Source organism: Salmo trutta, unplaced genomic scaffold (assembly GCF_901001165.1).
Source record: "Salmo trutta unplaced genomic scaffold, fSalTru1.1, whole genome shotgun sequence".
NCBI classification, from domain to species: domain Eukaryota; kingdom Metazoa; phylum Chordata; class Actinopteri; order Salmoniformes; family Salmonidae; genus Salmo; species Salmo trutta.
In genome coordinates this window covers 45982-109495 of record NW_021822848.1, presented here as the reverse complement: position 1 = coordinate 109495, position 63514 = coordinate 45982, and the positions used below count along the sequence as shown (strand labels likewise).

The 63514-nt window shown below is 44.1% G+C and overlaps 2 protein-coding genes and 1 long non-coding RNA gene across 3 annotated transcripts in view; 1 reads left to right on the top strand and 2 right to left on the bottom strand.

Moving 5' to 3' along the window:
• Positions 1-25077: 25077 nt before the first annotated feature.
• On the bottom strand, positions 25078-27208 carry LOC115185531 (uncharacterized). The gene is made up of 3 exons (XR_003875172.1): positions 27020-27208; positions 26866-26930; positions 25078-25111 (listed from the first exon to the last, which is right to left on the bottom strand). It is a non-coding gene; the product is annotated as an uncharacterized LOC115185531 (long non-coding RNA).
• Positions 27209-35395: 8187 nt separating this feature from the next.
• On the bottom strand, positions 35396-40611 carry LOC115185529 (transmembrane protein 53). Its single transcript, XM_029745781.1, has 3 exons — positions 40285-40611; positions 37764-38422; positions 35396-37561 (listed from the first exon to the last, which is right to left on the bottom strand). Exons 2-3 carry the CDS (start codon positions 38398-38400, stop codon positions 37200-37202), a joined length of 999 nt encoding a protein of 332 aa, XP_029601641.1. The 5' UTR covers positions 38401-38422; positions 40285-40611; the 3' UTR covers positions 35396-37199.
• Positions 40612-54632: 14021 nt separating this feature from the next.
• The window catches only part of LOC115185530 (proline-rich transmembrane protein 4), a 32162-nt gene continuing 23280 nt past the window's right edge, over positions 54633-63514 (top strand). The window contains exon 1 of the mRNA XM_029745782.1: positions 54633-54729. The gene's annotated coding sequence lies outside the window, so the exon portion shown is untranslated. The remainder of the gene's footprint in view (positions 54730-63514) is intronic.

Below are 63514 nucleotides of genomic sequence, written 5' to 3'. Positions count from 1 at the left end.
TCACAACACATTAAAAACATGTAGATTAAGACAACCTGTTCATAAATCAGAGACAGAGCAGAGAGGTTGGCAAATAAAGGCGCCACATGACTTGGTACATGTAAGCAAACCAGCTGGAGAGAAGTCAGACTGCAGCATAAATGCAACATCATATTTACAATATGGTGCAGGCTATACATAGATATGCATGTACTGTACCTGGGTAGCAGGGTTGGGGGTCAATTCCATTTCACATCAATTTCAATAGAATCAATTCAGGAAGTGTCCCCTTGTCTCCTTTCAGTCGTCTGCACTGATGTGGAAGAGTGGTAGTGGTGAATGCTATTCTTTGTTTTCAGATTAGTGCAAATGAAATAGAGTTGACAAGGAGAGGACGCCAGTTAAGACTATTGAGATGCAGCCCCTACATTTTGTATTCATAGATGATCCTCCATAGCCTACTTTCTCACATTGCAACTGTGGGTGACTAGAGCCCCCCAGAGGTCATTTGCAGAACTGCACCTCTCTGCTGCATTGGGCCAGCAGTAGCACCACAATCTGGAGTATAGAAACCAAAATCAAGGCTTTGTTCTTAATCCATTCGAAAGCAATGGGATGCGAAATTTCAAAAAAGTTTCCCAGGTTCCAAAAAGCATCAGATCAGATCCATCTGGTCACACTTCCACTTCCTCCCAGTCCAGAGGAGAAGTCGTGCCTGTTGAAAGGAGAGAGAGCATGAACCACATCAATTCTATCCAGTTAGGCACCATTGAATTTGGCACTCAGTGCCCAGACATTAGATGCATTGACCCCAGTGCCCACAGTGCTGAAGCAGAGAGGCGATAACGTTTCACATCAGAAGGTGAGTTTACTGTAAAATGCAGATTGAGTCTTGAATATCCTCTAATTATTACTAGTCTTTGAAGATCAGAAATGACACCACGGACTCTGGCAGCATATGAACATGGCATAAACCATGGCAACAAAACATATGAATGAAAGGAAATTAGTGGTAAAACTTCAACATTTTCTTTCAGCCATAAGTCAAAATGTAAAAAATAGCAGAACATTTTCATAAAAAATGTGTGAAACTGTGGTAAGCCACTGGTGCCTTTCCACCCATTTCAACCAGGTTTGTATTAAATAGAGCCAACTTATTCAAACACTGATGGGAATGAGCTCGTTGTTGTTGTCCCTCGTGCTTTAGGTGGAAGTCTACTGCCTTCCATGTATCCCCCCCATGCTTGCGGTTTCAATCACTTCCAGATGGAGATTGATGCGACAATAGTGAATGTCCAAGTCATGTTGCAAGAGGGGGCGGGTGCCTGCGCTGACTCTGCACAAAACAATCCTCAATTGTATGATAATGAATAAAAGCTGTCCAGCTTTTTGGGAGAAATGGTCATTCACTGGTCAGTGTTTATAAAGTCTAAATAGTGTTCGCTTTACATCAGGTAGCATACTAGCCTACTCATGTTTAGTAGTTCATTATTTACAAGGCCCTATATTAAAACACCTTATATATTATCTTATTAATCATTAATAAATCATGTAAAAAAGCCTACTAGAATTTACAACTGTAAGTGTAATAATTCATAAATGGTGAGAAAAACTGTTTAGAAATGCCTTGTCAAAAACAATTCAAAGGAAACTCAAACTAATCTCTAAACTCCCAATAAGAGTATGCGTATTCCTGTTAGCAGTTAGGCCCTATGCTAAATGTTCATGCTAACCCACCCCCACAGTGGACTAAATGTCCTCATTGCATTACCAGTGATGCACCAATCCTCGTTCCATGGAATCTAAAGACTCACCATCCGCTCTGAGAACAAATTGGAAAAATAACTGCCATAAAACACTGATTTATCAAAAGATAACTGTCTAAAAAATTGAAAGGACCCTGAACAGCTTCTATCCCCAAGCCATAAGACTTCTGAAGAAGACTGCTAAATAGCTAATCAAATGGCTTCCCAGACTACCAGCATGGATCCTTTTTGCACTAACTGTCCTGCACTGACTCTACACACACACACACACACACACACACACACACACACACACACACACACACACACACACACACACACACACACACACACACACACACACACACACACACACACACACACACACACACACACACACACACAGACACAAACACATACTCACACACACACACACACACACATCATGGACACACATGGACACACATGCATACTGATGCATACTGATGCCACAAACACATACTCACACACACACACACACACTTTCACACTCACCACATACGTTGCTGCTATTGTCTATTATCTATCGTGTTGCCTCGTAGCTGTTGCCTTGGCAGGAACTAATGGGGATCCCAAATAAATACAAATGCTGCAGACATGTTTTGGTACCCTTCCCCAGATCTGTGCCTCGACAAAATCCTGTCTGTGAGCTCTATGGACAATTCCTTCGACCTCATGGCTTTGCGCTGACATGCAATGTCAATGGAAACAGGATGCACCTGAGCTCAATTTCAAGTCTCATAGCAAAGGGTCTGAATACTTATGTAAATAAGGTATTTCTGTTTTAGATTTTTTTTATACATTAGCAAACATTTCTAAAAACCTGTCTTTGCTTTGTCATTATGGGGTATTGTGTGTAGATTGTGAGGATTTTTTTTTTATTTAATCAATTTTAAAATAAGGTTGTGACGTAACAAAATGTGGGAAAAGTGAATGGATACTTTCCAAACGTATAGCCATGTTATTTTTACTCCTAATTTGTATTCGTTATTTACAGTGTATTTATTTGTCTTGTCACTATTTCTATTTTTATTTTATTTCTTGTTCTTTAAATTTGCATTGTTGGAAAAGGACCCTTACGTAAGTATTTCCCTGTTGTCTACAAAGCATGTGACAAAATGTGATTTGAAATGAAATTCAAATTGCTCTCCCCGGGTCTATCGCTTTAAGCTGACTTATTCCTGTTAAAAGTTAAGTCAAGTTCCTGTGCTCGTGCTAACCCACCACCTCATTATTAACAACACTATGCATTTCTTATTTAGTCATCTAGCCTAAATCAGCTGGGGGTATTTTTAAACAGCTTCATGACATTTTAATCCATCAATTAAAAGTAGGGATGTGAAAACCTGGCTTATATTAGGCCTATGTGTGTCCCAAGTCCGAACCTACCTCATCACAAAATAATGCACGTTTGGTCTCGTTAAAACCAGCTGTTCCTTTGCTGTAACCAGGGTGATCAATAAAGCTACTGGTCATTTGATATGTATGGAGATTGCATATGCACATTCATATGACACATCACAAATGGTGAATGTTATGCAACATTCTTAGAGTGCAGATTCTTAGAAGTACAGATGTGAATTATTACTGGGGAAAGATGGGTGAAGGTATGTAGCTACCCCACAGAGAAAAAGGGTGAAGGTATGTAGCTACCCCACAGGGAAAGATGGGTGAAGGTATGTAGCTACCCCACAGAAAAAAAGGGTGAAGGTATGTAGCTACACCACAGGGAAAGATGGGTGAAGGTATGTAGCTACCCCACAGAGAAAAAGGGTGAAGGTATGTAGCTACACCACAGGGAAAGAGGGGTGAAGGTATGTAGCTACCCCACAGAGAAAGAGGGGTGAAGGTATGTAGCTACACCACAGAGAAAGAGGGCTGAAGGTATGTAGCTACCCCACAGGGAAAGAGGGGTGAAGGTATGGAGCTACACCACAGGGAAAGAGCGGTGAAGGTATGTAACTACCCCACAGAGAAAGAAGGGTGAAGGTATGTAGCTACCCCACAGAGAAAAAGGGTGAAGGTATGTAACTACCCCACAGAGAAAGAGGGGTGAAGGTATGTAACTACCCCACAGAGAAAGAGGGCTGAAGGTATGTAGCTACACCACAGGGAAAGAGCGGTGAAGGTATGTAACTACCCCACAGAGAAAGAGGGGTGAAGGTATGTAACTACCCCACAGAGAAAGAGGGGTGAAGGTATGTAACTACCCCACAGAGAAAGAGGGCTGAAGGTATGTAGCTACACCACAGGGAAAGAGCGGTGAAGGTATGTAACTACCCCACAGAGAAAGAGGGGTGAAGGTATGTAACTACCCCACAGAGAAAGAGGGCTGAAGGTATGTAGCTACACCACAGGGAAAGAGCGGTGAAGGTATGTAACTACCCCACAGAGAAAGAGGGGTGAAGGTATGTAACTACCCCACAGAGAAAGAGGGGTGAAGGTATGTAACTACCCCACAGAGAAAGAGGGCTGAAGGTATGTAGCTACACCACAGGGAAAGAGCGGTGAAGGTATGTAACTACCCCACAGAGAAAGAGGGGTGAAGGTATGTAACTACCCCACAGAGAAAGAGGGGTGAAGGTATAAAGCCTCACCACAGAGAAAGAGCGGTGAAGGTATGTAGCTACACCACAGGGAAAGAGCGGTGAAGGTATGTAACTACCCCACAGAGAAAGAGGGGTGAAGGTATGTAACTACCCCAAAGAGAAAGAGGGCTGAAGGTATGTAGCTACACCACAGGGAAAGAGCGGTGAAGGTATGTAACTACCCCACAGAGAAAGAGCGGTGAAGGTATGTAACTACCCCACAGAGATAGAGGGGTGAAGGTATGTAGCTACCCCACAGAGAAAGAGGGGTGAAGGTATAAAGCCTCACCACAGAGAAAGAGCGGTGAAGGTATGTAGCTACACCACAGGGAAAGATGGGTGAAGGTATGTAGCTACCCCACAGAGATAAAGGGGTGAAGGTATGTAGCCTCACCACAGGGAAAGAGAGGTGAAGGTATGTAACTACCCCACATAGAATGAGGGGTGAAGGTATGTAACTACCCCACATAGAATGAGGGGTGAAGGTATGCAGCTACCCCACAGAGAAAGAGGGGTGAAGGTATGTAGCTACCCCACAGAGAAAGAGAGGTGAAGGTATGTAGCCTCACCACAGGGAAAGAGAGGTGAAGGTATGTAACTACCCCACATAGAATGAGGGGTGAAGGTATGTAGCTACCCCACAAAGAAAGAGGGGTGAAGGTATGCAGCTGCACCACAGAGAAAGAGGGGTGAAGGTACAGTGTGTAGCTATCCCACAGAGAAAGAGGGGTGAAGATACAGTATGTAGCTATCCCACAGAGAAAGAGGGGTGAAGGTACAGTATGTAGCTATCCCACAGAGAAAGAGGGGTGAAGGTACAGTATGTAGTTATCCCACAGAGAAAGAGGGGTGAAGGTACAGTATGTAGCTATCCCACAGAGAAAGAGGGGTGAAGGTACAGTATGTAGCTATCCCACAGAGAAAGAGGGGTGAAAATACAGTATGTAGCTATCCCACAGAGAAAGAGGGGTGAAGGTACAGTATGTAGCTATCCCACAGAGAAAGAGGGGTGAAGATACAGTATGTAGCTATCCCACAGAGAAAGAGGGGTGAAGGTACAGTATGTAGCTATCCCACAGAGAAAGAGGGGTGAAGATACAGTATGTAGCTATCCCACAGAGAAAGAGGGGTGAAGATACAGTATGTAGATATCCCACAGAGAAAGAGGGGTGAAGATACAGTATGTAGCTATCCCACAGAGAAAGAGGGGTGAAGTTAAGTAGCTACCTCAGGTGGAAAATGATTCCTCACACACAATGTAAGTCCAGTGAAGCGGGGAAAAGGAGGGGGAAAGTGAGAAGGGTTTACACTTTTTAATGGACGGTACTGTATGTCATATCAGCTTGACTTTACTGGAAATGGCTTGAGCACATATTACGATAAATGAAGTAACATTAAGTATCGGGCCAAGTTTGTGAATGGACAAAAAGCCCCTCTTTCTCCAACCCCCCCTTTCTCTTATACTCCACTCCATCTTTTCTTGTTTTACTTTATCCATCCCCCTCCCTTCCTGCAACTCCTTTATCCATCCTTCTCTCCTTCCCTCCAACTCTTTTATTCATCCCTCTCTCCCTCTCTCCAAATCCTTTGTCCTTCCCTCCCTCCAAATCCTCTATCCATCGCTCTCTCCTTCCCTCCAACTCCTGTATCCATCCCTCTCTCCCCCTCCCTCTCTCCCCCATCCCACCCTCCATCCAACTCCTTTATCCATATCTCTCTCCTTCCCTCCAAATCCTTTGTCCCTCCCTCCCTCCAAATACTCTATCCATCCCTCTTTCCTGCCCTCCAACTCCTTTATCCTCCCCTCTCTCCTTCCCTCCAACTCCTTTATCATCTCTCTCTCCATTCCTCCAAATCCTTTGTCCCTCCCTCCCTCCAACTCCTCTATCCATCCCTCTTTCCTGCCCTCCAACTTCTTTATCCATCCCTCTCTCCTTCCCTCCAACTCCTTTATCCATCCCTCTTTCCTGTCCTCCAACTCCTTTATCCTTCCCTCTCTCCCTCCCTCCAACTCCTATATCCATCCATCTCTCTCCCTCCCTCCAGCTCCTTTATCCAACCCTCTCTCTCCCTCTCCCTCCCTCCTTGCAACTCCTTTATCCATCCCTCTCTCCTTCCCTCCAACTCCTTTATCAATCACTCTCTCCTTCCCATCAACTCCTGTATCCATCCCTCTCTTCCCCTCCATCTCTCCCTCCATCTCTGCCTCCCTCCCTCCCTCCAACTCCTTTATCCATCTCTCTCTCCTTCCCTCCAACTCCTGTATCCATCCCTCTCTCCCCCTCCCTCTCTACCCCCTCCCTCCCTCCAACTCCTTTATCCATCCCTCTCTCCTTCCCTTCAACTCCTTTATCCCTCCCTCCCTCCAACTCCTCTATCCATCCCTCTCTCCTTCCCTCCAACTCCTTTATCCATCCCTCTTTCCTGCCCTCCAACTCCTTTATCCTTCCATCTCTCCCTCCAACTCCTATATCTATCCCTCTCTCTCCCTCCCTCCAGCTCTTTTATCATCCCCTCTCTCTCCCTCCAACTCCTTTATCCATCTCTCTCTCCCTCTCTCCAAATCATTTGTCCTTCCCTCCCTCCAAATCCTCTATCCATCGCTCTCTCCTTCCCTCCAACTCCTGTATCCATCCCTCTCTCCCCTCCCTCTCTCCCCATCCCACCCTCCATCCAACTCCTTTATCCATATCTCTCTCCTTCCCTCCAAATCCTTTGTCCCTCCCTCCCTCCAAATACTCTATCCATCCCTCTTTCCTGCCCTCCAACTCCTTTATCCTTCCCTCTCTCCTTCCCTCCAACTCCTTTATCATCTCTCTCTCCTTTCCTCCAAATCCTTTGTCCCTCCCTCCCTCCCTCCAACTCCTCTATCCATCCCTCTTTCCTGCCCTCCAACGTCTTTATCCATCCCTCTCTCCTTCCCTCCAACTCCTTTATCCATCCCTCTTTCCTGTCCTCCAACTCCTTTATCCTTCCCTCTCTCCCTCCCTCCAACTCCTATATCCATCCCTCTCTCTCCCTCCCTCCAGCTCCTTTATCCAACCCTCTCTCTCCCTCTCCCTCCCTCCTTGCAACTCCTTTATCCATCCCTCTCTCCTTCCCTCCAACTCCTTTATCAATCACTCTCTCCTTCCCTTCAACTCCTGTATCCATCCCTCTCTTCCCCTCCATCTCTCCCTCCATCTCTCCCTGCATCCATCCATCCCTCCCTCCCTCCCTCCCTCCCTCCCTCCCTCCAACTCCTTTATCCATCTCTCTCTCCTTCCCTCCAACTCCTGTATCCATCCCTCTCTCCCCCTCCCTCCCTCCCTCCCTCCCTCCCTCCCTCCCTCCCTCCCTCCCTCCAACTCCTTTATCCATCCTTCTCTCCTTCCCTCCAACTCTTTTATTCATCCTTCCCTCCAACTCTTTTATTTATCCCTCTCTCCAACTCCTTTATCCATCCCTCTCTCCTGCCCTCCAACTCCTATAGCCATCCCTCTCTCTCTCTCTCTCCCTCCCTCCTTGCAACTCCTTTATCCATCCCTCTCTCCTTCCCTCCAACTTCTGTATCCATCCCTCTCTCCCCCTCCCTCTCTCCCCCATCCCACGCTCCATCCAATTCCTTTATCCATCTCTCTCTCCTTCTCTCCAAATCCTTTGTCCTTCCCTCCCTCCAAATCCTCTATCCATCGCTCTCTCCTTCCCTCCAACTCCTGTATGCATCCCGCTCTCCTTCCCTCCAACTCCTTTATCAATCACTCTCTCCTTCCCTTCAACTCCTGTATCCATCCCTCGCTTCCCCTCCATCTCTCCCTCCATCTCTCCCTCCATCCCTCCCTCCCTCCCTCCAACTCCTTTATCCATCTCTCTCTCCTTCCCTCCAACTCCTGTATCCATCCCTCTCTCCCCCTCCCTCTCTACCCCCTCCCTCCCTCCAACTCCTTTATCCATCCCTCTCTCCTTCCCTTCAACTCCTTTATCCCTCCCTCCCTCCAACTCCTCTATCCATCCCTCTCTCCTTCCCTCCAACTCCTTTATCCATCCCTCTTTCCTGCCCTCCAACTCCTTTATCCTTCCATCTCTCCCTCCAACTCCTATATCTATCCCTCTCTCTCCCTCCCTCCAGCTCTTTTATCATCCCCCTCTCTCTCCCTCCAACTCCTTTATCCATCTCACTCTCCTTCTCTCCAAATCCTTTGTCCTTCCCTCCCTCCCTCCAAATCCTCTATCCATCGCTCTCTCCTTCCCTCCAACTCCTGTATCCATCCCTCTCTCCCCTTCCCTCTCTCCCCCATCCCACCCTCCATCCAACTCCTTTATCCATATCTCTCTCCTTCCCTCCAAATCCTTTGTCCCTCCCTCCCTCCAAATCGTCTATCCATCCCTCTTTCCTGCCCTCCAACTCCTTTATCCTTCCCTCTCGCCTTCCCTCCAACTCCTTTATCATCTCTCTCTCCTTTCCTCCAAATCCTTTGTCCCTCCCCCCTCCCTCCAACTCCTCTATCCATCCCTCTTTCCTGCCCTCCAACTTCTTTATCCATCCCTCTCTCCTTCCCTCCAACTCCTTTATCCATCCCTCTTTCCTGTCCTCCAACTAATTTATCCTTCCCTCTCTCCCTCCCTCCAACTCCTATATCCATCCCTCTCTCTCCCTCCCTCCAGCTCCTTTATCCAACCCTCTCTCTCCCTCTCCCTCCCACCTTGCAACTCCTTTATCCATCCCTCTCTCCCTCCCTCCAACTCCTTTATCCATCTCTCTCTCCTTCCCTCCAACTCCTGTATCCATCCCTCTCTCCCCCTCCCTCTCTACCCCCTCCCTCCCTCCAACTCCTTTATCCATCCCTCTCTCCTTCCCTTCAACTCCTTTATCCCTCCCTCCCTCCAACTCCTCTATCCATCCCTCTCTCCTTCCCTCCAACTCCTTTATCCATCCCTCTTTCCTGCCCTCCAACTCCTTTATCCTTCCATCTCTCCCTCCAACTCCGATATCTATCCCTCTCTCTCCCTCCCTCCAGCTCTTTTATCATCCCCCTCTCTCTCCCTCCAACTCCTTTATCCATCTCACTCTCCTTCTCTCCAAATCCTTTGTCCTTCCCTCCCTCCAAATCCTCTATCCATCGCTCTCTCCTTCCCTCCAACTCCTGTATCCATCCCTCTCTCCCCTTCCCTCTCTCCCCCATCCCACCCTCCATCCAACTCCTTTATCCATATCTCTCTCCTTCCCTCCAAATCCTTTGTCCCTCCCTCCCTCCAAATCGTCTATCCATCCCTCTCTCCTGCCCTCCAACTCCTTTATCCTTCCCTCTCTCCTTCCCTCCAACTCCTTTATCATCTCTCTCTCCTTTCCTCCAAATCCTTTGTCCCTCCCCCCTCCCTCCAACTCCTCTATCCATCCCTCTTTCCTGCCCTCCAACTTCTTTATCCATCCCTCTCTCCTTCCCTCCAACTCCTTTATCCATCCCTCTTTCCTGTCCTCCAACTCCTTTATCCTTCCCTCTCTCCCTCCCTCCAACTCCTATATCCATCCCTCTCTCTCCCTCCCTCCAGCTCCTTTATCCAACCCTCTCTCTCCCTCTCCCTCCCTCCTTGCAACTCCTTTATCCATCCCTCTCTCCTTCCCTCCAACTCCTTTATCAATCACTCTCGCCTTCCCTTCAACTCCTGTATCCATCCCTCTCTTCCCCTCCATCTCTCCCTCCATCTCTCCCTCCATCCCTCCCTCCCTCCATCCAACTCCTTTATCCATCCCTCTCTCCTTCCCTCCAACTCCTGTATCCATCCCTCTCTCCCCCTCCCTCTCTACCCCCTCCCTCCCTCCAACTCCTTTATCCATCCCTCTCTCCTTCCCTCCAACTCCTTTATCCCTCCCTCCCTCCAACTCCTCTATCCATCCCTCTCTCCTTCCCTCCAACTCCTTTATCCATCCCTCTTTCCTGCCCTCCAACTCCTTTATCCTTCCCTCTCTCCCTCCAACTCCTATATCTATCCCTCTCTCTCCCTCCCTCCAGCTCCTTTATCATCCCCCTCTCTCTCTCTCCCTCCAACTCCTTTATCCATCCCTCTCTCTCTCTCTCTCCCTCACTCGTTCTCCTTTATCCATCCCTCTCTTCCTCCCTCCAACTCTTTTATCTATTCCTCTCTCCCTCCCTCCAACTCCTATATCCATCCTTCTCTCCTTCCCTCCAACTCCTTTATCCATCCCTCTCTCCTTCCATCCAACTCCGTTATCCATCCATCCCACTCTCTCTCCCTCCCTCCAACTCCTTTATCCATCCCTCTCCCCTTCCCTCCAACTCCTTTATCCATCCCCCTCTCCCTCCCTCCAACTCCTCTCTCCCTCCCTCCAACTCCTTTATCATCCCTCTCTTTCCCTCCAAATCCTTTATCCATCCATCCCCCTCTCCCTCCCTCCCTCCAACTCCTTTATCCATCCCTCTCTCCTGCCCTCCAACTCCTTTATCCATCCCTCTCTCATTCCATCCAACTCCTTTATCCATCCATCCCCCTCTCTCTCCCTTCCTCCAACTCCTTTATCCATCCCTCACTTCTTTCCTCCAACTTCTTTCTCCCATCCTTACACCATCCCCCCGTATTTCCCTTTCTTTAATCAAACACAGTGCAGCCTTCCCACTGGACAACATGTATTATGTCCCAGTCACGTCTGCTGCATCAGCCATTTCTCACACATAACTGGGTCCCGCTGTGGCGTGAATGCGTCTGCAAACAGTGGATTGTTAGACGGCGCGCCAGCCCGAATTACTGTAACACACAACCGGCTTCCAACACTGGCCTATTACTCAGCCAGTTCCCCCCTTCCCCGAAACACACACACACACACACACACACACGCATGCACGCACACACACACACACACACACACACACACACACACACACACACACACACACACACACACACACACACACACACACACACACACACGCACGCACACACACACGCACACACGCACACGCACACGCACACACACACAAACACACACACAGAGATAGTTTTTTTTAGGGCAACTGCCATCAATTAAAGCAACGGAAGTCACATGCTGCTGCGTATTCACTGAGAATCAAGCACCAATTAGTGATGCACCCCCTGTCCCCTCCACATACACACACAGCACGTACGGTGCAGGTCACATGGAATTTTACTCATAGGGAAGCAGTTGCGCAATTGTTCTCCAGAGACATGCTCCGGGGATGAAGGGCTTGGATGTTGTGGGGACAGAACATGTGTTTAATCTGTGACACCTGGTGAGCATATGGAGGCAGAGGAAACTTTAGAGTACTTGGTATGGAGCATCCATTGGCCCAGTGGGCCATCAAGCAGAGGACGTATTATCCTGATGAGGATGCTCTGAGAACATACAGCCATAAACCTGGCTTCCCTAGTCTAACTCCATGTCAGCCTTGATAAAGGTGGAATTCCAGATTCGCTTTTTGCAGCTGCGCTGCACAGATCATCGCGATAAACGGAGAAGCACTTAGCATCCACATGAACAATCTTCTGAGATGTGCAGCAGAAAAGAAGATGACATGGAACCACCATTTAGCCTCTTTGTCCACTGTGGACAATCCTCTTCTAATCTACAGCACATCAATGTAAACCAGTGGCTTCAAACTAACCAATTCAATTCAAGTGAGAAACAGACAGCAGAAGACACAGAGACCCATATGGAGTGTGAGTTGTGCATTAAAACATGACATTGCAGCACAGACACTCAAGATTGCTGGTCTGCAAAATCAGAACAAGCCAGAATGCCTCCAGCATGTCAAATAGCCATGAAAACACACAACACACACAAACACAACGTTTAAACAGACTTTCACTAATCCAGCTTTTGGCTCTGTTTGCTGGTGAGCTGTCGTTGAACTCACCTTTTAGACGTCACAGGAAGTTCCAGATCCACGTTTTAATAACAGGTTTTAATAACCGGTTTGCACTCCGTTTAAATGGTCCCTCGTCGGTATGGCTGGTCCATTGACGTGTGCTGTCATGTGCTTTGTTGTCATTGGCTGATGGGGTTGAGAATGCCTGGAAGTACCTAGAAAATAGAAATACCTCAAGTCTCAGTAATCCTGAGCAGAGACCCAGAGGCTGCATCAATCAGTCAGTTACTCAAACACACACACACACACACACACACACACACACACACACACACACACACACACACACACACACACACACACACACACACACACACACACACACACACACACAGAAACCCAAAAAAACAGCCAAAGACATGTACACGTGTACTCACAGAGACCCCAGGCATTGACAAGTGCAAACATAGACACACTTGCATGAACCCAAACACAAACACACTGCAAGTGCACGCAAACACACATTATGCATAAACACACACCTGTACGTGTTACAGCCAGGATCTGAACCCGGGTCGCCCACGGGAGATAACAATGTCTTAACCAGTAGACCAAGAGGAAGTGTCCTATTGGGCCGAGGGCTAAAGTGCTTTGACAGGTATACACACAGATGAAGTGCAGCACAACCTAGAGAGCTGCACCAACAGCTGAGACCAACTAGTGAACACATGAAGCTTTGATCTGAAATGATTTTCCACCCTGAAGCAAATGAACATTTCTTTAAATCAGGGGTGTTAAACTCAGTCCATGGAGGGCCTAGTGTCTGCTGGTTTCTGTTTCTTTCTTTCAATTAAGACTTAGACAACCAGGTGAGGGGAGTTCCTTACTAAGTAGTGATCTTAATTCATCAGTCAAGTACAATGGAGGAGTGAAAACCCGCCGACACTGAGCCCTCCTTGGACACTGAGCCCTCCTTGGACACTGAGCCCTCCTTGGACACTGAGCCCTCCTTGAGTTTGACACCTGCTTTAAATGGTTCAGTCTTACTTAATTATCATAAACAAATATACAGCAATGTTTTTTGGTAGCACTTTACATTACAGCACACAATAAAGAGGCAATGCTAAGGTATTACTGTGGTAACTAGTTGTGATAACTTGCTGTTTCACATAATTACCCTGGTAATAGATAAGTAACTACATCACAAAAACACTAAAAATGAGGAATGACATTTCACATTAATTAAATGAAATCACGGCTGGAAAATGCAGTTGACCCTATATCAGTAGTATTATCATTAGGTTATTCATCAAATCAAATTTTATTGGTCACATATACATATTTAGCAGATTTGCGGGTGTAGCAAAATGCTTGTGTTTCTAGCTCCAACAGTGCAGTAGAATCTAAAAACGATTCACAACAATACACACCAACCTAAAAGTAAAAGAATGGAATTAAGAATTATATAAATATTAGGTTGAGCAATGTCAGAGTGTCATTGACTAAAATACAGTAGAATAGAATACAGTATATACATATGAGATGAGGAAAGCAGTATGTAAACATGATTTAAACTAGTGTTCCATTATTAAAGTGGCCAGTGATTCCAAGTCTATGTATATAGGGCAGCAGCCTTTAATGTGCAGTGTTGCGTAACCGGGTGGAAGCTGGGTAATGATGGCTATTTAAGTCTGATGGCCTAGGATAGAAACTGTTTTTCAGTCTCTCTGTCCCAGCTTTGATGCACCTGTACTGACCTCGCCTTCTGGATGATAGCGGGGTGAACAGGCCGTGGCTCGGGTGGTTGTTGTCCTTGATGATGTTTTTGGCCTTCCTGTGACATCGGGTGCTGTAGGTGTCCTGGAGGGCGGGTAGTTTGCCCCTGGTGATGGGTTGGGCAGACCTCACCACCCTCAAGAGTGTCCTGTGGTTGCGGGTGGTGCAGTTGCATCCATTGTCTGATAGAAGGTGGGAGAGGATATGCTATACAGTAGCAAACAAACTCATCATTTTAAAGCTTAAGGCTAATGGGTTTCAAAGCAGCATTATTTGTATTTTCTTAAGAGAAGTAGCTAGCTAACTAGCTACTAATAGTCATGCAATCAGCCAACTATGGCAGTTTCTTTCAATTCTATGAAAATAATACTGACAAAATACATTTTACTAGACTGTCACAATAAACACGGAATTAGCTTCTTGAATTGCAGAATCAGCTTCAGGTTCCCAGGATGCCCATGTGAAAAGTGAAAAGTTAACATTCACTAGTTCCGGTGATTTACTTTGTACATTGCTGTAAGAAACAGTGCTGCATTGAGATACCAGTGACTTCAGTAAAGGTAAATGCATCCTTCGGTTGATTATAGTCTTTGGGACTATAGTGCTCTTTCATTTTTCATCTTCTAAATTGTGCACCATGTGTCACAGTTTAATCCACAATTCAATTCCATTCACTGCTAAATTACACAATTACCTATGGCAATAAATGTATTTTTATTGAAATTTGAATTATGGAAATCTGTCACGTCCTGACCAGTAAGGGGTTATCTGTTATTGTAGTTTGGTCCGGACGTGGCAGGGGGTGTTTGTTTAGAGTGTTTCGGGGTTTGTTGGGCTATGTTCTTATGTAAGAGGGGTGTTTGTTTTATGTGTTTCGGGGTTTGTGGTTAATGTTCTATGTTAGAATATTTCTATGTTCGTTCTAGTCTTTCTATTTCTATGTTTAGTTAATGGGGTTGACTTTCAATTGGAAGCAGCTGTTCCTCGTTGCTTCTAATTGAAGGTCCTATTTAAGAGGGGTGTGTTTTCTATGGGATTTTGTGGGTAGTTGTTTCATGTTATAGCTGTATGCCTTACAGGACTGTTTGTCGTCGTTGTTTTTTTGTATGCTTTTGTTTTGGTTTTTCCTTCTTTTCTGCCAATAAAAAAGATGAGTATACACATTCTCGCTGCACCTTCGTCCAATCCTTACGACGCCCGTGACAAAATCGATCAAATACAATCAAACTCACCATTGTAATGCATTTTCACACACAAGAATGAGTCATCATCTATTTGATTAGTAATGTAATCTATAACTAGATAATTGGCATCTATTATTGATTACTTCATCACATGGTCTCTTTCAATCCTTACAAACAAAGAGACATTGCTATAGGTAAAAAACTAAACTTTAAAACATGAACTGGCTGTCTGGACATGAGCTTTCACTTTCACCGTGCAGTGTGTTGGTCCTTCAGGGAGTAGAAATACATCTAGGTGGATGTCCTGACCTGCACCATGACGGGCTGGGTCCGGATGGAGGAAGAAGGTGGGGGTTAGGGGGGTAGGAGGAGAGGAGCTGCTCAGGACCTGGGGGTGACACAGTGCTGATGATTCACGCAGGCTGTGAGTCAACCGGACAGGGCTCCAGCAGCTATAAAGCCAGGGAACCATGCATGGAGGCATGGGTGTTTCTGGTTATCACACATCCAACACAGACTCACAACCAACAGGTAAGACTTGACTCCAGCACTGACTTGGGGTGACGGGGTAGAGCTGATAGAGCTGACAGATGTGGATGAGGAGAGAGGACATGAGATTCTGAAGATGAGTATGTAAATTTGAGTGGCATGACAGCTCAAAGTTAAGTTTTTGAAGAAACAGACTAATTATGCATGCATTCAACTTTAGACATATTCAGTCATTTTATTTTTCATGATTTTACAGATTATTTATGATTTTTACATGAAAGCAAATGTAATACTTTCAACATTTTAAGCCACATTTTCTATGCAGCATCTTTGTTGTGGTGAAAAAAGCAGAATTGACTTTAACCATGTTTTGAGGCTATATAGTGTTTGTTTACATTTACGTTATTTACAAACACTGGAGTAAAACAAGCTTATATTTTGGGTTCTGATGAGGTACAACAGTTGAACTAATGCATTTCTAAGTTATATTCTTCAATGGGTACATATCACTCATTTATTTATATTTTTTTATTGATGTAGCAACTACAGATTGCCCCATTCAATTGTATGTCTTAGTCGATTTTGAAAAAAGCGTCTGCTAAATGGTATATCTTATTTTATTACTATATATTAAATAGTGTGGTATTTGTATTGTTCTCCAGATAAAACAAGATGGATGTCTCTGTGGTCCTTCTCTGCCTGGGCCTGGTGGTGTCTGTGTCTGTGTGTCACCCTCAACGGGGTCGGCCCCTCAACGGGGACGTCCAGATGAGGAACAACATCAAGTTGCTGTCCATGATCACTGTGGTCCACATAAAGAATTATCTGACCGAGGTACCACACACACCTCTTACTCAGCTACTCTGTATGCGTGATACGACGTAAAAGTATTCTGTGGTCAATGGACATGAGTAGGATAAATTCGTTCAATGGAAATATGGTTGGGTATACTACAGCCCTTCGCTTAATAGCAATGTGTGGGCGCATGTGTATGTGCATGTATGAGTCAAACATGAATGTGGTTCAGGAAAACATGACGGTATATTTTACTGACTGATTCGCTCAGGATAGTATCATGCAAAGTCTACTGATTAAAATGATTGAGATAATCCCTATGAATTTAAGATTCCTTAGAAAGAAATACAATACATTACATAACCAATGTACATAAAACTATTTTATATTTAATAAATGCAAAGAAAAGAAAAACAAATATACAAATCCCTGTACTCTCCCTCCATTCCCTCAGTTCGACGTTTCCCTGGAGATGGAGTTCAACCCCATGAACCCCCCCATCGAGGGCCTGGCCTCCATCTGGGTCCACCTGGGGGGCCTGGAGGAGAGTCTGCAAGACAGCAGGTGTGGTCAGGTGTATGAGGACTTGTCCAGCATGCGGGGGTGGGTGCACTCCTTGTCCCAGGCCCTGGGCTGCCCTGATCTGGCCAAGCCTGGCGGAGAGGCCCTGAAGACGGTCTATCAGAGCCTGGTGGAGGGGCAGAGGTACATGGAGAAGATCAGTCTCAACCTGGACAAGCTTAAGATCTGCTGAGACCCCACGCACATGCACAGGAGCAGTCAGGCAGCCGGATAACCAGGCACACACAGATGCATAGTTTCTACACACCACACACAGTGTTATTCTAAATTATGTTTTTTATATAATTTTTTTCTTTAAATGTATTTTGTCTTATCATTATTATTGTTATTCTGTTCATAACTATTAATGATTATTTGTTATAATAATATTTAACGATTTAAAAGTCATATTTAAAGTTTATTGTTGTAGCACTGATGGCTCTTCATGCTCTTTTTGACAGAGGTGCAATACATTTATCTAATGAGTTGTTTGAATATATTGAAAGAATTGAAGCTTTTGTGGCACTGAAGAATGAACAGTTGTAAAAAGGTTTTATATTTGAAACGGAGGGCGCAGGCCAGGGCTCTCCAACCCTGTGAAAACCTACAGGAGAGTAGCTTTCCAGGAACAGGGTTGGAGAGCCCTGGCATAGGCCAATGTATTTTAGGGATGCTATTTTTTTAAATTAAATAATTCAGCTTCTGTAGCATTGTTACCTAGAGCTTTCAAGGATGTGTTGTTTTGTAATTTTGCAATAAATGATTTTGAAACGAGAGCAAAAGTATCCTATCCCTTAAAAACATACAAAAAATCTTGAAAATGTAGGCCTATTAATTGTTAATTCTATAGCCTCAATTATCGGCAGCAATGATAGCCACTTTCATTCAAAAGTTCAGTTAAAAAGTGGAACTAAAACTCAGCACTATCTTCTATAAATGTTGTGTTGGTATTTCTGTATAAAAACAAGCCACTACAAGAGTAGCCCAGACTACAAATGAAAAGATAACATAATGGATCCATTTTGTAGGTAAAGTGAACTGTTCCCAGATTGGTCCTTTTCCCATTGTCATGTTTAAAAAGGCCTAGATATCAAAGTGAAAACCGTCCTTGAAAGTAAATGAATAACAGTGGGTGGAGCCGAGACAAACCGCTAGGCAACCTTTCCTATTTCCAGGCTAATCATTTTCAACAGAAATTAATCATATGCTACAGGCCTATTTTAAGCTGAGGTTTGAGCCATTTCAACAGAGCTGCAACCACCACATTTTATATAGTCTGGGAACTTCAAAAGGCAACCTGGTCTCAGAGTATTTCGTATTATTCTGTACGTAAATGCGAACCACTCCAATGAGTATCATATGTTACTTATGTATTAATTTGTGGATGTCCATCATTCATTTCATAAGATATGTTACGAATGGCAATTACCATGATATGTTACAAATTTGCTAAACATTCAATATGTACCGAATTTGTCAAATGTACATTACGAATTTCCAAAAGGTATGATATGTTATGAATTCTAATTTCTTGTGGCTAACGTTAGCTTGGTAGATAAGTTACTAATGCTAACATTAGCTAGCTTGGTAACGTTGGCTAGGCTAGGGCTTAGGGCTAGGGGTTACGGTTAACTTTAGGAGTTAGGTTAAAGGGTTAAAGTTAGGGTTAGGGGAAGGGTTAGCTAACATGCTAAGTAGTTACAAAGTAGTTAAAACGTAGTAAGTAGATTACAAGTTGCTAATTAGCTAAAATGCTAAAGTTGTCCGCAATAAGATTCAAACACGCAACCTTTAGGTTGCTAGCCGTTCGCATTATACATAACATATCATACTATTTTGAGTGTGCCAGATTTACTTTTTTAAAAGTGCAACATGAAACAATGTGAAAGGTTTTACTGAGTTACTGTTCATATAAGGAAATCAGTCAATTGAAATACATTCATTAGGCCCTAATCTATGGATTTCACATGACTGGGAATATAGACATGCATTTGTTGATCACAGATACCTTAAAAAATAAGGGAAGTGGATCTTAAAACCAGTCAATATCTGGTGTGACCACCATTTGCCTCATGCAGCCCCACACATCTCCTTCACATAGAGTTGATCAGGCTGTTGATTGTGGCCTGTGGAATGTTGTCTCACTCCTCATCAATGCCTGTGCAAAGTTACTGGATATTGGCGGGGAACTGGAACTCGCTGTCGTACAAGTCAATCCAGAGCATCCCAAACATGCTCAATGGATGACGTGTCTGGTGAGTATGCAGGCCATGGAAAAACTGCTACATTATCAGCTTCCAGGAATTGTGTACAGATCCTTGGGGCATTCGGCCGTGCATCATCATGCTGAAACATGATGGGATGGCGGCAGATGAATTGCAAAACAATGGGCCTCAGGGTCTTGTCATGGTATCTACATGCATTTCCATTTATAAAATTCAATTTTCATCAGCTGTCTGGGTGACTGGTCTCAGACGATCCCACAGGTGAAGAAGCCGGATGTGGAGCTCCTGGTTTGGTGTGGTTACACGTGGCCTGCGGTTGTGAGCCCAGTTGGACGTACTGCCAAATTCTCTAAATAGCTGTTGGAGGTGGCTTATGGTAGAGAAATTAATTATTAAATTATCCAGAAACAACTCTGGTGGACATTCCTGTGGTCAGGTCTCTAGTGGCGCATTCAAACAACTTGTAACTCGGCAAGCTCTGATTTCCAACTTCAGTGCGTTGAAGACAACTAGGACCTCAGGAAAAAATTTGCTCTGACTGGGAAAAATAGTTTTAAACAGTCATCCTACTCGGAATTCAAATTCAGAAACTCTGGCATCTTTCTCTGACTTTCTTACCTGAAAATCACCGATGGCAAGATTTGACCTCATTTTTCCCCCACAGTTCCCAGTTCACCACAAGTTTAATGGTTTAACAGACACGATCACTTTCAACATGCAATCCTTAGCCTATCAATTTCTGTGGAGATGTCTTATGGTTAAAAGCAGGGCTTGAATTGAGGGGGATATAGGCCTAACCCTTGTTATAGAGATGGGCTAAAAGCGATCTAGGCTATAACAATGATTAACTCCATGATTATTTCTACAAATCAAATTAAATCAAATTTTATTCATCACAAACATGTGTTTAGCAGATATTATTGCAGGTGTAGCGATTAATGCTTGTGTTTCTAGCTCCAACAGTGCACTTCCGGCACCGACAAAGATGGCCGCCTCGCTTCGCGTTCCAAGGAAACTATGCAGTATTTTGCTTTTTTATGTGTTATTTCTTACATTGTTACCCCAGGTAATCTTAGGTTTTACTACATACAGTTGGGAGGAACTATTGGATATAAGAGCAACGTCAACTCACCAACATTACGACCAGAAATACGACTTTCCCGAAGCGGATACTCTGTTTGGCCCACCACCCAGGACAATGGATCGGATCCCAGCAGGCGACCAAAAACAACGATGTCGTAGAAGAAGGGGCAGACGGAGTGGTCTTCTGGTCAGGCTCCGTAGACGGGCACATGGCGCACCGCTCCCGAGCATACTACTCGTCAATTTTCCAGTCTCTAGACAACAAGGTAGACGAAATCCGAGCAAGGGTAGCATTCCAGAGAGACATCCGAGACTGTAACGTTCTTTGTTTCACGGAAACATGGCTCACTCGAGACACGCTATCTGAGTCGGTACAGCCACCTGGTTTCTTCACGCATCGCGCCGACAGAAACAAGCATCTCTCTGGTAAGAAGAAGGGTGGGGGTGTATGCCTTATGATTAACGAGACGTGATGTGATCAGAACAACATACAGGAACTCAAGTCATTTTGCCGACCGCATTATCTACCAAGAGAATTCTCTTCAACTATAATCACAGTCGTGTATATCCCCCGCCCCCAAGCAGACACATCGACGGCCCTGAAAGAACTTCATTGGACTCTATGTAAACTGGAAACCAGATATCCAGAGGCTGCATTTATTGTAGCCGGGGATTTTAACAAGGCTAATCTGAAAACAAGGCTCCCCAAATTCTATCAGCATATCGGTTGTGCTACCAGGGCGGGCAAAACCCTAGACCACTGTTATTCTAACTTCCGCGACGCATATAAGGCCCTCCCCCGCCCTCCCTTTGGAAAAGCTGACCATGACTCCATTATGTTGCTCCCAGCCTATAGACAGAAGCTAAAACAGAAAGCTCACGCCCTCAGGTCTGTTCAACGCTGGTCCGACTAATCGGATTCCACGCTTCAAGATTGCTTCGATCACGTGGACTGGGATATGTTCCACATTGCAACGAACAACAACATTGACGAATACGCTGACTCGGTGTGCGAGTTCATTAACAAGTGCATCGGTGATGTCGTACCAACAGCGTCTATTAAAACCGTGGATTGATGGCAGCATTCATGCAAAACTGAACATGCGAACCACTGCTTTTAATCAGGGCACAGTGACCGGAAACATGACCGAATACAAACAGTGTAGCTATTCCCTCCGCAAGGCAATCAAACAAGCTAAGCGTCAGTACAGAGACAAAGTGGAGTCGCAATTCAACGGCTCAGACACGAGAGGTATGTGGCAGGGTCTACAGTCAATCACGGACTACAAAAGAAAAATCAGCCCCGTCGCGGATCACGATGCCTTGCTCCCAGACAGACTAAACAAATGTTTTGCTCGCTTTGAGGACAATACAGTGCCACTAACACGGCCCGCTACCAAAACCTGTGGGCTCTCCTTCACTGCAGCCAACGTGAGTAAAACATTTAAACGTGTTAACCCTCGCAAGTCTGCAGGCCCAGACGGCATCCCCGGCCGCGTCCTCAGAGCATGTGCAGACCAGCTGGCTGGTGTGTTTACAGACATATTCAATCACCATTGTTCCTGTTCCCAAGAAAGCTAAGGTAACTGAGCTAAATGACTACCGCCCTGTAACACTCACTTCCATCATCATGAAGGGCTTTGAGAGACTAGTCAAGGACCATATTACCTCCACCCTACCTGACACCCTAGACCCACTCCAATTTGCTTACTGACCCAATAGGTCCACAGACAACGCAATCGCCATCACACTGCACACTGCCCTAACCCATCTGGACAAGAGGAATACAGTGGGGGAAAAAAGTATTTGATCCCCTGCTGATTTTGTACGTTTGCCCACTTACAAAGAAATGGTCAGTCTATAATTTTAATGGTAGGTTTATTTGAACAGTGAGAGACTGACTAACAACAAAAATATACAGAAAAAGGCATGTCAAAAATATTATAAATTGATTTGCATTTTAATGAGGGAAATAAGTATTTGACGCCTTCTCAATCAGAAAGATTTCTGGCTCCCAGGTGTCTTTTATACAGGTAACGAGCTGAGATTAGGAGCACACTCTTAAAGGGAGTGCTCCTAACCGCAGCTTGTTACCTGTAAAAAAGACACCTGTCCACATAAGCAATCAATCAATCAATCAGATTCCAAATTCTCCACCATGGCCAAGACCAAAGAGCTCTCCAAGGATGTCAGGGACAAGATTGTAGACCTACACAAGGCTGGAATGGGCTACAAGACCATCGCCAAGCAGCTTGGTGAGAAGGTGACAACATTTGGTGCGATTATTCGCAAATGGACGAAACACAAAAGAACTGTCAATATCCCTCGGCCTGGGGCTCCATGCAAGATCTCACCTCGTGGGGTTGCAATGATCATGAGAACGGTGAGGAATCAGCCCAGAACTACACGAGAGAATCTTGTCAATGATCTCAAGGCAGCTGGGACCATAGTCACCAAGAAAACAATTGGTAACACACTACGCCGTGAAGGACTGAAATCCTGCAGCGCACGCAAGGTCCCACTGCTCAAGAATACATATACATGCCCGTCTGAAGTTTGCCAATGAACATCTGAATGATTCAGAGGACAACTGTTGAAAGTGTTGTGGTCAGATGAGACCAAAATTGAGCTCTTTGGCATCAACTCAACTCACCGTGTTTGGAGGAGGAGGAATGCTGCCTATGACCCCAAGAACACCATCTCCACCGTCAAACATGGAGGTGGAAACATTATGCTTTGGGGGTGTTTTTCTGCTAAGGGACAGGACAACTTCACCGCATCAAAGGGACGATGGACGGGGCCATGTACCATCAAATCTTGGGTGAAAACCTCCTTCCCTCAGTCAGGGCATTGAAAATGGGTCGTGGATTGGTATTCCAGCATAACAATGACCCAAAACACACGGCCAAGGCAACAAAGGAGTGGCTCAAGAAGAAGCACATTAAGGTCCTGGAGTGGCCTAGCCAGTCTCCAGACCTTAATCCCATAGAAAATCTGTGGAGGGAGCTGAAGGTTCGAGTTGCCAAACGTCAGCCTCAAAACCTTAATGACTTGGAGAAGATCTGCAAAGAGGAGTGGGACAAAATCCCTCCTGAGATGTTTGTAAACCTGGTGGCCAACTACAAGAAACGTCTGACCTCTGTGATTGCCAACAAGGGTTTTGCCACCAAGTACTAAGTCATGTTTTGCAGAGGGGTCAAATACTTATTTCCCTCATTAAAATGCAAATCATTTTATAACATTTTTGACATGCATTTTTCTGGATTTTTTGTTGTTATTCTGTCTCTCACTGTTCAAATAAACCTACCATTAAAATTATAGACCGATCATTTCTTCGAAAGTGGGCAAACGTACAAAATCAGCAGGGGATCAAATACTTTTTTCCGCCACTGTACCTATGTAAGAATGCTGTTCATCGATTACAGCTCAGCATTTAACACCATAGTACCCTCCAAACTCGTCATTAAGCTCGAGACCCTGGGTCTCGACCCCGCCCTGTGCAACTGGGTCCTGGACTTCCTGACGGGCCGCCCCCAGGTGGTGAGGGTAGGTAACAACATCTCCACCCCGCTGATCCTCAACACTGGGTCCCCACAAGGGTGCGTTCTCAGCCCTCTCCTGTACTCCCTGTTCACCCACGACTGCGTGGCCATGCACGCATCCAACTCAATCATCAAGTTTGCAGACGACACTACAGTGGTAGGCTTGATTACCAACAACAACGAGACGGCCTACAGGGAGGAGGTGAGGGCCCTCGGAGTGTGGTGTCAGGAAAATAACCTCGCAATCAATGTCAACAAAACAAAAGAGATGATCGTGGACTTCAGGAAACAGCAGAGGGAGCAGCCCCCTATCTACATTGACGGGACAGTAGTGGAGAGGGTGGAGAGTTTTAAGTTCCTCGGCGTACACATCACGGACAAACTGAAATGGTCCACCCACACAGACAGCGTGGTGAAGAAGGCGCAGCAGTGCCTCTTCAACCTCAGGAGGCTGAAGAAATTCGGCTTGTCACCAAAAACACTCACAAACCTTTACAGATGCACAATCGAGAGCATCCTGTCGGCTGTATCACCGCCTGGTACGGCAGCTGCTCCGCTCACAACCGGAAGGCTCTCCAGAGGGTAGTGAGGTCTGCACAACGCATCACCGGTGCAAACTACCTGCCTTCCAGGACACCTACACCACCCGATGTCACAGGAAGGCCAAAAAGATTATCAAGGACAGCAACCACCCAAGCCACTGCCTGTTCACCTCGCTATCATCCAGGAGGCGAGGTCAGTACAGGTGCATCAAAGCTGGAACCGAGAGACTGAAAACAGCTTCTATCTCAAGGCCATCAGACTGTTAAACAGCCATCACTAACATTGAATGGCTGCTGCCAACATACTCACTCAACTTAAGCCACTTTAATAATGGGAAAATTGATGTAATCAATTTATCACTTGCCACATTATATTATTTATATTATATAATGTTATCATACCCTACATTACTCATCTCATATGTATATACTGTACACTATACCATCTACTGCATCTTGCCGTCTTGATGTATTAGATGTATCACTAGCCACTTCACATCCAAAAACGTTCCCTTTGGTTTAACTGTTTAAGACGGTCCCCTTTTCTAATAGAGGCCGGAATATGATCAATACCCTTAGCTTGTAGGGAGGCAGGGTTGCCATGGTGTACGGACTTGTAGTGCCTTGCCATGGGGAAGTCTTCATTGCCTACCCATATGGCGTACTTGTGTTCCACTAAGCGGTCTTGAAGGCGTCTCTTTGTACATCCAATGTAGAACACCTTGCACTGTGGACATTCCAATCTGTAGATGACGTGAGTGGTTTTGCAGTTAATGAAATGCTTGACGTAATACTCCATTTTGGAAGCTGTGTCAACAAAATACTTTTTCTGTGCAATATTTCTGCAATGGTTGCACTGGTTACATTTAAAAGAGCTCTTGGGTTTGTGGTCAAGCCAAGTTTCACCCAGAAGATAACTGTGGACTAATTTGTAATTTAGGGTAGGACATCTCTTAAAGCTTATGACTGGTGGCTCAGGAAAGACTTGGCGTAGTAGCGTATCACTTTGGATGATTCCCCAATTATTTTTAATGATTTTTTTAATGTTCTCTGCTTCAGTGCTGTATTTTGTAACAAAATTCACTCTTTCTGATCTATCACTAGGCACTCCCCTTCGCAACAAGTTCTCTCTGTCAAGTAATCTGGCCCTTATACCTGCATCTTTCAGGACCTGAACGCTGTAGCCCCGATTCAAGAAGCAATTCTCCAATTCAGCAGATTTGACACTGTAGTCTGATCGCAAATTCTGCGGCTCTTTGGAATTGGCCATATGGAATATTCTCTTTTAGCCTTTTGGGGTGAAAGCTGTCTGCTCTCAGAATGGTATTCCCATCTGTAGGCTTCCTAAAGATTGATGTGTGCAAACAACCTTTGTCATTTTTACTAATGTCGAGGTCCAAAAAATGAATGTTATCCTTGCTGTACTCCATAGTTAGTTTGATGTTAGGGTTAATGCTGTTAAGGTATTGGTGGAATGAAATAAGTTCATCTTCTGAGCCGGACCAAAACAGGCAAACTTCATCAATATAGCGTCCCCACCATATAATCCGGTCAAAGAAATGGTTATTAGAAGGATCCAAAATGAAGTAATTTTCCCATTTACCCAAATACAAACCAGCATAGGAAGGGCTGTAGCAAGCTCCCATGGCACATCCTTTGACCTGTTTAAAAATACGGTCCTGAAAGATAAAGATGTTATGATTAAGAGTCCATTCAGTCAGTGAGACAATACATTCTGTAGGAAGCATCTCAGTTTCAGGTCGGGTACTCTAGAAATGGTGCATAGCTGCCAAACCTTGTTCATGTTCAATGGTGGTGTATAGAGACTCCACATCCATGGAGACTAAAAAGGAAGCTGTACCTATATTATTCAATTCCTTAATTTTGCTCAACACATCTGTGGTATCTTGAAGATAGGCTGGGAGTGACGTCAGAAAAGGCTTAATAAATAAATCAATGTACTTAGAGATGGGTTCTGTCAGACTTTCATTACCACTAATGACTGGCCTGCCTGGAGGATTTTCAAGATTTTTGTGGACTTTTGGAAGAAGGTAAAAAGAAGACATTGAAAAGAAATTTGAACTCATTGTCTGAAATGTAGCCATTCTCCTTAGCTTCTGTGAGGATCCCTTTCAATTCAGTTTTTAGGTCCTCTGTAGGGTTGAAGGTAAGAGATTGGTAGAATTCATCATTGTCTAATTGACGATAGGCTTCTGTCACATATTTGTCTTTACTCCACACTACTGTAGCGCCACCTTTGTCTGCTTTTTTAACCACAATCCGTTCATTTTTGGACAATGATTCAACTGCATCCCTCTCTGTCTTAGAAAGGTTACATCGTGTTTGATTGGAGTCAATTTTACCCTTAAACAGATTCTCCACATTAAAATTCACCTTCTTGGCAAATGTACAATATTTAGTGTGGCATTCTGGACGATGGGACAAAAGGTGGACTTGGGCTTAAAAGGTGTTTTTGAGGGAACAGAAACTGCCTGACCTGAGACACTGGCGTCTGTAGTTGGAGAGATGTTTTGCTTGTACCAGGCCTTCAGATGTAGATTCCTGTAGAAACGAAATAGGTCAATCTTTGTATTAAATTCATTAGTTTAGTATGTGAGGGCAAAGGACAGTCCTTTAGACAATACCCTTACGCAATCATCAGAAAGGGGTTCTCCAGAAATGTTGATCACAGCCTTGTTCTGGTCCTGCTCCGTGTGGTTGGGTAGTCTTGATTTCTTCCTCCCCCTCCGTGTTGGCCTCTTCCGCGTCCTCTCCCTCTCTTGTTGAGGTACCTGCGTGACTCCTCTTTCTGATCTAAAAAATCTTGGGAGGAGCTGGCCTCTGAGTGTCTGGGGTGATCCTCATCATCACTGCTTGTAAAGTTGAAAGAAACAGATCTAGGCTTCCTCCTCTTCGGATGTGATTCGGAATTTTTGCGCGTTGGTTTTCTCCAGGCAAAGACCTTGCCATCTCTATAGTCTACTTCATCTCTTCTAAATTTTCTTAACTTATCTTGCTTCAATGTCAGAGTGAATGTGTCTACTTTCTCTTTCAAGATCTCATCACATTGTGCTTTGTTGGAATTGTCACTGTGTTCTGTGATTTTCCTTTTTACTTCTTCAATTTCTGTTTGGACTACTTGTCTGTCCTTTTTAGATTATTCTATTAAAAGTAGCATTAGGTCAAAAGAACACTTGTTGAGAATAGTATCCCATTTATCTCTAAATTCAGTTTTACCTTGTGCTCCAGTAGCTGGAAACTTCATAATACGGAGTCCTCTGGGGATTAGGCCTTTCCTCCAATAGTCAGACAACGTGATAGAATTGAGATCAAGTTTGGTATCTTTCTCCATAAGGTGTTGCAAGTCTCTGTAAGCCTTGTTTAAGTCCATTCCAGTATTCTCTGTGGCTGTCATCTCATCTAGCAATGAGGTGGTGGTAATAATCCTTTGGCCCTCTTCATGGGAATAGGAAAATCGTGTAGCCTCTTGGATAAAATCCATAGTTTGAGTTGTGAAATGTCCCCAAAAACACAGAAAAAATGACTGTGGAGCTGCTTCCTCTAAGCACCACCACAAGTACATTAGAGTGTCTAGTTTGAGAAACAGATGCCTCACAAGTCCTCAATTGGCAGCTTCATTAAGTAGTACCTGCAAAAAAACAGTCTCAATGTCAACAGTGAAGAGGCGACTCCGGGATGCTGGCCTTCTATGCAGAGTTGCAAAGAAAAAGCCATATCTCAGACTGGCCAAAAAAAGAATAGATTAAGATGGGCAAAAGAACACAGGCACTGGACAGAGGAACTCTGCCTAGAAGGCCAGCATCCCGGAGTCGCCTCTTCATTGTTGATGTTGAGACTGGTGTTTTGTGGGTACTATTTAATACAGAATAGACAAAGCCTAGTTAGTAATTTTCCACCACAGCACACACTGGTTGAATCAACGTTGTTTCCACGTCATCTCAATGAAATTACGTTGAACCTACGTGTAATAGACGTTGAACTGACATCTGTGCCCAGTGGGATTGTTATTCAATTTGAGAGACGTGTGATGATTTCTGTCCGGGCACACAGAACTAGAGATTTGGGTGTTATGTTAACATTAAAGGTCTTGGCAGCATGGTTCTTTCCACTGGACAGAACAAATTATGCAAAGTGGATTCCTATCTACATTTGAGACTTGAAAGCTCTTGCAGCTAACATCAGAGAATAATTCTCAGACCTCTGGGTACTAGCAAAAACAAAAAACAATTTCTCATGCATGTCGCTTGACCAATTAAGCTCATGAGCAAAACAAAGAGCTATTAAAAGGTACAGGACCTGAGCAGGCCAGACTACTGGTTGATTTTCAAGCCCAGCTTTTTAATGTAGTGTCCCCTTCAACATGAAATCTTCAACACAAAGTTCATCACACCAGCAAACATTAAAAAAAACAAGTGGCCAGCTTGTGCAACAATATCTCAAGCATGGGTAGTCTAGTCTTAGATAATGTCCAGAGCTTCTGGTTTTGGATACACACAATTGTGCAAGCAAAGATGTCATTAGCACTGTCCACAACATTGAAAAAAACTAGGCATTCCTCAATATCAGAAATATCTCAAGGAAGTAATTATGGATCAGAACACATCCATTAAGAGGAATAGTATACCACAGCTTCAAAAGTATAAGGCAAAGTCAGTCACAAAACAGGCAAAGCAATCACAGTATCAGCATTAAAAAGTGATTGTACACTTTTCAGCCAACTACATTGCAAGCAAGTTATGTGGTGGAAACCTGGATGAGTTTCTCTCTCATGAGAATAAACAATTTCCTCCAACCCTTTCAAATAACAGAATGCCTAACCTGCTAACACAAAAATCTGATCTGCTAGACCTGATCGCTGTAGATTCCTACACACCTGTGCCCTCTTCTTTTGCTGCCAAAATCATTGATGGAGCTGTTATTGTTCATTCCTTGCCTATCCACCAAGTTTCCAATTCTGCAATCAAATTCCTGCTTTTGGTAGAGCACCAGTTGAAAAACAGCAGTAGAATCGATATTGAATGGGACACAGACAGTCTAACAGACTCAATGAGAGAGAAGCGGGGAAAAAATAACCTTCCATGTAAATTCTATGACTTTCTCAGAAATCCTACTAACAAACAGGAGCTTTTCAGCATGTTGACACATAAGGTGTATGCCAAGAATATGCTTTCATAGATGACCTTAAAAAGGGTGCACAGACCATTACCATTGGAACAGTGGATACAGACATCATTGTCCTCCTTGCTTTTCTTCCATCTAGTCAACTATTAGCGAGCCATAAAGCTGTGGGTAACTTTTGATATGGGTAAAAACTACTAGGAGATTTCTATTAACACCATTTGCGAGAAGCTTGGAATGCACAAGTTTGGCTTTGTCAACTTCCAAGGCATTCACAGGTTGTGACACGAACAGGTTCATGACAGGGTGACAGAGGTGACTGAAGCCTTCATTTACACTTCAGCTGAACCATTTCAACCTCTTGATCTGGAATCATCCACTTTCACATCGATTGAGAGATACACCTCTGTTCTCTGACAAGACAGCCAGCAACCAGGAACTCTTCTCTAAGAAGTCATTCTCAATGGAGAACATCCCCTCAACACAGGCTGCACTGCTGCAACATTCAAATGGACCAGTGTACCAAATTAGCATTTGGTCAACAAGTCTGAAAACCATTCAATCGGCACCTTCACCAGAAAGTTTGATTTGGACCTTTGGATGGGCTAAAAGTTGATTCCTGGACACCTTTGTGGACACTCTTACCAGAGGCTGCCAAAGCTTACAGAGAACTCCTGAGGTGTGGCTGCAAAAGTGAGCCCTTCTGTTCTCAGAAGTGTCAATGCCAGGATGCTGGACTATCATGCACAGCATTATGCCATTATACTGGTACATGTTGGCCAGGTTCCTAAGTCTTTTATTTTCACCACTAATCAGAATTTACAGAATACATTTGATGTATTATGACTCAGTTTCATGTTATTTTATGAGAATTTCACTGAAGTCATTTTAAACATGACTATGGATTAATTAGCATCTACAGTACATTGCCAGTCATTCCTGGTTAAGTTTGCAATGAGCAACGCTTCTATGATGTTTTAATGTCATCTGAGGAATGTTTGTACCAAATTGCATGCTTTTATCTGCAGTATAACCGTTTTTATGGTCAAATAGCAGCTATTGTAGCAGCCATTTTGAATTTTCAAAATAACTCAAGTTTAACTTAAGTTTGAAACTTAAGTTTGAAATAATGCGCACCCCTTCTGGGATGTTTTCATATCACCCGAGAAATGTTTGTACCAAATTGCATGGTCTACCTTGTCACGTTTTTCACAATTAAAGCCCCGGACTATAGAAGTGCATGGTCCGGGTCAAGGCTTGAAGTCTCGGGTTTACATGAAGCTAAATAGTTAGAGGAAACAGAAGTATTGGTTGATGGCTGACGTGGATCATGGCAGAAGTGGATGTCAAGAGTAGGCACTCCATGAGGTTGAAGTGTGTAAAGTTAGGGCGGTCCTATGTGGAGGCCATTAAAAGAGTTGAGGGAGCTAGTGTTGTGAGTATCGAATCACATTACATATAGAATTGTGAGAATTGCAATAACATATCCTATCAGTGCCTAAGTACATATTGTGCCCGGGACGGATTGCTGAACGGGCACACAGGGAATGTGCCCCTGGGCCTTTGGGTTGGGGCCCCTCTGGAGGTCGGGGAGCCCCCAGATAGCATATGACAGCAAAATGTGTAGAATAGCAGGAAATTAGCTTTAAAACTGCTAAGATTTCTCCCAGCCTGATGACAAAATGTGAACAAAAGCATGAGATGAGCTATAAAAAACAACATTTTCTTTCCTGCCTCATGGCAAAAAGTGTAGAAGGGCAGAAAATTTGCTTTAAAACTGCAACATTTTCTCTCAGCCTCATAACAAAATGTGTAGAATAGCATTATAAACTGCACCTTTTTCTCTATGCACCATTGCAAATGTGTTGAAATACAGGAAGTTAGATGATGTCCCCCCCCCCCCCCCAAAAAAAAATATATATAGAAGACCCAGGGCCCCAAGAGGTAGTCCGGCCATGTATTTTGAGGTCATAGGCAACTCCGAGCCCAAAAAGCAGGCTATAGCCTCCTTTTGTCAAAATATAAGAGTCTGCTTATATTTTTCTGTCAGCACCCTACCAGTAGTCCTATTATAATGAAGAAATGGACAAAAGATTATACATCGTTGCATGAAGCTGCTATGATACAGTTTTAGTATGGAACGTCACTTCGACAAACTGTACTTGCGCTGATTCTCCAGCAGATGTCAGTCATGGATCAGCTTGTTCAATTCCAGCCTTGGTTGTCTTCATCGTCAATACTGAAATAGAGGTTGTCACTATTGGGGCGTCAGGTACTGTAGCCTATTTCTATTTTTTCATTTTATTTATTTAACTAGGCAAGTAAGATAACAACAAATTCTTATTTAAAATGACGACCTACACCGGCCAAACCCGGACCAATTGTGCGCCGGCCTATTGGACACCAGGGTGTCTGTAGTGACGCCTCGAGCACAGAGATGCAGGGCCTTAAACCGCTGCGCCACTCGGGAGCCTAGCGGTTAAGAGCTTTGAGCCAGTAACCTAATCGTGCTGATTTGAATCCCCCAGCCGACTAGATGAAACATCTGTAAGTGCACTTGAGCAAGGCACTTAACCGTAATTGCTCCTGTAAGTCACTCTGCATAAGAGCATCTGCTAAATCTAGTTTCCACAGTCATAGTTGTGGCTAAAACCCACCTATTTCAACAATTCCTATTCTTAAAAACTCATTCTAAACCTAACGTTATGCCTAACTTCAAATTAAGACCAAAAAACATTTTGGGTTTTCATTCATTTTTATGATATAGTCCATTTTGACTTTGTGGCTGTGGTAACTTTTGACAACCGAAATAGGACCAGAGACGGAAGAAGAAGCGAGACACCCCACTTGCTGTTTTTTTTCGGGTTCATAAACATCACAGAAACGATGCGTGCTCATCAATGGGGCAGATGTCCGGGTGTTGTTATGATTCTGGAAGGTCATATAGCTAGCAAAAATGACAAGAAGCTGCCATGTGGGGAATCGTAGGTGACTTGTTTCAGCTCATTGTACATATTGTTGTCGATACCATGTCTTGTTTTGAGGTGTTTTGACTCTTGTCACGTCTAGGCGAATAATGGCTCAAATTCACTAGTTATCTAACCAACACTGTAACGATGTATTTGAGAGACAACAAGTGCACGTTTATTTATTTATTTCAATAAAAAATATGGAGGGGAAATATCGTTTAAATGATATCAACAATCCTTTGACTCTAAGCCAACCCAGCCTGTTTTGCTCCATCAGTTTTGTTACTAAACAACCCATCCGTCTATGAAAGTCATTTAACTAAGTAGACCAGACCCAGCTCCTATTACATTGATGTCAATGCAAGACACACCCGGTTAAGTAGACCGTTACTGACTGTTTTGCCTCCAATGGTAAACGGCCTGAGTAAACTCTTCATTTATCCACCATCTTTTATATGACTACGGTCATTCGTTGAAGGCAGCACACACCTGTGTGAGGTCAAGGAACTTTGATTACAGATGTAAATACACAAGATGCCCACTAACCACATATCAACCCCAGTTGTTGAACTTAGCTACACAGAAAAACCTTGAACCTTAAGGTTGAATTTCCCATTTATTTAAATGTCTAATTTATCTCTGACAAACAACAGGGGAACAAATCGATGCTCCAATATTTGCTGCAACGATGGGAACAATGCAAACACACAGAGTATTTTATGGTGGTGTAGCGAGACATGCTGCAAAGTCATTGAAATATAGGTTACACAAATTATTCTTAACTGGCCTTTGGATTAGACACTAGATTGGATTAGATGCATTTTATACTGTAGGAACTGTAAAGTTTTAATTTAATTTCCTAATACTTCTCTAATTTCTTAACCTGTCTATTTGCTTTCATTTTCCGCATAAACCACAGACCCCTCCTGTACTCCCTGTTCACCCATGACTGTGTGGCCTCGCACGTCTCCAACTCAATCATCAAGACGACACAACGAGACGGCCTACAGGGAGGTGAGGGCCCTGGCGGAGTGGTGCCAGGAAAATACCCTCTCCCTCAAAGTCAACAAACTGAAGGGGCTGATCGTGGACTTCAGGAGACAGCAGAGAGAGCAGGCCCCATCTAGTGTTCATGCATCGAACAGTCTAACTATTTACCCCATTGGCTTCTGTTTGATCTTTATTCGCCTCTCCTGTCTGCACAGTCCTTTCAGCCTATCCTTCTCTTATTTGCTACATGAGCGAGAGAGAGTGTGTGATTCTTCGTGCCAGAGGTTAGGCACAGGTCATTCCTCAACTGTAAACCCATGCCAACTGGGGTGGTCATGTGGATGGTAGTTCAGAGTGTACCCTTGGCCAAGATACTTAACCTTTTACTTCCTTATTCAGCTGTGGTGGAAGATAATGCACGTAAAGCATGCAGGTTTGTGAAGTATTTAGTGGATTTATACTAACATGTACTGTATAGACCAGGGCTATTTAAATCTTACTGTATGAGGTCTAGACTACTGCTGGCTTCCTCTTCTACCTGATAATTACTTGCACCCACGATGACGTGTGATGAAGTCAACTACAATTAGTCAACATTTAGTCAACTAATCATCAAGCCTTTGACTAATTGAATCAAGTGTGCCAGTTTAGGGTTAAAACAAAAATGTGAAACTCCGGGGGGGGGGGTCTCGAGGAGAGAGTTGGGAAGATCTGGTATAGACAGTAAAAGTTAAAGGGAAACTGAAATGAATAGCAGAGGCAAAACTTCTCATAACATTAATTTAATTGCTTAGGCCCATTGCTCTTTTGGGAGCAGACCACTGACAACTGCTCTCCGTCTCACTGTTCTGGGCAGTATTCTTCTTCTCATTCCACAATACAGTGGAGGCTGCTCTCCATCACACTGTTCTGGGCAGTATTCTTCTTCTCATTCCACAGTACAGTGGAGGCTGCTCTCCGTCTCACTGTTCTGGGCAGTATTCTTCTTCTCATTCCACAGTACAGTGGAGGCTGCTCTCCGTCTCACTGTTCTGGGCAGTATTCTTCTTCTCATTCCACAATACAGTGGAGGCTGCTCTCCATCACACTGTTCTGGGCAGTATTCTTCTTCTTCTCATTCCACAGTGGAGGCTGCTGAGGGGAGAACAGCCTATAATAATGGCTGCATGGAATGACATCAAACCATGTGTTTGATGTATTTGATACCATTCCACCTATTCCGCTCCAGGCATTACCAAGAGCCCGTCCTCCCCAATGAAGGTGCCACCAACCTCCTGTGGTTCCACCTCATGCTGGTTTTCCTTGTATCTTCCTTCATCTCCCACCTCCAGGTGTTAATTCAGTCTGCGCTTTTCCCTTGTGGGTTCCAGGATACAGCTTGTCTGGTGATGTTGGAAAGGGGGCGTTCGGAGGGTGTGGCCGATCCACCTCCACTTCTCCGGATCTTCTCTTCCACCAGTACCTGGCTAGCGCGCTCCTTGTTCCCATAAGCCTGCTACAAAACATTGGTGTCCACAGTTCTAACAAATAATTACAACAGATTCTAGAAATGCATGATAACAAAACATCCGTGCAGAATGCTTTTGGTCTGATGTTCATAGAGCTGATAAGCATGAAGACGTCCAGAGGTCTCATAGCCTCCATTGTACGAGCTGGTGGTGGTCCTCTGAAGAGGTCTCATACCCTCCATCGTAGGAGCTGGTGGTGGTCCTCTGAAGAGGTCTCATACCCTCCATCGTAGTGGTGGTCCTCTGAAGAGGTCTCATCCCCCTTCCTGGGGTCCACACAGAACATGAAACATGACATAATACACAACATAGACAAGAACAGTTCAAGAACAGAACTACATACATTTAAAAACATCACACATAGCCTACGTATCAATACATAGAAAATATATAGGTCAAATAGGGAGGAAAAAGTTGATCATTAGCTAAAATGTTTATTGTCTGGGATGAGATTCAAACTCTCAACATTTGGGTTGCTAGACGTTTATGTTCTACGCCCACCCATCCAGCTACCCTACTTTCATGTTTGCCGTAAGTAACCATCTGTCTTATGCAACCATACTAAACATGTCATACTAAATGGAGTGTCTTGGATTTCCGTACAGAATAATCAAAATGCTCTAAGACCAGTTGTAACAACAGTGTTCATGCGTCTAACAGTACCTATTCTATTCTGATACTATTTGACCCATTCGTTTATCTATCCTTATTCAGTCTTCTTTCTGCACACTTACTGTGTGTAACGTGGGAAAAATATACAAAATACTATTCCTGTAGCCTGAAGTCTTGGTCAGGATTTCCCAAACACCCAAAGCACACCAACCTTAACATAGTAAAGGGGAACACCTGACTGAACAGAGCTGACTTAAATACTGTGGGCCACACCTGGGACTGACAGCCCAACAAGGCTACGTTCACACTATCAACGGTTCTACCCCGTTACATGTGCCTATATTTATGTACGGTTCAAAGTCTCTGCCGGTGCCAGAGGTTAGGCACAGGTTGTTCCTCAAGTTCGCAGCATGTACCCTTGGCCATGATACTTCATCACATACTTAACCCTTTGCTTCCTCATAAAGAACACTCAGTTTTGTGAGACCAAAACAGACCAAAAAAAAAGTTTAATACAAACTAGATTGAATATGCAACAGATGCCTGATAAGAAAACCCCCCAGATTGTTTGTCACTCACTACTCATTAAATTGACAGGCATGAACTACTTCCAGGACAGGTCCTGGTTCTCTGTGACTGAAGAGGTTTACATATACAGTACCTCATCTTGACTTCTTGTCCAGACTTCTCAGTAGCCTATCTCTATTTTCTTCCACCTCTCTCATATTATCTCTTCCCTATCTCCTGTGTTTCTTTTCTATTTCTTTCCTTTCTTCAAACCCTCACACTCCTTTCTGTATTCCTCCTCTTCAGTTCTTTCTCATCTTCAAAATGTTTCCTCTCCCTCTCTCTCCCACTGCACTCCCTGTCACCAGCTATTGAGAATGAAAATATACTAATGTAAAAAAACAATTACAATCAACATTTACAATAAATACTAAATAATTCATTATTGCAAATCAACATATAGTGAGTTGTGTCTGTCGTGTTTCACCTTAAAGATAGTGACCTTGCTGTTATCTGGTGCATATGGACTGTGTCATGGACAATATTGTGTAAGCTCTCATACAGATATAGTAACTTAATTTTCTCTTGTTGCTGAGAATTTTCCTGCACCGCAGGAAATGAAGATGAGCTTCGTGATTTACATACATTCACAGAAAATTCACTGAAAACCCACACTAACACACTTATATTAACAGTACTGCACTTTTCATGTTGCCAACTTTTAATAGCCTGAACACTGATCAAGAAGCATTATGAACTAAACATTAATTATTTTGCTACGACAATGCTGGTCAAATTAAGATCCTATATCTGTACAAATAGATAACACGTAGCACAGTCAAAACATACATGCTAGGAGTTAGGTTTGGATATGTTGTTATTATAGCAACAGGGAAGTAAAACTAGTGTGTTGTGGGTTTGATTCCCTCGTGACCCATATGCTGGGTATGTGTCAACCAAATCTCTATGGATAAAAGTTTACATGCTACATGACTACACTATGTTATACTATGTTATAACATCTGTTATAACATTTGTGTTGGCGCATGAGTATGCAGGCTTTATTGAATGATCAACCCCCCCACTGTGATTAGCACATGAGCCATTTACATCTTAGCCCTGAGGGGGGCGATGTTGAGCGAGTGAAAAAAATTCTCCAGTGTGGAGAGATAATCCTCTGGGTGACAGCGCAGATGAGCAGCGTGCACAGACTCCTTCCACTTCCTGGTTTCCACAGCAACGCCCCGCTTCCTCCAGAAGTCGAGGACCGCCTCCATGGCGACGGGGTCACACAGCGCGTCGTTCTCGCAGAAGAAGAAGAGCGCCGGGGCGGTGACGGGGCTGTTGTAGAAGACCTGGACTGAGTTGTCGTAGTAGTGCACCGTCTGGGACTTGAAGAGCCAGAAGTAGAGCAGAGCGGTGTATCGCACCAGGGGCTCCATACGAGGGAACAGGGTCTTGCCCAGGCCTGAGGCACACACACATAGACACACACACACAGATTATTTTATTTACCGGTCAAGGTTAATTACATTTCAAATGATTTTCTCTGTAACACATCCACACACAAACTAACCCATACACACACACCGTCTCAGTAACAGATCTCTCTCCTTTCTCAGAGTAATAATCCAAACCGACAAGCCTACCTCCTTTCCTTCCCCTCTCACCTGTAGCCATATGCTCCAGCGACCCGATCACCAGGCTGTCATAGACATGTCCTACAACCCGTTGGGCCAGGCCCGGGTACTTGTGTGGCTCCCTGACCATCTGGCTAAGAAGCTGGGAGAAAGTGTACCCGCCGATGGAGAAGGCGTGGACCAGAAGGGGGCGCCCTTTGAAACGCGGGTCGTCAAGGAGCTCCAGGACCTCGGCACCATACTCCAGCCCCCAGCGGGGCCACAGGAAGTGCCACACAGTGCTCTCCACAGATAGGATGTCCAGGCCGCGTTCCAGGTAGAGGTTCCGGTACTTCGCCATGGCCCCAGGTCGGGCGCCAAGCCACGGGAAAAGCAGGAGGAGGGGACGGGGGGAGGAGGAGGGCGAGGATGGAGAGAGGGATGATACATCCAAAGCGGAATGGGTGAGAATTGAGGAAACGTGGTGAGAGGGCAAGTCTGGGAGCAAGGGGGTGGTGGAGAGGGAGTACGAGGGTGAGGGAAAAGGAGCGTCTAGATGGGAGGAGGTGGGGGAGATGGTAGGAGGAGAGGGGGTATCACCCCCTGGTGTCCGGCTGGTGTAGTAGTAGGTGATGCTTCTGGTGACCCTCTGGGCTAAGAACCGCCCCGCTCCCACTATCACAGACATGTCAGACCCAGAGTGGGAGTTACTGGGGGAAGGAACAGGGGAAAGAATTAGAGCAGGATTGGAAGTTTAATGACAGAGGGAGAAAACTGCCTGAGTGCCAGTCTGTGTCATCATGCCAACTCTTTGTCACTCATTGTCATGTTTGGCTTGACGATGACAGGTGTTGGCAAGACCATAAACAGATCTGGGACCAGGCCAGGAAATATGAGCAAAACAAAAAAAATCTGAAATTCACTTGAGGCATAACCAATATACGTCAAATGAAATGAATGTATACCCTACATACACAGTCATGTGCACACAGACACATACAAGGTTGTGGGATCCAGCTAATGGGGATCAGGCTTGACTCTCATTGGGTTAGAGCATGTAGATAGTAGTCTACAGATACAGACTCATTGGGTTAGAGGATGTAGATAGTAGTCTATAGATACAGACTCATTGGGTTAGAGGATGTAGATAGTAGTCTATAGATACAGACTCATTGGGTTAGAGCATGTAGATAGTAGTCTACAGATACAGACTCATTGGGTTAGAGCATGTAGATAGTAGTCTATAGATACAGACTCATTGGGTTAGAGCATGTAGATAGTAGTCTACAGATACAGACTCATTGGATTAGAGGATGTAGATAGTAGTCTACAGATACAGACTCATTGGGTTAGAGCATGTAGATAGTAGTCTACAGATACAGACTCATTGGGTTAGAGCATGTAGATAGTAGTCTACAGATACAGACTCATTGGGTTAGAGGATGTAGATAGTAGTCTACAGATACAGACTCATTGGGTTAGAGCATGTAGATAGTAGTCTACAGACTCATTGGGTTAGAGCATGTAGATAGTAGTCTACAGATACAGACTCATTGGGTTAGAGCATGTAGATAGTAGTCTACAGATACAGACTCATTGGGTTAGAGCATGTAGATAGTAGTCTACAGACTCATTGGGTTAGAGGATGTAGATAGTAGTCTACAGATACAGACTCATTGGGTTAGAGCATGTAGATAGTAGTCTACAGATACAGACTCATTGGGTTAGAGCATGTAGATAGTAGTCTACAGATACAGACTCATTGGGTTAGAGGATGTAGATAGTAGTCTACAGATACAGACTCATTGGGTTAGAGGATGTAGATAGTAGTCTACAGATACAGACTCATTGGGTTAGAGCATGTAGATAGTAGTCTACAGATACAGACTCATTGGGTTAGAGGATGTAGATAGTAGTCTACAGATACAGACTCATTGGGTTAGAGGATGTAGATAGTAGTCTACAGATACAGACTCATTGGGTTAGAGCATGTAGATAGTAGTCTACAGATACAGACTCATTGGGTTAGAGCATGTAGATAGTAGTCTACAGACTCATTGGGTTAGAGCATGTAGATAGTAGTCTACAGACTCATTGGGTTAGAGCATGGAGATATAGTAGTCTACAGATACAGACTGTTGGATGCAGCTGCTTTCCCCTTTTCTTGTAATAATTGCTCAACCAGTCTGTGACTGCGGTTGTGTGAAACCTTTTTTGGGGGTGACCATTTGTTTTACCACATGCCTCCCAAAAGGTCTGTTCACAGCCCTGCCTTGGACCGTATTAGACCTCAAAAAAGCAAAACAATTATATACATTTTGTTAACTTTGGACAGTTCACACAAACCTTTTAAGCTTAGGACAGTTCAACAACACAACCAAGGGTTTAGCCTGTCCATGTGGTGATATGTGGCAGTCTTACAGCAGTCTTAAATAAAGGTTCAATAAAATCACAAATACAGGTCCATTTTGATCAGAAACAGACCTTTGTTAATATTCTCTACTACCTTATGCCAAATATTAGGCAAATAATTAAATGGTTAAATAGCTCAGCATCTGTCATTTTTACATACCCAGTTTGAAGAAACTTCTTCAAACAAAGCCAACGTCACACAGCAGGCAGCGTTCATAGCATTCTGCAACTGTACCCCATGAAGAATCTGAGAATCCTTATCGCAGCTGAAAATCTGCCCAGCCTCCACGGTCTTCTCTTTGTGAATTAACGGCTTTAATGGATTCGAGCATTCATCGAACCGTCCGTTATAAACGAACTCGGTAGGGTTGGAAATAACCACAACCTTCAAGATCCTGAGTTTATTCGATTCTGCGCCGCCCCAGCCCCTCCCGTGTCCTGCTTTTGCTCGTGCCCTTCGTTTCACCTAGTGGGCGCGCAAAAACAAACTTAACTGCTTTATCACATGCGCATTCCCGTTTGCCGTTAAATGTCACGAGAGCCCAGGTCTGTTGTCACCGTGTCACGGTCCACGGACAGAAATAATATTATCGGACCTGTCTTTCCGTTGCATTTTAAGACTGTTTAAACTGTCATCGTTAGATTGTAAATAAGTGTAAATGCATAACCAATTTATCATAGTTTCACAAATGGCATCGGGCACGCGCCGCTCTTGCACGTTCTGACTTCGTACATTGTGGACAAGGAACTGTTGAACAAGACGAAAAGGCAGAGTTGTTCGCTTGGCTGTTCGACAGAGGCACATATTTGAAAAGAACAGCCTCTTCCTGCCAAGTATGACAGTGTCTATCCTATGTTATTTAGGCCATGACGGCAGATCTGTGCTGAGGGGTCATACTGGAAAAGTAGGCCTCTGTCATGTCCCCTGATTTGACCTTCCGTCGTCAAAGTAGATAATAGCACGACAGTATGCACACACCGCAGTACATAAGGCTGTTACTGTGTGTTATTCTATTGGTCATGACGAGGGATTGTGAGCAGGCATGGAGAAAAGTACTTGTACTGTTCTAGATGCATACCAAAGCTGTGCATACCCTGTGCAGCCACATGGTGGTGCCAGACACCAAGTACATTACTTTGTCAATTGTCGTCAAAGTGGAAGTTCAGGCCTAGTTAAAATATAGAAAGGATTTCTCCTTTCACAAAGTAATGAGGAGGGGATTTAAACAAGGCGTATGTCTCATCATTGGTAGAATTGTTGTTCAGTTCTGGTCCTAGGGACCCACAAGGTATGCAGGCTTTTGACCGAGCCCAGTACTAACACACATCATTCAATCAATCAGGGGATTGATTATTAGTTGTTTTGTTGAGTCTGCTGTGTTAATGCTGGGTTTGAACAAAAGCCTGCACATGTGGAACTGAAGAACATTGAAAAATGGAGGCATCACAGAGGATATGCTTTCTATGGCTGAAACTATTCCTGGACTATGGTTAAGAAGTTGGAATTAAAGGAAGTTCATATTCAACTGGCAGAATGACTAAGCTTAGGCATTGGGATCTAAATGATTTAAGGTTAGGGTTAAACTTAGTTTTAAGAGTGAGGGTTAGATCAAGGTTAGGTATAGTTTCAGTGAGGTTAAGGTAAGGGTCAAGGAAAGGCATAAAAGTTAACATTGCGTTCTCGGGTCTACCACCATCCATCGCTATTCATTTTATGCAAGTTAAATATACACTGTCAAAGAAGTTTGAAGCTAGAGGCATAATCCAGATGTAACTGATGTTCTCAATGTAATCCTATTTTTAGTCATCGGCTAAACCCGAATTTGACCTTGGATTTATTTCATCTACTTCTGTGAAAATGGACCATAAAGAATTTAGCTTGTTTTAAGAACCATAGCAACTTAGGCTGCAGCCTTAGAGCTACAACTGGGTCTGACTGGGCCTGTTAAATCAAAAGCTTGAACTGTGTGTGTGTGTGTGTGTGTGTGTGTGTGTGTGTGTTCACTCTCTCTCCGACCCGTCCCTAGGCTCCTTGCCTAGGGAAGAATATATTGAAATTGGTTATAACATGTGTAATAAGCTAATCATATTACCATTAATTAAAGGTTTATTTTGTGCTTTAGCTGAGGAGGGTCCCATGTACCTCAAAACCCCCATCAGGCAGATAAATGTCAGAGTCCCAGAAAACACCTCCTAGTCCCCCTGGGCCCTGCCCCAGGAGTGCCCTCCTCCTGCCTTCACCCCACCTCACACACACACACCCTCAAACCCCCCCCCCCCCCCCCCCGGACTACCCTCAGCCACCCCTCCCCTTCAGCCCAGACCACCCCCTGTTGCTATTGCATACTCAACCAGACTTTTTTTTCCAGCAGTCAGTGTTGCTCCTTGACCCCTATTGTTGAGAAAGAGAGGGAGGGCGAGAGGGATGGGGGGTGGAGAGGTAGAACATTTGCCCTCTCTATTCTTTGACTAGAGGGTCCACCCACAGAGGGGTGTGGAGATTTCACTGTGGTTTCCTGCTTTCTATTTCTATCCCTTTCTTTCCCTCTTTCATTCTCCCTTTCACTCTCTCTCTCAATTTCAATATAAGGGTTTTATTGGCATGGGAAACATATGTTTACATTGCCAAAGCAAGTGAAATAGATAATAAACACAAGTGAAATATGAACAGTAAACATTACACTCACAAAAGTTCCAAAATAATAAAACATTTCAAATGTCATATTATGTGCAAATAGTTAAAGTACAAAAGGGAAAATAAATAAGCATAAATATGGGTTGTATTTACAATGGTGTTTGTTCTTCACTGGTTGCCCTTTTCTTGTGGCAACAGATCACACATCTTGCTGCTGTGATTGCACTCTGTGGTATTTCACCCAGTAGATGTGGGAGTTTATCCAAATTTGATTTGTTTTCAAATTCTTTGTGGATCTGTGTAATATGAGGGAAATATGTGTCTCTAATATGGTCATACATTTGGGAGGAGGTTAGGAACTGCAGCTCAGTTTCCACCTCATTTTGTGGGCAGTGTGCACATAGCCTGTCTTCTCTTGAGAGCCAGGTCTGACTACGGCGGCCTCTCTCAATAGCAAGGCTATGCTCACTGAGTCTGTATATAGTCAAACTTTCTTTAAGTTTGGGTCAGTCACAGTGGTTAGGTATTCTGCCACTGTGTCCTCTCTGTTTAGGGCCAAATAGCATTCTAGTTTGTTCTGTTTTTTTTGTTAATTCTTTCCAATGTGTCAAGGAATTATCTTTTTGTTTTCTCATGATTTGGTTGGGTCTAATTGTGTTGTTGTCCTGGGGCTCTGTGGGGTCTGTTTGTGTTTGTGAACAGAGCCCCAGGACCAGCTTGCTTAGGGGGACTCTTCTCCATGTTCATCTCTCTGTAGATGATGGCTTTGTTATGGAAGGTTTGGTAATCTCTTCCTTTTAGGTGGTTGTAGAATTGAACAGCTCTTTTCTGGATTTTGATAATTAGAGGAATCTGCCTAATTCTGCTCTTTATGCATTGTTTGGTGTTTTACGTTGTACACAGAATATTTGAACAGAATTCTGCATGCAGAGTCTCAGTTTGGTGTTTGTCCCATTTTGTGAATTCTTGGTTGGTGAGCAGATCTCTCTCTCTCTATGCAACATTCTACCTATTTTCCTTTCTCTTTCTGCCTGTCCCTCTCATCCCCTTTCCTCTCTTTTGGCTTTTCACTCTCTCTGTATCTCTCCCTTCTTCTCAGGTACAGACTCCAATCTCTATTTGTCAAATAACTAGATCCCTCTTTCTCCAGTCTATGACACCTGTCCCCTCTCTTGCTCTGTCGATCACCTATCATTCATATGGAGCAGTCTGTCTACTCCCCCTGGGCTATACAACCTAATGTATTAAACATACACTCATTGATCAGGCAACAACCCACAGGAATAGACTCATTCCACTTGCATTCCTGTACTGCCAATCAATTAATCAATCAATTAAATTCTATGCAAATGCCATCCTCAAAATCCTGTGGTTGACTTGGGCAGGAGTTCACCGGAGTTGAGTAGCGGCACCTAAATATTCTACTGCTTGAGCTCCTCTTCCTCTTATAGAATATTAGCTCAAACGTATTGTGGAGCTCCCGCACCTAACTATCAACAGTACCAGCATCCAACATGAATACCGGCACCTCTTCCTGTCCAAGTCAAGCGCTGTCAAAGTCCATGTACTGTAGATGGCATTTCATCCTACAAAGTGAGGATAATCACCTGATTTGAGGTTTTCAATATAGAATGTTCTGTGTCCTTCAATGAGTGAATAGTATATACCCGTGAGGTATCCCTCTGTATCTTGTCACTCCAATGGAAATCAGCATGGCCACCAAAGTCATCTCTATTGGCCATCTAACAGCGTCCACCAGCTATCTGCAACCTGCTACTATAATGCATTATAACCAGGGCTTAAATAAAAAATTAACACCCCCCAGATTTTGGCACTGGCAGGTAAAATGTCTATTTCACTCGCATTTGTGAATAAAAATAGTCAAGTATGATCACATTTATAGTAAAATACATGTTTATTGTACATTTATTTAACTAGGCAAGTCAGTTAAGAACAAATTCGTATTTACAATGACGGCCTACCAAAAGGCAAAAGGCCTCCTGCGGGGACGGGGGCTGGGATTAAAAATAAAAAAAGAAATCAAATATAAATATAGGACAAATCACACGTCACACCAAGAGAGACAACACCACATAAAGAGAGACCTAAGACAACAACATAACAGCAACAAGGCAGCAACACATGACAACACAGCATGGTAGCAACACAACATAACAACAACATGGTAGCAACACAAAACATGGTACAAACATTATTGGCAACAGACAACAGCACGAAGGGCAAGAAGGTAGAGACAACAATACATCACGCAAAGCAGCCACAACTGTCAGTAAGAGTGTCCATGATTGAGTCTTTGAATGAAGAGATTGAGATAAAACTGTCCAGTTTGAGTGTTTGTAGCAGCTCGTTCCAGTCGCTAGCTGCAGCGAACTGAAAAGAGGAGCGACCCAGGGATGTGTGTGCTTTGGGACCTTTAACAGAATGTGACTGGCAGAACGGGTGTTGTATTTGGAGAATGAGGGCTGCAGTAGATATCTCAGATAGGGGGGAGTGAGGCCTAACATGGTTTTATAAATCAAATGCTGCTGTCAAAGTATTTCTGCCGTTTTGTTTCATAGCTGGCCAATTAATCCCACAAAGTCAAAGACCTACGAATCCTATGTAGCCTGTCCACCTCGCGCTGCAACACTGCCTGGCTGTGCGCACGTCAGGAGCGGAGTGAAATATTCATTTAAAGAAGCGCCGCGCACAGGCGTAAAAGTTGGTCTAATTTACTTGAAACGAAAGTCTACTGAAGGGAGACTTTGTCGTTGTGTTTCTCGGCTATTTACATTGTTTTGTTCACAAGTTAGGTTGTTTCCTATGTTTGAGTTTCAACTGCTAGGGAAGAGAAGACAAAGCTTCTACTAGTCAGACTGAAACTCCCAGCCACAAACATGACTCTAGTCGCGCTACCATGGTAACCTCCCGACCTTAAAGGGGCAGGGGAAATGTTTTGTCTCATCTGTGATATTTTGGTTAAAAGACTCAGGTCACAAAACATTTAATTAACATTATAAACTGGATGGTTCGAGCTCTGAATGCTGCTTGGCTGAGAGCCGTAATATGTCCAGGCACTCTGTGTTGTGTCGTGCGTAGGAACAGCTCTTAGCCATGGTATATTGGCCACATACCACATCCCCTCGGGCCTTATTGTTTAAATATACCACATTAGTTACTTCTTACTAGTATTACATGTATTGTTTTAGAAACATTACAAAGCATGTTCATCAATTTTCTTTGTGTTTTCTTTGTGTTCTTTGTGTTTTGGTGTAGTTATTGCACCCCAAAAATATTTTGGCTGGTACTTGCCACAGTGGCTAGTGGACCAAAAAGTTTATTTGATGCCCTGATTATAACACATACATATACACACAATTAAGCGTATACCAGCACACACACTCTCACATACACTTGCACACAGCACATTAGAACATACATGCACATAAGAACATCTCTCTCTCTCTCTCTCTCTCTCTCCCCCCATCTCTGTATGTTATCTCTCTCTTTCTTTCTCTCTCTCTCTCTCTCCCCATCTCTCTGTATGTTATCTCTCTTTCTCCCCATCTCTCTCTTCCTCTCTGTATGTTATCTCTCCCTCTCCCCATCTCTCTCTTCCTCTCTATGTTATCTCTCTCTCCATCTCTCTCTTCCTCTCTGTATGTTATCTCTATCTCTCTCTTCCTCTCTGTATGTTATCTCTCTCTCTCCCCATCTCTCTCTTCCTCTTTGTATGTTATCTCTCTCTCTCCCCATCTCTCTCTCTTCCTCTTTGTATGTTATCTCTATCTCTCTCCTCATCTCTCTTCCTCTCTGTATGTTATCTCTATCTCTCTCCCCATCTCTCTCTTCCTCTCTGTATGTTATCTCTATCTCTCTCTTCCTCTCTGTATGTTATCTCTATCTCTCTCCCCATCTCTCTCTTCCTCTCTGTATGTTATCTCTATCTCTCTCCCCATCTCTCTCTTCATCTCTGTATGTTATCTCTATCTCTGTCCCCATCTCTCTCTTCCTCTCTGTATGTTATCTCTCCCTCTCCCCATCTCTCTCTTCCTCTCTGTATGTTATCTCTATCTCTCTCCCCATCTCTCTCTTCCTCTCTGTATGTTATCTCTATCTTTCTCCCCATCTCTCTCTTCCTCTCTGTATGTTATCTCTATCTTTCTCCCCATCTCTCTCTTCCTCTCTGTATGTTATCTCTATCTTTCTCCCCATCTCTCTCTTCCTCTCTGTATGTTATCTCTCTCTTCCTCTCTGTATGTTATCTCTCTCTCCCCCATCTCTCTCTTCCTCCCTGTATGTTATCTCTATCTCTCTCCCCATCTCTCTCTTCCTCTGTATGTTATCTCTCTCTCCCCATCTCTCTCTCCCCCCCCCCCCCCCCCCCACACACACACACACACACGCACGCATGCACGCGTCTACTTGCATAATCACGCTCACTGATACATATGCACTTTGTCCTTGCATGAGACATAAGCCATATGCTGGAACACTGTCGTGCATTTTAAGAGACCACACACATACACACACAGTACACACAGTACACACAAACACACACATATTGGATTTTCCCCCCTTAGATCGTCCTTATGAAAGGTTACATGTACACTGTGACAGTTGTATTAGACCGTGGTAGTGGTGCCATAACTTGGTTTCATATGCCTCTGGTGACCTTTTTTAGTTGACTAGTACACACTCACATACACAATGTACAAATAATATTATATTATTTCCAAAGTATGCATACATGTTGCTGTAGGGAAGACACACACCTGTATTTAAGAAACTTAAAGTACCCTCTCCTTTCATTTGACTGTGTTTGTATTCATGTGTGTGAAGGAACTGCATCAATATTCATAGCATATTTGCATATTGAATAGAATCCTATTACAACGTCCACAGATACCAGCGTAAATATTGAGACATGTAGGCATAAAGCACACACACACACACACACACACACACACACACACACACACACACACACACACACACACACACACACACACACACACACACACACACACACACACACACACACACCTTACCCTTTTAGACAACAACAACAACAGAATGATAACATAAAAACAGACTTCAGGCCTACTTCAACAGCATCAAAACACTACTAAAATAGTTCCATTACAAAACCGTATGTTATCCTGCCTTGTGTTCTAAGAAAAGTAACAGAGGGACAGGGCAGTGGAAGTATAGTGGAGCTATAGATGGCACAGCTATTATGGACCGTTCGACTCCATTGTTTCCTTCAAACAAAGCAACTTTATGAACCTTACAGGCTGCCATTGTTTTACACTGTCCGGATGCAAGGAGCCTAGGGACGGGTCGGAGAGAGAGTGAACACGCACACACACACTGCCTATTCTCTGGGGAAAACGCCTGTCTACCTCCTCGTGTCCGAAAGACGCCAGTCTTGGTCAGGCAGTAGAATCACCCCAACACGAACAACAACTCCATCAGATACCAATCACATGAACATACCAAAGGGGGACTTCCATATCTCAGCAAAGGTTATTGTGTGTCTATGGGTTATGTTGTTGTCTTCAGAAAGTCAGTGCCTTGGTCAACTGTTCAATACATCTTCATAATGTACATACTGTAGATGTGTGTTGGGATTGGATGATGATCGTTGTTAGAGCCATGGTGTAGGCCTAAACACTGGCATTTAAACACACACACACACACACACACACACACACACACACACACACACACACACACACACACACACACACACACACACACACACACACACACACACACGCAGATCAATGCTTGTTTGACTAGATCGCTCTAGACAGAAGCTGAAACTTCCAACGCAGACTACTACGGCCTCATGGGAAATATAACATTTTCACCTCACCAGGGACCGCAGGCTGGGCTGGGAGCCCATTGCTGAGCCCCTGGTTACCATTAACATGCTCTGCACAGGAGGTCTACATAACAGCTGTGTGATGTTTAAAATCAAGCCCCTTTGAAGCTGCTTGTACTACTTAGTATTTGTATTACGGCACTATCAGAAAGGAGAGTTTGGGGGAGGCAGACTCGCATTATGTTGTTACGAATATTAGATATGAATTAATGAAGAGATGGAGCTGTAGCCAGGCAGGATTTTTATACCTAGACACAAAAGCTCATACCTCAATAGACAGCTACATCAAAGATGTCCACACCCTCACAGACGTTCAGTGGTGGGTGGGCTGGCGGCCATGTTGGATATACCATTTGGAATGTTTCATTTGATGGTCATCAGTAGTGCGTTCAACAAGGCATACAGTTGAAGTCGGAAGTTTACATACGCTTAGGTTGGAGTCATTAAAACTCGTTTTTCAACCACTCCACAAATTTCTTGTTAACAAACCATAGTTTTGGAAGGTCGGTTAGGACATCTACTTTGTACATGACACAAGTAATTTGTCCAACAGTTGTTTATAGACAGATTATTTCACTTATAATTCACTGTATCACAATTCCAGTGGGTCAGAAGGTTACATACACTAAGTTGACTGTGCCTTTAAACAGCTTGGAAAATTCCAGAAAATGATGTCATGGCTTTAGAAGCTTCTGATAGGCTAATTGACATAATTTGAGTCAATTGGAGGTGTACCTAAAATCAAATCAAATCTATTTATATAGCCCTTCTTAGATAAGCTGATATCTCATAGTGCTGTACAGAAACCCAGCCTAAAACCCCAAACAGCAAACAATGCAGGTGTAGAAGCATGGTGGCTAGGAAAAACTCCCTAGAAAGGGAAAACCTAGGAAGAAACCTAGAGAGGAACCAGGCTATGAGGGGTGGCCAGTCCTCTTCTGGCTGTGCCAGGTGGAGATTATAACAGAACATGGCCAAGATGTTCAAAAGTTCATAAATGACCAGCATGGTCAAATAATAATAATCACAGTAGTTGTCGAGGGTGCAACAAGTCAGCACCACAGGAGTAAATGTCAGTTGGCTTTTCATAGCCGATCATTGAGAGTATCTCTACCGCTCCTGCTGTCTCTAGAGAGTTGAAAACAGCAGGTCTGGGACAGGTAGCACGTCCGGTGAACAGGTCAGGGTTCCATAGCCGCAGGCAGTACAGTTGAAACTGGAGCAGTAGCACGGCCAGGTGGACTGGAGACAGCAAGGAGTCATCATGCCAGGTAGTCCTGAGGCATGATCCTAGGGCTCAGGTCCTCCGAGAGAGAGAAAGAAAGAACGAGAGAAAGAGAGAATTAGAGAGAGCATACTTAAATTCACACAGGACACCGGATAATACAGGAGAAATACTCCAGATATAACAGACTGACCCTAGCCCCCCGACACATAAACTACTGCAGCATAAATACTGGAGGCTGAGACAGGAGGGGTCAGGAGACACTGTGGCCCCATCCGATGATACCCCCGGACAGGGCCAAACAGGCATGATATAACCCCACCCACTTTGCCAAAGCACAGCCCCCACACCACTAGAGGGATATCTTCAACCACCAACTTAACATCTTGAGACAAGGCCAAGTATAGCCCACAAAGATCTCCGCCATGGGCCAGACTACACTCAATCATAAGACCTACTGAAGAGATGAGTCTTCAATAAAGACTTAAAGGTTGAGACCGAGTCTGCGTCTCTCACATGGGTAGGCAGACCATTCCATAAAAATGGAGCTCTATAGGAGAAAGCCCTGCCTCCAGATGTTTGCTTAGAAATTCTAGGGACAATTAGGAGGCGTCTTGTGACCGAAGCGTACGTGTAGGTATGTACGGCAGGACTAAATCGGAAAGACAGGTAGGAGCAAGCCCATGTAATGCTTTGTAGGTTAGCAGTAAAACCTTGAAATCAGCCCTTGCCTTAACAGGAAGCCAGTGTAGGGCGGCTAGCACTGGAGTATATGATCAAATGTTTTGGTTCTAGTCAGGATTCTAGCAGCCGTATTTAGCACTAACTGAAGTTTATTTAGTGCTTTATCCGGGTAGCCGGAAAGTAGAGCATTGCAGTAGTCTGACCTAGAAGTAACAAAAGCATGGATACATTTTTCTGCATCATTTTTGGACAGAGAATTTCTGATTTTTGCAATGTTACGTAGATGGAAAAAAGCTGTCCTTGAAACAGTTTTGATATGTTCGTCAAAAGCGAAATCAGCGTCCAGAGTAACGCCGAGGTCCTTCATAGTTTTATTTGAGACGACTGTACAACCATCAAGATTAATTGGATATATTTCAAGGCCTACCTTCAAACTCAGTGCCTCTTTGCTTGACATCATGGGAAAATCAAAAGAAATCAGCCAAGACCTCAGAAAAAGAATTGTAGACCTCCACAAGTCTGGTTCATCCTTGGTAGCAATTTCCAAACGCCTGAAGGTATCACGTTCATCTGTACAAACAATAGTACGCAAGTATAATCACCATGGGACCACGCAGTCGTCATACCGCTCAGGAAGGAGATGTGTTCTGTCTTCTAGAGATGAACGTACTTTGGTGCGAAAAGTGCAAATCAATCCCAGAACAACAGCAAAGGACCTTGTGAAGATGCTGGAGGAAACAGGTACGAAAGTATCTATATCCACAGTAAAACGAATCCTATATCGACATAACCTGAAAGGCCGCTCAGCAAGGAAGAAGCCACTGCTCCAAAACCGCCATAAAAAAGCCAGACTTCGGTTTGCAAATGCACATGGGGACAAAGATCGTAGTTTTTGGAAAAATGTCCTCTAGTCTGATGAAACAAAAATGGAACTGTTTGGCCATAATGACCATCGTTACGTTTGGAGGATAAAGGGGGAGGCTTGCAAGCCGAAGAACACCATCCAAACCGTGAAGCACGGGGGTGGCAGCATCATGTTGTGGGGGTGCTTTGCTGCAGGAGGGACTGGTGCACTTCACAAAATTGATGGCATCATGAGGAAGGAGAATTATGTGGATATGTTGAAGCAACATCTCAAGACATCAGTAAGGAAGTTGAAGCTTGGTCGCAAATGGGTCTTCCAAATGTACAATGACCGTAAGCATACTTCCAAAGTTGTGGAAAATGGCTTAAGGACAACAAAGTCAAGGTATTGGAGCCCTGACCTCAATCCTATAGAAAATATGTGGGCAGAACTGAAAAAGCGTGTGCACGCAAGGAGGCCTACAAACCTGACTCAGTTATACCAGCTCTGTCAGGAGGAATGGGCCAAAATTCACCCAACTTATTGTGGGAAGCTTGTGGAAGGCTAAATGAAATGTTTGACCCAAGTAAAACAATTGAAAGGCAATGCTACCAAATACTAATTTAGTGTATGTAAACTTCTGACCCACTGGGAATGTGATGAAAGAAATAAAAGCTGAAATAAATCATTCTCTCTACTATTATTCTGACATTTCACATTCTTAAAATAAAGTGGTGATCCTGACTGACCTAACACAGGGAATTTTTACTAAGATTAAATGTCAGAAATTGTGAAAAACTGAGTTTAAATGTATTTGGTTAAGGTGTATGTAAACTTCCGACTTCAACTGTAGGTCTGTGGAACGTTAGCTAACATTAACATTCTGGATTGTTCATTCAAACTGTTCAACAGTAGCGACCAGGACACGCTAATAAAAGCAACAACAGTTCATGTTGAACCTGTAATGTTTTGTATGGCACAACAGATTAGTGTTGCGATATTGTGTTATAGGTAGGTGAAGGAGTCAAGCGCAGGAGAGCAGAGATGTCCAAGTAGCGTCTTTAATAGGCAAGTCCACAACACACAAAAATCAGGTACAATACCAAAACAAGAAACCGCCCATGACACAAGAGAACACAGTACTCACGGAAGGAGGAAAACAACGCTCCTAAACTTCTACACACTCAGTATAAACGTGAATATACCTGAGGCACAACCTCAACGAGCAACATAACACGAATAATCCCACACAAACCTAAGCAGACACCAGGGGTAATTATACACACAGAAATTAAAGCAAATGAACCCAGGTGTGAAAGAACCAAAGACAAAACAAACGGAAAAGGAAAAATGGATCGGTGATGGCTAGTAGGCCGGCGACGCCGACCACCGAGAACCGCCCGAACAAGGAGAGGAACCACCATCGGTGGAAGTCGTGACAATTAGCCTGAACTAGTGAACACAATTAATGTGTCGTACTACTCAACTTCAAGGGGTATTATTCAACAATACAAATCAGCATAGCCATTTTTTAGGAGACCTCTATGCCGCCACCCTAACTGGAATGGAACTAGCACCTCATATCACGCCAGGGCAAAGGTCAAGTGGTAAGAATAGAAAGGTGGCTCAAGGTCAAATCCATTATTGAGACAATAATATGTCCAAAGGGCCCGAACCGGGAAGGAATTCAGCATGGAGGAGACCTGACTGTTCAGGAAATTATGTTTCCTTGTGCTGGAAATCTCTCTGGTTGTTTCTATATTTAGTAAATTCCTGAGGATCTACAGACGGGACAGAAACAATCACCTAGGGAATGTTGGGCTTCACAATGACATTTCTGATTGAACATCTTAGATCTCAGATTGGCATCAAAGATAAGGCGGACAGAGTTTGAGAAATGGACCATTCTGAATCATGTCAAAGGTGAACTTCACAGACCTGGAGGCATGACATAATGTGATGGTTTAGTATGGTGTGTGTGTGTGTCTGCATAGCAGACCAAAAGTCCCTGCTAGGATATAGTAAAACAAGTAAAACCTCTCCCTCGTGGGAACATTTCCCATGTCCCCATGAGGACAAAGCTATTTTAAGCTTAGGGGTTAGGTTTACAATTAGGGTTAGAAGTTAGTGTCACGACTCCCGCCAAAGTCGGCTCCTCTCCTTGTTCAGGCGGCGCTTGGCGGTCGACGTCACCGGTCTTCTAGCCATCGCCGCTCCACCTTTCATTTTCCATTTGTTTTGTCTTGTTTTTCCGCACACCTGTTTTACATCCCCTCATCACTCTACGTGTATATTATCCTCTGTTCCCCCCCATGTTTGTGTGTGTAATTGTTCGTTACGTGTCATGTGTGACGCTTCATGCTGGTTTTTCGCCGGGTCTTGTTTGGAACCCGTGGTATTGTATGCTGTACATTATTTGTGTGACGAGTGCGCTATTCGCTTTTGCCTTTGGCGGGAGTGTCGTTACGCAGTTGCGTCCGACTGTTTTCCTTCTGCCAAATAAAGTGTGCCTGTTCACTCATCTCTGCTCTCCTGCACCTGACTTCAGTTCACCGGTTGCGCACACTGTTGACAGTTAGTGGTTAGGTTTAAGGTTAGGTTTTATGGTTTGGGTTATAGGTTAAGGTTAGGGTTAAGGTTAGGGTTATGGTAAGGGTTAGGGAAAATAGGATTTTGAATGGAAATACATTTTAGGTCCCCACGAGGATAGAAGAACATAACATGTGTGTGTGTGTGTGTGTGTGTGTGTGTGTGTGTGTGTGTGTGTGTGTGCATGCATGCTTGATTATGTTCAATAGAGTACACTGTCAAAGTGTGTGTGCATGTACATTAGCTTGCTAATACATTTGTGTCTGTTTTGTACTTGTAAGTGTGTGGGATTGAGTGTACTAGACATTCTTGCCTGTCTAACTATCTAGTGGCCAGTGTCCACACCGTAGAGAGACTCTCCTAATGAACAATTTGCTCAGTGAGGTGTGACCACAGGCATTGTCACAGAGCTTCACACTGGACTACTTATGCAGGGGGTTAGGGGCAGAAAGAGAGACGGGAGGGAGAGAAAGAGGGAGGGAAAAGAGAGGCTGATGGAGAGGAGAGTGAGCAAGAAGAGAGAGAATGAGAGAGAGGGAGCCAACAAGAGTACGAGAGGGAGAGTGAGAGAGAGAATAAAAGAGAGAGAGAGAATAGGAGGGAGGGAGAGAATGAGATAGAGTGAGTGCCTGGAACACAATTCCACACACATTCACACACACAGGGAGACGGTTCTCTGCTGCAGCTCCCTGCTGGATTTAGTGGATTCACAAGCTCTTCCCTTTCACTTGTGGTTGGGTGAGTGGCTCTTTTTGATTCTGAACACTTTCGATGGTGTGTGTGTGCGTGCTTGTGTGTCTAGTTTTTGATCCTCATGTATAGAGAAAAGGGGTAAAAAGCTGTTAGAGAATGACACACACACCGTCACCGAGACAACACACTCTTCCTCTACAGCCTTTATAGGTAGACTCTCTCACTCTTACAGAAAAACACAATTTCTACAAGCTCACATTTGTGGGTGTGGATTCAGCTGCTCAATCTCTCGAGATGACACGACACACACTCTTCTATTACAGCCTTTATAGGTAGACACACACACACACACACACCTGTGTAGACAAGCAATCCCAGGCATACATTAACACACACACGCACACGGAGGCAGCAGCTGAGGCTGTTTGACTAGCATCAGGAGATGCGGAGGGAAGGAATCATTCTGGGCTAAATCTGCAGCACAGCCATGGTCAGCAGTGTGTGTGTGTGTGTGCCTGTGTTAATGTATGCCTGGGATTGCTTGTCTACATAGGTGTGTGTGTGTGTGTGTGTGTGTGTGTGTGTGTGTGTGTGTGTGTGTGTGTGTGTGTGTGTACATTCTGATGAATTTATGAACGTGTGTATGTTACTGTAGAAATTCATGGTGTTCATGTCATCATGTGAGCCAGTGGATACTATAGGCATGTGCATTGGAGTTTATACAAACATCCTCCACCTCTATATAGTGTGTGTGTGTGTGTGTGTGTGTGTGTGTGTGTGTGTGTGTGTGTGTGTGTGTGCGCGCACGTAGGGTGTTTGAACTGAAGCAGATGTGACAGGGGTTGCTGTGGCAAGCGTTTGTGCGTTTGCGTGTGTGTGTTTTTGTGCAAGTGTAGCTGTGTGCATATGTCTGTGCGTGTGTGTGTGTGTGTGTGTGTGCGTGCGTGTGCGTGTGCGTGTGTGTGTATGTGTGCGTGTGTGCGTGTGTGCGTGTTAGTGTAAAGCACATATGTACCATTAGGATCAGCGGTAGCAGCACTCTGATAAAAGCAGCATAGCAGACCACTAAAGCCCCTCACATCACAGGATTAGCAAGACGTCTTTGCTACGGTCGTCACCATGGCAAAGCTAGTCAGTGGATCGCTGGTGTCTGAGTGGGTGACGCTTGTCATAGGCAGGTTCGCCACATTCATTGACTCAAAGGCTAAAACTAACGTTGGTGTGATGTTCTAATAACTAGGTATTCACAGGCAGGTAGGCTAGAATTCATTCTGTCAGTAGTAAGGGCAGGGGGGAAATGGGAGACCAGAGAAAGGCTGGATGAACATAGGATCTATGATCAAGCAGGTTGAATGGTTGAATACGTCATGGAGGAACGGTATTCAGATTAGGTGAATACCTGAGATGTAATAGAACTCTTTGGGGAGTATAAACAGGTTCTGTTCTTACTTAGATACTAATGTTAATCGAACAAATTTCAGTCATGATCGGATTTGATAGACCACAGATGGCAAGATGTTTAGTTGGTCATTTTAGTGCGACACCTGATCAGATTGAAGTACCACTGGATGTAATAGGAAATAGGGGGGTGTTGGCTCCTCTAGCTGCCATGACTCTGACTCCTCTGGACCTGGTCAGTCGTGATTCAGACCTGTTGGATCCTAGCCTGTTGGTTGGCTGCTGTTCTGACCAGAAGGTAAACCAGTACACAGGAGTGGTCACAGTCAATAACCACTGGGGACTATGCAATGTCAAATCTATTCTCTGACATACTGCATCTGCAGGCTGCGGTCAACTCCATCTCAACTCAATTCAACTGACCCTGTATAAATAGGAGAATTTACCATTATTTTCAATGAAGATTTTATCCGTCTCATGGATTGGATTTGAAGTTGGAATGAAATGACCTCAATTCGGACTATGAAGCATTCAAGCTTCAATGACATACAACAGCAGGTATTTTCCTAAAAGGACAGCCAAACATTGGCTAGCTTGGTTTCAGAAAGACAAGCAGTGATGTGGAAAATTAGATGGTTGTAGATCCTCACTCTGAGTCAACAACATCCAGGCTGCCAGACTTTAGTATGGACCCCCTTGTCTTACGTCAACAACATCCGAGCTGCCAGACTTTGGTATGGACCCCCTTGTTTTACGTCAACAACATCCGGGCTGCCAGACTTTAGTATGGACCCCCTTGTTTTACGTCAACAACATCCAGGCTGCCAGACTTTAGTATGGACCCCCTTGTCTTACGTCAACAACATCCGAGCTGCCAGACTTTAGTATGGACCCCCTTGTCTTACGTCAACAACATCCGGGCTGCCAGACTTTAGTATGGACCCCCTTGTTTTACGTCAACAACATCCGGGCTGCCAGACTTTAGTATGGACCCCCTTGTTTTACGTCAACAACATCCGGGCTGCCAGACTTTGGTATGGACCCCCTTGTTTTACGTCAACAACATCCGGGCTGCCAGACTTTGGTATGGACCCCCTTGTTTTACGTCGACAACATCCGGGCTGCCAGACTTTGGTATGGACCCCCTTGTTTTACGTCAACAACATCCGGGCTGCCAGACTTTGATATGGACCCCCTTGTTTTACGTCAACAACATCCTGGCTGCCAGACTTTAGTATGGACCCCCTTGTTTTACGTCCACAACATCCGGGCTGCCAGACTTTGGTATGGACCCCCTTGTTTTACGTCAACAACATCCGGGCTGCCAGACTTTGGTATGGACCCCCTTGTTTTACGTCAACAACATCCGGGCTGCCAGACTTTGGTATGGACCCCCTTGTTTTACGTCAACAACATCCGGGCTGCCAGACTTTGGTATGGACCCCCTTGTTTTACGTCAACAACATCCAGGCTGCCAGACTTTGGTATGGACCCCCTTGTTTTACGTCAACAACATCCGTGCTGCCAGACTTTAGTATGGACCCCCTTGTTTTACGTCAACAACATCCGGGCTGCCAGACTTTAGTATGGACCCCCTTGTTTTACGTCAACAACATCCGGGCTGCCAGACTTTGGTATGGACCCCCTTGTTTTACGTCAACAACATCCGGGCTGCCAGACTTTGGTATGGACCCCCTTGTTTTACGTCAACAACATCCGGGCTGCCAGACTTTGGTATGGACCCCCTTGTTTTACGTCAACAACATCCGGGCTGCCAGACTTTGGTATGGACCCCCTTGTTTTACGTCAACAACATCCGGGCTGCCAGACTTTAGTATGGACCCCCTTGTTTTACGTCTAGATCATTATCTGAGTAACATTGTAAAACATGGTCATGCAGAAGCCATTTCATACTTGTATACACTCATCGATTGAACTGATCAGGGCAAACGTGAAATGTTTTGTTTTGAAATAGTCTGTCTTTTAGAATAATATATTTGATCATTATGAAATACTTATACAATAAATCAAGTGTACTAGTATGCAAATATTAGACAGATACTGTACTGTGTAAAACTGAGGAAAAATCGTAATATTCAGTCAACTGTAGGATTCAATTCTGGATAATAATGTCTCATTATCACACAATCGCCAGGAAGGAAACCAGGAGTATTACCCATAGGGACGCTTCCCCAGACACAGATCAAGCCTCGTCTGGGATCAAAAAGGATTCGCAATGGAGATTCTCCATGGAAAGCACTTTTTAGTCCAAGACTAGTCTTAATCTATTATACTTTCAGATAATAATGTTTCCACCTTCAAATGAAGTGTCGCCCACCTACAAGACTGAATAAATCCAAACTAGCTAAAGATGACGTGGCCAGTTTGATTCAGTCTGTTTTATTGACATTCCTGTCCATACCCAAGGCCAGTGAAGTGAGCTAGATAGGATGAAGCCATAGAGACTGGGGTGTCAGGGCTTCGTTAATATAGCCCCCCTCACTCTCCAACTCGCTCGTTCAAGCTGAATTATTTCTGAAGGCACTGTACAAACACAGTCAGTCCATTACCAAGGAGTGTGAAACATCAATCCCTGTGCCTTCACGTGACTATGGTCAACCTGTTAAACATAAGTGGTGTCGCCCAGAGTCAAGTCATCTCCATTTGGGAATCCTCTCAAATCCAGCAGAAATCCAGTTAAATCTCTCAGGGAGGACGAGAGTCTACACCTCTAATTCACTGGACACCCTTCAGCCTTCTTCCCTCCCTCTCTCTCTCTCTCTCTCTCTCTCTCTCTTTCCAGCCCTCTCTCCCTTTATCCTCTGCGCTCTCTTGTTAGCTCTACCTTTCCATAGCCTTTGCTCTCTCTCTCTCTCTCTCCCTCTCTCATAAACCTAACCAACATTCTTAGTTTAAAATCTCTTCATTAGTGTAAAATGTTAAAAGGCTGTTGAGGGACCGGTCTCCAATCAGATATCCATCTTTATCCTCTCAGTACCACAGCGGTCACACAGCAGACCACTAAAGCCGTTGCCCTGGAGATGAATGTAAATGACAGAAAGGATAATGACAGAATAATGCTGATAATCCTCATGGGGAAATAGTGTGTTTGAGGATGTGATGTGATTGGCATGGTGATGGGTGGTGGTTAAGAGAGTGGGTGAGGGTACACGTATGGAAGTGCACGCCGCACGAACACATACACGCACAAACACACTCACTCGCGCGCACACACACACAAAAGGAGAGATTTAGTAATAGACTGAGTGAAGCATTAGAGAGGATAGAAAGGAGTCAGTGGACTGTCATGAAGTCAGAATGCAACATGTCTGTCTGTCTCTCTCTCTATATATATATCTCCTCTCCTTCCACTATCTATATTTCACTCTCTCTCTCGCTCTCCATCTATATCCCCCTGGCGTGACGTGACTACCAACCCTCTCTCTCTCTCTCTTTCTCTCTCTCTCTCTCTCTCTCTCTCTGCTCCATTGAGCACAGTGCAGTGGGACAGGACCTGTCTTTGTCAGGTGCAGTAGAACAAAACACCAGTGAAGAAAGAGAAGGCTTGTAAATTTTCCCACAGACACGTTTATCTTATTTTATGACTCTCTCTCATTCTCTCTTTCCACTTGTTCTGCTGCATGTCAGGAAAGACAGAGGGCTCCCTAACAGATGTACATATTTCATTTTTAAACTGACGACAAGCGCGCCGAAACTGAGTTGATTGCTCACAGAGGACTAAACGGAGGCAAACAAAAATTATAATCTTGATTTCCTGTGTTTTAAGTGTTATGCAGTTGACAGTTGTGAGACATACACCATTTTCACATGGCAGGATGATAGTCATGTAGATAAAACATAGAATAATCTAATGATTATGTGTGAGAATAACTGAGAACTCCAACCCCCTGTTATCTGAAAATGGGTTGTCTATCTTCCTATATAAGCTTACTAGGGATGTACCATGTGGGTGAAATGGGGGGGTATATATTTAACTCTGCTCTCTATGAAAGGCATAGACAGTAATTTGTCAGGTAATCTTCTGACTGAAACAGGAAGCTGGCATGCATGTGTAATTGATAGTGAGGGAAGTGAAATTTGAGAATGTTAGCCAAATTAAATTATGCATAATCCCCCTTGTGTAAATAATTGATCAATATGTGTCTTGTTGAACAAAAAGCCAATCAGGGCAGAGGCATAGTTTTCGCTCAAGCTGAATAGCTAATTGGAAGGGTTTAGCGTGAAACTAAAAAGGCAATGTGTTTCTTCTGAAGAACGGAATGTCACAACAAATATCTCAATTTTCTACAAAGTCGGCATTAAGTACCGTTTATTTGCCTTTCTCTAACACACCAACAATTAACTAACTCTGGCAAAATGTTTTAACATCTTGGGGGCTTTGGTGTGTGTGTGTGTGTGTGTGTGTGTGTGTGTGTGTGTGTGTGTGTGTGTGTGTGTGTGTGTGTGTGTGTGTGTGTGTGTGTGTGTGTTGCACACACTCATGACTATGTATGTGGGTGGACGTGGGTGGGTCTCTAAATACAACCATTCCTCAATGGAAATGTATTTCAAGCAGAGTCCTGATAGAAGGCAGTAATGTGTGGGCAGTTGTATGTTTCTGAGTGTGCCCCTCAGCACCACTACTCATGCCTCAGTATCCAGCCAACTACCCCCAGGCAGGCTCAGAGAGGTAGTGAGACCCACTAAGGTAAACACTACATGGTGCACAGAGACAGGGTCAAGTCCCTGAATGTCCTGCAGGGAGATCAGGCCTAGGATAGTGCTATTAAAAGGTGATTGATCTGTTTGTGTTAAGAGCTACACTTGAGAGAGAGATGTAGCATAGGACAGAGCAACAGAGAGAGAGATGTAGCATAGGACAGAGCAACAGAGAGAGAGATGTAGCATAGGACAGAGTAACAGAGAGAGAGATGTAGCATAGGACCGAGTAACAGAGAGAGAGATGTAGCATAGGACAGAGTAACAGAGAGAGAGATGTAGCATAGGACAGAGTAACATAGAGAGAGAGATGTAGCATAGGACAGAGTAACAGAGAGAGAGAGATGTAGCATAGGACAGAGTAACAGAGAGAGAGAGATGTAGCATAGGTCAGAGTAACAGAGAGAGAGAGAGAGATGTAGCATAGGACAGAGCAACAGAGAGAGAGATGTAGCATAGGACAGAGTAACAGAGAGAGAGATGTAGCATAGGACAGAGTAACAGAGAGAGAGATGTAGCATAGGACAGAGTAACAGAGAGAGAGAGAGATGTAGCATAGGACAGAGTAACAGAGAGAGAGAGAGAGAGAGAGATGTAGCATAGGTCAGAGTAACAGAGAGAGAGAGAGAGATGTAGCATAGGACAGAGCAACAGAGAGAGAGATGTAGCATAGGACAGAGTAACAGAGAGAGAGGTGTAGCATAGGACAGAGTAACAGAGAGAGAGAGATGTAGCATAGGACAGAGTAACAGAGAGAGAGAGAGATGTAGCATAGGACAGAGTAACAGAGAGAGAGATGTAGCATAGGACAGAGTAACAGAGAGAGAGATGTAGCATAGGACAGAGGAACAGAGATAGAGAGATGTAGTATAGGACAGAGTAACAGAGAGAGAGAGATGTAGCATAGGACAGAGTAACAGAGAGAGAGAGAGAGATGTAGCCATAGGACAGAGTAACAGAGAGAGAGATTGTAGCATAGGAACAGAGTAACAGAGAGAGAGAGAGATGTAGCATAAGGACAAGTAACGCGAGATAGATGTAGCATAGACATAGTAATAGAGAGAGAGAATGTAGCATAGGACAGAGTAACAGAGAGAGAGAGATGTAGCATAGGACAGAGTAACAAGAGAGAGAGAGAGAGAGAGAGAGAGAGAGATGTAGCAATAAAGAGGAGAGATGTAGCTAGACAGAGTAACAGAGAGAGAGAGATATAGCATAGGACAGAGTAACAGAGAGAGAGTAGCAGATAGAGTATAGAGGAGATGCATAGGACAGAGTAACGAGAGAGAGATGTAGATAGGCAAGTAACAGAGAGAGATATGTAGCATAGGACAGAGTAACAGAGAGAGAGAGATGTAGCATAGGACAGAGTAACAGAGAGAGAGATGTAGCATAGGACAGAGTAACAGAGAGAGATGTAGCATAGGACAGAGTAACAGAGAGAGATATATAGCATAGGACAGAGTAACAGAGAGAGAGAGACATATAGCATAGGACAGAGTAATAGAGAGAGAGATGTAGCATAGGACAGAGTAACAGAGAGAGAGATATAGCATAGGACAGAGTAATAGAGAGAGAGATGTAGCATAGGACAGAGTAACAGAGAGAGAGATGTAGCATAGGACAGAGTAACAGAGAGAGAGAGATGTAGCATAGGACAGAGTAACAGAGAGAGAGAGAGATGTAGCATAGGACAGAGTAACAGAGAGAGAGAGATATAGCATAGGACAGAGTAACAGAGAGAGAGAGAGATATAGCATAGGACAGAGTAACAGAGAGAGAGAGATATAGCATAGGACAGAGTAACAGAGAGAGAGAGGTGTAGCATAGGACAGAGTAACAGAGAGAGAGATGTAGCATAGGACAGAGTAACAGAGAGAGAGATGTAGCATAGGACAGAGTAACAGAGAGAGAGATGTAGCATAGGACAGAGTAACAGAGAGAGAGAGATGTAGCATAGGACAGAGTAACAGAGAGAGAGAGATGTAGCATAGGACAGAGTAATAGAGAGAGAGAGATGTAGCATAGGACAGAGTAACAGAGAGAGAGAGAGATAGCATAGGACAGAGTAACAGAGAGAGAGAGAGAGAGAGAGAGAGATGTAGCATAGGACAGAGTAACAGAGAGAGAGAGATGTAGCATAGGACAGAGTAACAGAGAGAGAGAGATGTAGCATAGGACAGAGTAACATAGAGAGAGATATAGCATAGGACAGAGTAGAGAGAGAGAGATATAGCATAGGACAGAGTAAAAGAGAGAGAGAGAGATATAGCATAGGACAGAGTAACAGAGAGAGAGAGATATAGCATAGGACAGAGTAACAGAGAGAGAGAGATGTAGCATAGGACAGAGTAACAGAGAGAGAGAGATAGCATAGGACAGAGTAACAGAGAGAGAGAGAGAAAGATGTAGCATAGGACAGAGTAACAGAGAGAGAGAGATGTAGCATAGGACAGAGTAACAGAGAGAGAGATGTAGCATAGGACAGAGTAACAGAGAGAGAGATGTAGCATAGGACAGAGTAACAGAGAGAGAGAGAGATGTAGCATAGACAGAGTAACAGAGAGAGAGAGATAGAGAGAGAGAGATGTAGCATAGGACAGAGTAACAGAGAGAGAGAGATGTAGCATAGGACAGAGTAACAGAGAGAGAGAGATGTAGCATAGGACAGAGTAACAGAGAGAGAGAGATATAGCATAGGACAGAGTAACAG

Excerpts from the sequence above, each read along its gene's own strand:
- LOC115185529 (XM_029745781.1), bottom strand. The coding sequence starts at position 38,400 with ATGTCTGTGATAGTGGGAGCGGGGCGGTTCTTAGCCCAGAGGGTCACC. Across the intron at positions 37,562-37,763 it reads GCTGGAGCATATGGCTACAG|GCCTGGGCAAGACCCTGTTC; the intron begins GTGAGAGGGGAA and ends TGTGTGCCTCAG.